Source organism: Coregonus lavaretus (genome assembly GCF_964263955.1).
Source record: "Coregonus lavaretus genome assembly, contig: HAP1_SCAFFOLD_358, whole genome shotgun sequence".
In the NCBI taxonomy this organism is placed as follows: Eukaryota; Metazoa; Chordata; class Actinopteri; order Salmoniformes; family Salmonidae; genus Coregonus; species Coregonus lavaretus.
In genome coordinates, this window is record NW_028166433.1 from 302,730 (window position 1) to 369,194 (window position 66,465).

General features: G+C 45.3%; 2 protein-coding genes and 1 pseudogene across 3 annotated transcripts in view; 1 reads left to right on the forward strand and 2 right to left on the reverse strand.

Moving 5' to 3' along the window:
* LOC311114718 (transcription cofactor HES-6-like) overlaps positions 1–263 on the forward strand; it is a 1,748-nt gene extending 1,485 nt beyond the window's left edge. Inside the window, exon 4 of the mRNA XM_084189953.1 lies at positions 1–263. This exon is cut by the window's left edge and continues 644 nt beyond it. The gene's annotated coding sequence lies outside the window, so the exon portion shown is untranslated.
* An 11,123-nt stretch (positions 264–11,386) lies between these two features.
* On the reverse strand, positions 11,387–21,817 carry LOC311114724 (period circadian protein homolog 2-like; annotated as a pseudogene). The gene is made up of 14 exons: positions 21,493–21,817; positions 19,444–19,536; positions 18,905–19,059; positions 18,481–18,590; positions 17,213–17,338; positions 16,985–17,036; positions 14,028–14,170; positions 13,723–13,856; positions 13,520–13,625; positions 13,240–13,391; positions 12,914–13,159; positions 12,471–12,807; positions 11,921–12,024; positions 11,387–11,586 (listed from the first exon to the last, which is right to left on the reverse strand). The product of its transcript is annotated as a period circadian protein homolog 2-like (transcript).
* An 8,832-nt stretch (positions 21,818–30,649) lies between these two features.
* Positions 30,650–60,709, reverse strand: LOC311114726 (phosphatidylinositol 4,5-bisphosphate 3-kinase catalytic subunit beta isoform-like). Its single transcript, XM_084189964.1, has 22 exons — positions 60,529–60,709; positions 57,367–57,595; positions 52,877–53,106; positions 50,134–50,316; positions 48,173–48,340; positions 46,090–46,179; positions 44,062–44,313; positions 43,811–43,907; positions 43,530–43,660; positions 43,358–43,408; positions 41,911–42,099; positions 41,544–41,665; positions 41,232–41,375; positions 40,699–40,798; positions 40,058–40,254; positions 39,776–39,885; positions 39,335–39,413; positions 38,596–38,763; positions 35,098–35,221; positions 34,847–34,992; positions 34,583–34,715; positions 30,650–32,805 (listed from the first exon to the last, which is right to left on the reverse strand). The coding sequence occupies exons 1-22, from the start codon at positions 60,679–60,681 to the stop codon at positions 32,668–32,670; spliced, it is 3,234 nt and encodes a 1,077-aa protein (XP_084046090.1). The 5' UTR covers positions 60,682–60,709; the 3' UTR covers positions 30,650–32,667.
* Positions 60,710–66,465: the final 5,756 nt, after the last annotated feature.

The following is a 66,465-nucleotide window of genomic DNA, read 5'->3' on the forward strand; positions in this document are numbered from 1 at the left end:
GAGGATTTGCATAAGAAAAAGCTCATTTAGAGACCGAAATAGTTCGGCAATGTCTTGAATAGGCTATAAAATATTTTTTCCAGTGAAGATTCGTACAGAAAAAAAAGGCCCTTGGGGGTGTAGCCTATAGTTTTTTGGCACTGTAACCTTCAAAATAAACGCTTATATTTCCCCCAACCACTTGACGCTGTAACAATGTGTAGAATGTTTTGTCCTTAAAATGTCAATGTGATTAATAAAATAATTTAATGAAAATGACAGTCTTCATGTGTAAAATTTGATTGTTTTTGTTTACACCATCTTACAGAATGACTCAAAGTAAACCAATTAAAAGGCATCTCGGACTAGAATGACTTGACCACCGTTTGCATAACATTTTAAACGATTGGCAGAGTACCTAATATCACAAGGCAATTTAATCGCCCAATTGACAAACAAAGCAATTAAGAGTAACTGCAGCTTGAAGCATAAACTAACAACACTTCAGGCCTCTTACTGGCCAGGTAATTAACCAATTGCCAACAACGCATTGAAACAAAACGATAGGCCTATGAAAGGCCAGTGCCACACTCTCATCATCAAAATCCTTTGCTTGAGGCATTTATTCATTCAGTATTTTTAAAGCACCTGGAAACATCAGTGTCCACAAATCATGTAGAAGTCAATCTTGAAAGATACATTTGTGATTGGCAGAATCGCTCTATCATCTAATTTCAGTCGAATAAATTATTAGTCTCTGTAGAGTCCAGTTCAGCCACCTTCACTTTCTAATCTCTCCCCCACCGGCGTCCTCTCCTACAGTACAAAGGCACCGCTATGCCGTGGAAAGCGACGCCAATAGATGACTAATGTCGCACCTCTGACGGCCCTGCAGCACCAAGTGTTACTGGTAACACGTCAGGTACAATGGCCATATCCAACAGAGCAACGTTAGATCCTGTCCAAGGTCGGTCGTATAAACAGGCACCACCACAACATTACTTGACATCATTTTAAAAAGCACATTGCTGTACGTTTTCTAATCACCATAAGCCCAAATCTTGATTTGAAATAACGTGTGCGGAAAGTAGCCTGCAAAGTATTGCGCGCTTTTTTTCCATTCCCAATGCCTCCAATGGAATATTAGCGCTATACCATAATAATTTCGCACAGCTATCCAAAGCCATTAGCCTACTTGGCCCTTTGGCCATGAAAATGCACTTGGGTTAGCTGCATATAGACTACGGATAAGAACATGACAGGCCCTATAGGCTAGACTAGGCTATCATGCATAGCTCACCGTGGACTATGAGCACAAGTTCAACATCTTTTGCTCATCGATTTGCTTAGACAGACATGTTTCAATCACAATTACAGTAGACCGACTGTGCCCTAATGAGTGCCACTGGATAAAACACTGAAATAGCTGGGGGATTTTGCAACTACAGGCACTTTTGGCATTTCTTATACAAAATAAAGTTTATTGAAAAATACTTTCATCACTGATGTTAATTGGTTGTCAAATACACATTAATAGATTCACAGACTGTTTTCATCTTTTGATGAAGGAATTAATGGCTAACGAGTCGGATTAGCGTTGAGCAGCCGCAGGGGGCTTGTAGCGGTTTACAACTGGGCCACAAATTTGACAAGGTGTGAACAGTGGGAAATGGAAGCAGAGGACGCAATGATCAATGCTTTGGATCGGCAGGCTACCATTTGACAGAATGGCGACAAAGCCGGCGAGTTGAGAGATACTGACACAGACACAGTAGCCTATAGCTTTGATTCGTCTTTGCACCTGTCAAAGGAATTTTCGGAGGGAGAGACATTTAGACATAAAGGTTCAAGAATAGGAAAACAAATATCTACAATTTAGGCCATAACAAAACGATGATATAGATAGTTTATTAAAAGACAATTTCATAGATTTTAGTCATGATGACATCTGTATCATGAGCCATTTTCCTCATTAGTTTCACAAACTCTGTTGCTGCTTGGTAAACCCATGGTCCAAAATGTGCATAAAGCAGTCTGTTGCATCAATACAGGGACTCCGGGCCTGTTTCCCATCTTTATCATAATGGCGCATAATCCCCATTAATCTAAGGTGTTTTATGACGTGTCGATGATATTACAGAAGTCGTTTTAGTGTTTTATGAATGATAAAGGCAAATTAACAATTGCACAGCATCCACATTTGAATTCCGGGGTTAAAGGTTAGTGACTGGTGCCAGTTGGCATGAGGCTTTCAAACGTGGATGAGAGCATATGGTTCTGAAATGGATCCCCTGGGACTCCCATTCCATCCTTGGATGAGTCTCTCCTCTCAAGTGTCTTTGAATCTGAAGAAGAATCACTGATCTAACAACAGAAAGCTTCAGCCTTTCATCTGCTCTGACAGTTTCTTGTGCACTTTCCCTTCTGTGTTTGATGCTTTCACACACAACACTCATGAACAGATATCCCTCCCATAGATTACACTGATTTGAGTCAGGGAAGCCAATATCCCAATAGGCCTATATTTGAAATTGCCTGCTGCTTTTGAACAATAGTCACACAATCTTATCATCTCTGTTTTGGCCTTCTTCATCAGGTTCTAGCCTTCAAATGGTATAGCCTACATTCAAGTAAAATATAGGGAGAAAACCCCATGGACCACCATCACAACAAAACAAACCCTTACCTGTCCAGATTAACACTGGGGGGAAAGGGAAACGTTAACATTTTAATGCACCTACAAAAACGCAATGAACTGTGCTAAAATATCAGGTTATCAAAGTGGCAATGAGACAAATATACACTGAGTGTACTAAACATTAAGAATACATAGACTGACCAGGTGAATCCAGGTGAAAGCTATGATCCCTTATTGATGTCACTTGTTAAATCCACTTAAATCAGTGTAGATAAAGGGGAGGAGACATGTTCAAGAAAGATTTTTAAGACTCGAGACAATTGAGACATGAATTGTGTATGTGTGCCATTCAGAGGGTGAATGGGCAAAACTGAAGATTTAAGTGCCTTTGAACGGGGTATGGTAGTAGGTGCCATGTGCACCGGTTTGAGTGTATCAAGAACTTCAATACTGCTGGGTTTTTCACGCTCAACAGTTTCCCGTGTGTATCAAGAATGGTCCACCACCCAAAGGACATCCAGCCAACTTGACACAACTGTGGGAAGCATTGGAGTCAACATGGGCCAGCATCCCCGTGGAATGCTTGAAACCTTGTAGAGTCCATGCCCCAACGAATTGAGGCTGTTCTGAGGGCAAATCAAATCAAATTTAAATTTGTCACATACGCGTGTCTAGCAGGTGTTATTGCTGGTGTAGCGAAATGCTTGTGCTTCTAGCTCCGACAGTGCAGTAACATCTAACAAGTAATTTCTAACAATTTCACAACATATACCCAATACACACAAATCTAGTAAGGAATGGAATTTAAGAATATATACATATATGGACAAGCAATGACAGAGCGGCATGGACTAAGATACAGTAGAATATTATAGAATAGAATACAGTATATACAGTGGGGAGAACAAGTATTTGATACACTGCCGATTTTGCAGGTTTTCCTACTTACAAAGCATGTAGAGGTCTGTAATTTTTATCATAGGTACACTTCAACTGTGAGAGACGGAATCTAAAACAAAAATCCAGAAAATCACATTGTATGATTTTTAAGTAATTAATTTGCATTTTATTGCATGACATAAGTATTTGATTACCTACCAACCAGTAAGAATTCCGGCTCTCACAGACCTGTTAGTTTTTCTTTAAGAAGCCCTCCTGTTCTCCACTCATTACCTGTATTAACTGCACCTGTTTGAACTCGTTACCTGTATAAAAGACACCTGTCCACACACTCAATCAAACATACTCCAACCTCTCCACAAAGGTCAAGACCAGAGAGCTGTGTAAGGACATCAGGGATAAAATTGTAGACCTGCACAAGGCTGGGATGGGCTACAGGACAATAGGCAAGCAGCTTGGTGAGAAGGCAACAACTGAAAATGGAAGAAGTTCAAGTATTAGAAAATGGAAGAAGTTCAAGATGACGGTCAATCACCCTCGGTCTGGGGCTCCATGCAAGATCTCACCTCGTGGGGCATCAATGATCATGAGGAAGGTGAGGGATCAGCCCAGAACTACACGGCAGGACCTGGTCAATGACCTGAAGAGAGCTGGGACCACAGTCTCAAAGAAAACCATTAGTAACAGACTACGCCGTCATGGATTAAAATCCTGCAGCGCACACAAGGTCCCCCTAATCAAGCCAGCGCATGTCCAGGCCCGTCTGAAGTTTGCCAATGACCATCTGGATGATCCAGAGGAGGAATGGGAGAAGGTTATGTGGTCTGATGAGACAAAAATAGAGCTTTTTGGTCTAAACTCCACTTGCCGTGTTTGGAGGAAGAAGAAGGTTGAGTACAACCCCAAGAACACCATCCCAACCGTGAAGCATGGAGGTGGAAACATCATTCTTTGGGGATGCTTTTCTGCAAAGGGGACAGGACGACTGCACCATATTGAGGGGAGGATGGATGGGGCCATGTATCGCGAGATCTTGGCCAACAACCTCCTTCCCTCAGTAAGAGCATTGAAGATGGGTCGTGGCTGGGTCTTCCAGCATGACAACGACCTGAAACACACAGCCAGGGCAACTAAGGAGTGGCTCCGTAAGAAACATCTCAAGGTCCTGGAGTGGCCTAGCCAGTCTCCAGACCTGAGCCCAATAGAACATCTTAGGAGGGAGCTGAAAGTCCATATTGCCCAGCGACAGCCCCGAAACCTGAAGGATCTGGAGAAGGTCTGTATGGAGGAGTGGGCCAAAATCCCTGCTGCAGTGTGTGCAAACCTGGTCAAGACCTGGTCCTCTGTAGCTCAATGTGGTCCTCTGTAGCTCAATTGGTAGAGCATGGCGCTTGTAACGCCAGGGTAGTGGGTTCGATCCCCGGGACCACCCATACGTAAAAATGTATGCACGCATGACTGTAAGTCGCTTTGGATAAAAGCGTCTGCTAAATGGCATATTATTATTATTATTTTACCTACAGGAAACGTATGATCTCTGTAATTGCAAACAAAGGTTTCTGTACCAAATATTAAGTTCTGCTTTTCTGATACTTTTCAAATACTTATGTCATGCAATACAATTTAAATTAATTACTTAAAAATCATACAATGTGATTTTCTGGATTTTTGTTTTAGATTCCGTCTCTCACAGTTGAAGTGTACCTATGATAACAATTACAGACCTCTACATGCTTTGTAAGTAGGAAAACCTGCAAAATCGGCAGTGTATCAAATACTTGTTCTCCCCACTGTACATATGAGATGAGTAATGCAAGATATGTAAACATTATTAAAGTGACTAGTGTTCCATTTCTTAAAGTGGCCAGTGATTTCAATAGGCAGCAGCAGCCTCTAATGTGCTAGTGATGGCCATTTAACAGTCTGATGGCCTTGAGATAGAAGCTGTTTTTCATTCCCTCTGTCCCAGCTTTGATGCACCTGTACTGACTTCGCCTTCTGGATGATAGCGGGGTGAACAGGCAGTGGCTTGGGTGGTTGATGTCCTTGATGATCATTTTGGCCTTCCTGTGACATCAGGTGCTGTAGGTGTCTTGGAGGGCGGGTAGTTTGCCCCTGGTAATGCGTTCGGCAGAACGCACCACCCTCTGGAGAGCCCTGCAGTTGCGGGCAGTGCAGTTGCCGTACCAGGCGGTGTTACAGCCCGACAGGATGCTCTCAATTGTGCATCTGTAAAAGTTTGTGAGGGTTTTAGGTGCCAAGACAAATTTCTTCAGCCTCCTGACGTTGAAGAGGCTCTGTTGCGCCTTCTTCACCACACTGTCTGCGTGGGTGGACCATTTCAGTTTGTCAGTGATGTGTACGCCAAGGAACTTGAAGCTTTCCACCTTCTCCATTGCGGTCCCGTCGATGTGGATAGGGGGGGTGCACCCTCTGCGGTTTCCTGAAGTCCACGATCATCTCCTTTGTTTTGTTGACGTTGAGTGAGAGGTTATTTTCCTGGCACCACACTCTGAGCCCTCACCTCCTCCCTATAGGCAGTCTCGTCATTGTTGGTAATCAAGCCTACTACTGTTGTGTCGTCTGCAAACTTGATGATTGAGTTGGAGGCGTGCTTGGCCACTCAGTCATTGGTGAACAGGGAGTACAGGAGCGGGCTGAGCACGCACCCTTGTGGGGCCCCAGTGTAGAGGATCAGCAAAGTGGAGATGTTGTTTCCTACCTTCACCACATGGGGGCAGCCCGTCAGGAAGTCCAGGACCCAATTGCACAGGGCGGGGTTCAGACCCAGGGCCCCAAGCTTAATAATGAGCTTGGAGGGTACTATGGTGTTGAATGCTGAGCTATAGTCAATTAACAGCATTCTTACATATAGGTATTCCTCTTGTCCAGATGGGATAGGGCAGTGTGCAGTGTGATGGCGATTGCATCATCTGTGGATCTATTGGGGCAGTAAGCAAATTGAAGTGGGTCTAGGGTGAAAGGTAAGGCAGAGGTGATATGATCCTTGACTAGTCTCTCAAAGCACTTCATGATGACAGAGGTGAGTGCTACGGGGCGATAGTCATTTAGTTCAGTTACCTTTGCTTTCTTGGGTATAGGAACAATGGTGGCCATCTTGAAGCATGTGGGAACAGCAGACTGGGAAAGGGAGAGATTGAATATGTCCGTAAACACACCAGCCAGCTGGTCTGCGCATGCTCTGAGGACGCGGCTAGGGATGCCGTCTGGGCCGGCAGCCTTGCGGGGGTTAACATGCTTAAATGTCTTACTCACGTCGGCCACAGAGAAGGAGAGGCCACAGTCCTTGGTAGTGGGCCTCGTCGGTGGCACTGTGTTATCCTCAAAGCGGGCGAAGAAGGTGTTTAGCTTGTCTGGAAGCGAGACGTCGGTGTCTGTAGACCCTGCCACGTACGTCTCGTGTCTGAGCCGTTGAATTGTGCCTCCACTTTGTCTCTATATTGATATTTTGCCAGTTTAATTGCCTTGCGGAGTGAGTAGCTACACTGTTTGTATTCTGCCATATTCCCAGTCACCTTGCCATGGTTAAATGCGGTGGTTTGTGCTTTCAGTTATGCGCGAATGCTGCCATCTATCCACGGTTTCTGGTTAGGGTAGGTTTTAATAGTCACAGTGGGCACAACATCTCCTATAAACTTCTTGATAAACTCAGTCTCCATTTCAGTGTATTTGTCTAAATTATTTTTTGCATGCTACCCGGAACATATCCCAGTTCGCGTGATCAAAACTATCTTGAAGTGTGGATTCCGATTGGTCAGACCAGCGTTGAATAGTCCTTAGCACGGGTACTTCCTGTTTGAGTTTCTGCCTATAGGAAGGGAGGAGCAAAATGGAGTCGTGGTCAGATTTGCCGAAAGGAGGGTGGGGGAGGGCCTTATAACCATCCCGGAAGTTCGAATAGCAATGGTCGAGGATTTTAGCAGCGCGAGTACAACAGTCGATATGTTGATCGAACTTCGGCAGCCTAGTCCTCAAATTTGCTTTGTTAAAATCCCCGGCTACAATAAATGCAGCCTCAGGATATGTGGTTTCCAGTTTGCATAAAGTCCAGTGAAGTTCTTTGAGGGCCGTCGTGGTATCGGCTTGATGGGGGATATACACGGCCGTGACTATAACCAAAGAAAATTATCTTGGGAGATAATATGGTCGGCATTTGAGTGTGAGGTATTCTAGGTCGGGTGAACAGAAGGACTTGAGTTCCTGTCTGTTACTACAATTACACCATGAGTCGTTAATCATGAAACACACACCTCCGCCCTTCTGCTTCCCGGAGAGATATTTATTCCTGTCTGCGGGATGAACTGAGAACCTATCTGGCTGGACCGATTGAGACAGAAAATCCCCAGAGAGCCATGTTTCCGTGAAACCAAGTATGTTACATGTCTCTCTGGAAAGAAATCCTTGCCCGGAGCTCGTCGAGCTTGTTAACCAGAGACTGAACATTAGTGAGTAGTATACTTGGAAGCGGTGGGTGGTGTGCGCGCCTCCTAAGTCGAACCAGCAGGCCGCTCCGAGTGCCTCTCCTCCGCCGGCGATGTTTTGGGTCAGCCGCTGGAATCAGTTCAATTGCCCTGGGGAGAGCAAACAAAGGATCTGCTTCGGGAAAGTCGTATTCCTGGTGAGTTACCACCGCTCTGATATCCAAAAGTTTTTCCTGGCTGTATGTAATGATACAAAACACTTTCTGAGCTAATAATGTAAGAAATAATACATAAAAAACAAAATGTCGCAAAGTTTCCTAAGAGCTAGTCGCGAGGCCGCCATCCTCTTCGGCGCCAGTATACATTTCTGTGAACCACCTGTGAATATGGTATGAATGCATTTACGGTGCCTTCTTTCAACATAAGACTTACGATAAAAGCAAGTTATAGGCTTGATAAATGCACAAACGCTTTAAATGCATTTATAATATTTATAATGCATTTACACAAAAGGTGGTATAGTGCATTGTAAGACTTGCTATGAACATTCGTAACAGCTCATAGCGCCCAGTAACTGCCTATACAGATCTCTAAATGCCAATGAATGCATTCATAATGCATTACATACAGGTGGTCCATAGGAAGTGTCCCCATATACACTACATGACCAAATATATGTGGACACCTGCTCGTCGAACATCTCATTCCAAAATCATGGGCATTAATATAGAGTAGGTCCCACCTTTGCTGCTATAACAGCCTCCACTCTTCTGGGAAGGCTTTCCACTAGATGTTGGAACATTGCTGCGGGGACTTGCTTCCATTCAGCGACAAGAGCATTAGTGAGGTCGGGCACTGATGTTGGGCACTGATGTTGGGTGTTCAATGGGGTTGAGGTCAGGGCTCTGTGTGGTCCAGTCAAGTTCTTCCACACCGATCTCGAGAAACCATTTCTGTATGGACCTTACTTTGTGCACGGGGGCATTGTCATGCTGAAACAGGAAAGGGCCTTCCCCAAACTGTTGCCACAAAGTTGGAAGCACAGAATCATCTAGAATGTCATTGTATGCTGTAGCGTTAAGATTTCCATTCACTGGAACTAAGGGGCCTAGCCCGAACCATGAAAAACAGTCCCAGACGAGTATTCCTCCTCCACCAAACTTTACAGTTGGCACTACACATTCGGGCAGGTAGCGTTCTCCTGGCATCTGCCAAACTCAGATTCGTTTGTCGGACTGCAAGAGGGTGAAGCGTGATTCATCACTCCAGAGAACGCGTTTCCACTACTCCAAAGTCCAATGGCGGCGAGCTTTACACAACTCCAGCCGACGCATGGCATTGCGCATGGCGATCTTAGGCTTGTGTGCGGCTGCTCAGCCATGGAAACACATTTCATGAAGCTCCCGACGAACAGTTCTTGTGCTGACGTTGCTTCCAGAGGCAGTTTGAAACTCGGTAGTGAGTGTTGCAACTGAAGACAGACGATTTTTATGCGGCATGCGCTTCAGCACTCGCCGGTCCCGTTCAGCGAGCTTGTGTGGCCTACCACTTCGTGGCTGAGCCGTTGCTCCTAGAAGTTTCCACTTCACAATAACAGCACTTACAGTTGACCGGGGCAGCTCTAGCAGGGCCGACTTTTGACAAACGGACTTGTTGGAAAGGTGGAATCCTATGACTGTGCCACGTTGAAATTCACTGAGCTTCTCAGTAAGGCCAGTCTACTGACAATGTTTTCCTATGGAGAATGCATGGCGTGTGCTCAAATTTATACACCTGTCAGCAACGGGTGAGGCTGAAATAGTCAAATCCACTAATTTGAAGGAGTGTCCACATACTTTTGTATATATAGCATATTTTTGCACAAAAAGAAGAGAATAGATTGAGGTCTCTAAAATGGTGCAGAGAGTTGGTCTCTGTCTATTTATTCTTATAGTCACATATCAGAGACAGGGATGCCATTTTCCCTACAGAGTAGGCTATGGGAAATAATGGCACCTATCCCTCACACTACTAAGACAGAAACACCATTAGAAACTGTACTCATTGGAATCACTGAAGTATCTCAACTCTGTTGCTTTATCCCCAAATACAGTACCAGTCAAAAGTTTGGACACACCTACTCATTCCAGGGTTTTTCTTTATTTGTACAATTTTCTACATTGTAGAATAATAGTGAAGACATCAAAACTATGAAATAACACATATGGAATCATGTAGTAACAAAAAAAGTGTTAAACATTTGAGATTCTTCAAAGTAGCCACCCTTTGCCTTGATGACAGCTTTGCACACTCTTGGCATTCTCTCAACCAGCTATTTGCACGGTGCATGTGTCCATAGGATAGCACTGAAATACGCTAACTAACAATGGCAGAGGTATAGGAACTCAGTTTTATAAAGATCCACTGAGCTGCCTTATTCTTGGAAAACGATAAATTACTAGTTTAAAATGGCATCCATTCCTTCAAACCAACAGAACTGTCCATTGTCTAAGCCAAGTCCACATAATCTCATATAGGTAAAACCTTAAAACACTAGACTACTACATTCACAGCCTTTTACAAAGGACATTCACAAACTGAAAAAGATAATGGTGTAACTTTGATTAATTATGAGGATCAGCCTGTAGTACTTTACATATGCAAGACAGCGTGAGACTGCAGGCTGGATGAATTCATTGATTTGGCTTTGGTTGAAAGAAAAATAAAAGATCTGTAGTAATTATATATTTATACTGTATATAAATGAGGGATAGGGGTAGCCTTGAAGGCTAGAGGATGTATGTGTCTGATTGTCACTGTTGTTAAAGTATGACTGCCAGGGGCGGACTGGGACCAGAAATCGGCCCTGGCCTTTTATAACATGCGGCCCAATTTTTCCTGTGAGGCCCTCACATTGGCCCATTTTATTTTATTGAGGCCCCCATTTTTAGCCAGATAATGAAAATGTTGAGCAAAAACACCCAAGTTAGACAGGCCCACTGGGCAAAAAATGGCCCAGCTCAGTGCTGCGATGCCGGACAGATGCAAGGAGCAACAAAGATTCATAACGTTACCACAGAAACGGACACAACCGCACAAATGCCCGGCCGTCCCGTCATCAGTCAGCTGTTCGTTGCACGGTTATGACAGTTATTTTATTTTTATAACGGTCTTCATCCATAGCTGTCGGTTACATTGTAATTGTCCCAGCCCTAGGCACACGACTGGTTTGAGTCAGCCCCAGAGTGAGTGAGTGTGTGTGTGTCTGGCTCCACACTTTAAAGGTCCATTGTCAGTGGCTAAATATCGCCCTCTGCTGCTCAGCGTGTCATCTGTTACAAGTCATAGTCTGGGTCAGGGTGGAAGGTGGGGGACTCCTCTGTCTTGGTGGGGGGGCTGGGTCAGGGTGGAAGGTGGGGGACTCCTCTGTCTTGGTGGGGGGGCTGGGTCAGGGTGGAAGGTGGAGGACTCCTCTGTCTTGGTGGGGGGGCTGGGTCAGGGTTGGAGGAGTCCTCTGTCTTGGTGGGGGGGCTGGGTCAGGGTGGAAGGTGGAGGACTCCTCTGGGTGGTGGGGGGGCTGGGTCAGGGTTGGAGGAGTCCTCTGTCTTGGTGGGGGGGCTGGGTCAGGGTGGAAGGTGGAGGACTCCTCTGGGTGGTGGGGGGGGGGGCTGGGTCAGGGTGGAAGGTGGAGGACTCCTCTGTCTTGGTGGGGGGGCTGGGTCAGGGTGGAGGGTAAAGGACTCCTCTGGGTGGTGGGGGGGGGGGGGGGGGGGCTGTCCCCCTTCATGTTAGAAAGGTCCTCCTCAATAGGGGCTGAGGCCGAGTCCTTACAGTACAATCACTCCTGATGAAATACAAGGATACGTGTATTTTAGTACACTATTGACCCACATGAAGACAGACTTGTGTGTACATATGTGTGTTTGAGTGGGAGATAAATGTGTGAGAGGTGTGTTTGTGAAGCCGGACGCGTTTGATGTACCTTGACATTGATGGCCTTGGGCAGACCCCCCCCCCCCCCCCACCCAGGGCTGTTCCTTCACTAGCTCCCTCCACTGGTCCTCCCTCAAAACCTTCTGGATGTCCCTGTACACACAGAGAGATAGCTCTGTTAGAAATGATTAACAACTGTGCTTCTCATCTACTTAGCTACTCTTCATAGTGTTACCATCATGGCTTTCCTTATTAGCTAATAGCCAATTACTTAGTACGATCATAATTATTATGTCATTACTTCTTATTATTATCAGCAAACTAAAGATAACATGTACTAGTGTAGGTCAGTAGAAATCATTGTCTCTATGGTTTGGGGTCATTCTGTTAGTATGGCTTGATAAGAACTGCTGTCTGATGACCAACATGGTGAAACATTGTTTTGTCACAAGCTACGAATGAAAAAGGAGGTAATTATAAACAAAGAGCAAGTAAACATTCACTTCCTTTCAGCCTTTGATAACATCTTCAAGGAATATTCAATAGGAACAGTTATAAAAGACCAATCAAAAACCAGGTCATTACAAAAATATCCCCACAATGACCCCCTTCTGACAGAGGGGTCAGGGCGAGTGATCTGGGCAGGGGCGGTATGGGCAGCAGGGTAGCCTGACAGGGGGTAGACTGGCACCATGGCAGGGTAGGGCACAGAGAAGGCCTGGGACTGGGAGGTTTCAGAGGGGGACCAGGACGTCTGGTTCAGGCACTGCAGGGGAGGGCGGGATTTACGGTGAGAGACAGCGCTGTCCGACGAATCAGGACGCTTCATACGGGGCTTCTTGAATTTCTTATTTCGACTGCCCTTCTTGGCTGCAGCGGGAGAGGCCTCGGGCCTGGCCGCACTCTGTTTAGCAACGCCCCCGGTCCCTGTGGCTTCTGAGGAGAGAAGACACAACACAGATGGATGTTATCATCTAGCTCAGATGTTCCCAAAGCCAAATCGCCACATTTCTGTGTGTATGTAACTATGCATTTTCCTTACTCTGCGTGTTGGTCAGACCTCTCTGTCTGTGCAGGTAGGTGGCGCATTCTTTCTGGAAGGTTCTGGCGTTGCGGAGTTCCAAACAGCGGGTAAGGAAGGCTTGCTCCTCCTTGTGTGTGTGCACTGCCAACACCTGCTTGGTCAGCCCCAGCCTCTTATAGGCCTCCTTCTCCTGAGTGGGCGGGGATACCACACTGACTGGTAGTGCTGGGGGGGCGGGATTCTCAGCCTCATCCTCAATGATCTCTGGAAATAACAGGAAACAGCCAATCAGAATGAAACCTAACACAGTGTGTGTGTGCGTGTGTGTGTGTGTGTGCGCTCACCAGATTCTGGCTGGGGTTTCTTGTCTCCTACATGGACGATGGTGCTGCTGTAGCTACACTGGCTGGTGATTGACACCACGCTCTCAGCCTTGCTGGGCAGGGACAGGGGCCCTCCCACCACCGGGCGGCGCCAGAGGGAGGCTTCTTAGGGGCTGCTAAGTCATTCACACACTGAGTGGAAATTGACTTATCTAGACTTACTTTAGTTATATAGTGTATCTGTTTTGAAAGTAATACCAAATCAACCAATCAGATCGGTCTGAATCAAAGAGAGTCTCACTCTTGCGGTGGACGGCCAGCATAAGTGGCCGGTCACTGGGGTGCAGGTGAAGCAACTCAGGGGTTCCGATCAGGTCCTGGGGGAGGTACCCAATAATGGAACAGCCCTGAGGGAGACACCAGATGTTGCGGTTGATCACAAACAACATCAGTACACATTATTACAGAGATCAAGAACAGGGACACTAGAAGTTAAAGATGCACATCAGCCTCACACTCAAACAGATGAGGTGGTCTGAATGATTGTTTATGACTGTTCGTCTCGTCTATGTCCTGGAACACACAGCTGGGTGTGTGTGTCGTGGTGAACATGCGCTTGTCAGAAGGTATCCTGGGGGGTGGGGAGGAAAACAGAAACAGTTAGAATTGATCTGAAAAATACATGTTGTGTAGAGTGAGTGTGTGTTAGGGTGTGAATGGGCATTAGGATTGAAAGTATGTGTATTCTAGTGTGTGTATATGAGACTCTCTGTTCGACAGTGCTGAGAGAGAGTCTGTGTGTGTCTTACCATCATAGCCCGACTGTAACCTCTCAGCCAGTAGCAGGCAGCAGGACTGTTCCTCAGCCAGCTCAGCGTCCTGGACCTTCATCAGGTAGGGGGTCATACGGAAAGGGAAGTACTGCAAGTCCCTTCCTCTCCCTTTACCACCACTATATAAGTCACAACATGCATACATACATACAGTACCAGTCAAAAGTTTGGACACACCTACACATTCCAGGTTTTTCTTTTTTTTTTTTTACTATTTTCTACATTGTAGAATAATAGTGAAGACATCAAAACTATGAAATAACACATATGGAATCATGTAGAAACCAAAAAAGTGTTAAACAAATCCAAATATATTTTATATTTCAGATTCTTCAAAGTAGCCACCCTTTGCCTTGATGACAGCTTTGCACACTCTTGGCATTCTCTCAACGCTACCTCCCCCTGTTCAACACTAAATGTATTCTTTACATCATACAGAGCTCCTTAGTAGAGTCACTGACCACTAGTTGGTGATAAAAGTCCAAAGCTGACTCCCTCATCCCACCCCCCCTCTCTCCCCACCACTCTAATCCCCCCCCCCTCTCTCCCCACCACTCCAATCACCCCCCCTCTCTCCCCACCACTCTAATCACCCCCCCCTCTCCCTACCACTCTAATCACCCCTCCTCTCTAATCACCCCCCCTCTCTCCCCACCACTCCAATCACCCCCCCTCTCTCCCCACCACTCTGTGTGAGTGGCTGGCCAGTGCTCCCTCAGTGTGTGTCTGCTTCTTTGTGTGTGTGTGTGTGTGTGTGTGTGTGTGTGTGCGCTTTTCAGTGTGTGGGTGTGTGGCTAGCCAGCGCCTGAGGTCTGTTTTGAGTACCGCTTACTGACAAAAGCCTTTTACAGATCACATCTGACAAAATTGGAGCCAAGAGGGAAAATATCAATATGGGATAAGTCTCCTTCAATTACTATCACTGACCGACTCCCTCTCTGAACAGGCCTGGTTGGCCAGCAGCCTGGAGGACCTCCATAGACCCCCCTACCATCTCTGTCCCCACACAGCCTCAGGCCAACATGACGCTGTGTGTGTCTGTGTGTGTGTGTGTATACACACGTATACTTATGTGCATATATGGGTGAGTGAGAGAGAGAGTTTGTAAGTGAGACTTAGTGTGTGTTGTGTGTGTGTGTGTGTGTGTGTGTTTAACAGTGGTGCGCGGGTCAGCTGTTTGTTCACCCACACCCGCATTTGCTAATAACCCATCCGCAACTGTTGGACTATATGTGAACTAAATAAACACCTGTATGAAGACTAAATAAACCCTTGCTCAACAGAATAATGTCATAGATCAATAGATTGAATGCTTCAAACCAATTGATGTCGGTAAAGTTCAGTCATTTTTGCGAAGCAAAGACGTTTAGGGGCTGGGGAGAAAATACAATCATGCAAAACAATGCTAAATGTCCAAATAACATTCAATTTGACCGTTGTAAGGAAAAAGAAAGCTGTGAAAACGACCCAATGTGTTTCTGTTAAGATTTCAGTTTGGATGCATATTTTATGTGGTTGAAATACTGTACTATCAGCTTTTATGATGAAGATAGCACCTCTACAGATGGTATCTGAGCATTGCATTCTCTCAAGATGCAGAAATAAATAAATCACATTTCTTCACTCCTGTTCCCAAGTTAAAATGTTGCCTACATTTGGTGTATCATTTTACTGCAAGAAATGCTTCATTCTGCAGGAGGTAATATTAATGCTGTGTGAGCAGTTCTAGAGCTACAGTCAGTGTCCAGATTTCAGTTTCCATTTAACCCATCTAAACAGTAGGCTACAGTTCCCTTGACATGCCATAGGCCTATTTGAAGTCCCTGTCTTGTGACTGTTGAATTTGTACAGAACATAGCCGGCACTGCTATCATCCTCTTATAATACTTCACCAAATCATTTCCAAACATTACATTTCTGGCCCTCCCTTCTCTTTATTTTTAACTCTCCTTTCGCAGCTTTCGTCTTACTGAATTAAACTTCGACAATGTCCTTTTTGCCGTCTGTGTATTGATGTTAACTTTTTCTGCCCATTCCCAAAAGCATTATTTGGCGATTGGCTGTGTAGACTATTTGGCGCGTGTACAGTTAAGTCCTAAAGCTTAGGCTCATGCACTAATACCTATATAGCCTAAAATAATTAAACAAACATCTCAATGTAGCATATAGATAGATATAAATTGCATTTACATTTATGGATTTTTAAGATTGTTTCTCTTTATTCAACCTGCCCTTCAGCCACACAATATTTATTGACCTTTAATGACCCTAAAACCTTCTGCCCCGCGTATATAACTGCAGGGACTGCGGGTTATAAGTCAACCGACGCATCAATAGTGTGTTAGCGTGCATGCATATACAGTACCAGTCAAAAGTTTGGACACACCTACTCATTCAAGGGTTTTTCTTTATTTTTACTATTTTTTACATTGTAGAATAATAGTGAAGACATCAAAACTATGAAATAACACATATGGAATCATGTAGTAACCCAAAAAGTGTTAAACAAAACTAAATATATTTTATATTTCAGATTCTTCAAATAGCCACCCTTTGCCTTGATGACAGCTTTGCACACTCTTGGCATTCTCTCAACGCTACCTCCCCCTGTTCAACACTAAATGTATTCTTTACATCATACAGAGCTCCTTAGTAGAGTCACTGACCACTAGTTGGTGTTAAAAGTCCAAAGCTGACTCCCTCATCCCACCCCCCCCTCTCTCCCCACCACTCTAATCACCCCCCCCCTCTCTCCCCACCACTCTAATCACCCCCCCTCTCTCCCTACCACTCTAATCACCCCCCCTCTCTCCCCACTACTCTAATCACCCCCCCTCTCTCCCCACCACTCTAATCACCCCTCCTCTCTCCCCACCACTCTAATCACCCCCCCTATGGTCGATGGTTTCCTGCTCTATCTCCCTCCCACTCACCTGATGTGGCAGAAGAAGGATTTCTCCTGCATGCACTCCGTGGGAGACGATTCTGAGAGAGAGTTCTATATCTCCAAGCAGATGAATCCAGTTGAGTCTATTTCCAACAGCCTACCTGCTGCTCATCAATATCCACAGGATATGAGTGTAGATGTGCTTCCTCATGCGTATGCGTGTGTACTGTAGTAACAGCTTGTATCATTGAGTGCATAGAAGGGTCATAGGTACCTGTTCCAGTGCACATGCTCCAGGAGGTGTGAACCGCTCCCGTTGGCAGTGCAAGATTGTCGCCGCCTGGTCCGAGATGTACACTATCTTCCCTGTGATGAGAGAGACAGCCACGGCAAAAATATCCTATTGGACAAAACAAAAACATATTAAATATAAATAAATAAAAATATCCTGAACCTGGTTATAACATTGCATTAATTGTACTGTAATTGTAAAAATGTGCTATTGACAAAAAAACATACAAACAAATAAACAAAAAAAAAGATAAATCAGTTTGTTTCAGAATGGTCTGACCCTTGGTCATTATCAGAATGGTCTGACCCTTGGTCATTATCAGAATGGTCTGACCCTTGGTCATTATCAGAATGGTCTGACCCTTGGTCATTATCAGAATGGTCTGACCCTTGGTCATTATCAGAATGGTCTGACCCTTGGTCATTATCAGAATGGTCTGAACCTTGGTCATTATCAGAATGGTCTGACCCTTGGTCATTATCAGAATGGTCTGACCCTTGGTCATTATCAGAATGGTCTGAACCTTGGTCATTATCAGAATGGTCTGACCCTTGGTCATTATCAGAATGGTCTGAACCTTGGTCATTATCAGAATGGTCTGAACCTTGGTCCTTATCAGAATGGTCTGACCCTTGGTCATTATCAGAATGGTCTGAACCTTGGTCATTATCAGAATGGTCTGAACCTTGGTCATTATCAGAATGGTCTGAACCTTGGTCATTATCAGAATGGTCTGAACCTTGGTCACTATCAGAAAGGTCAAGGGTACTCCTCTGTCTGTATTTGAAATAGACGCACTGTCTGTCTGTGTAAGAACACATGATGTTCCCTCACTACAGTGCTCTTCAACCTGGACAGACTAGAGGAGATGTATTATTTTGTGGGGTTTCAAGTGGCTGAGGTTCAAGTGTTCTATGGAACCAGAGAAGGAAGGTAAAGACATTTTGGCTGGCAACAACACACTTTGCCCTAAGAGAAGTGACCTCACTGGGACAAATGTGTCATAGTCAGTGATTTAAAAAAATCATTTTCCAGTGGGAACAATTGTACAAACAGCACGATCTGTTGTTTGTTCAAATGTGTTGCAGGCAGCATATGCCATGTGTTGGTAAAGGAATGTAGTACACTTTTTCATTTGGCTGTGTGTTTTGTTTTAAATCCCTTTTGGGAGTTTGATACTGCGGAAAATAAATATGACTATTTTCCGTGCTGGTTCATGCATTTCCACAAACATTAGTGAGGTTGTACTCAGTGTTCTTGTTGGTGTACTCCGAGGTGATGCTGTTGATGAAAGAAGGCACGTCCAGGCCTGGAGGCTGACTGTCATTGATCATCAACATCTGGTAGTACTCATCGTTGGCTGCCAAGACACAACACATTAATACATACAGCACAGTACAATTTAATATACACATTAAACACAGAGTGAAATCTTGCGGTTTGCAGAACCGACCTCGCAGCTAAATTGCGGAGATCTTACCAAGTGTACTAGATGATCCTTCACAGTAGGTCATATTGATGGCAATCTACAGTATCATCCACACTATCGAATTTAAACAGAATTCTGACGCACATCAGTATCAGTGTATAAGCGTAAATGTGTGTAGGTGTGCGTGAAGGTGTGTGAGTGTACGTGAGTATGTGTGTATAGGCATGTGTGGGTGCGTGTCTCACCTTTGACCTGTTTGACGCAGCGCAGGGCGTACTTCAGCGTGTTCACCGTGCTGGCGTTCCCCTTGCTCCTCTTCTCTGACGGCGGGTGCATCTTCAGCTCCTTCAACGTCTTGAAGAGCTCTTTCTGCGTCTTGGCTTTGGCCGACTGTTCACTACTGCAGAGCACGACATAAACACACACTGTACATCAGACATCCGGCTCCCCCGCTAAAGCCATCCCAGGAGGGCTGCAATTTAACCTAAAGAGGCGGATCGGGTGGGATATGCAGTAAGGAGAAGGGTAGTGGAGGGGCTGTTAACAATAGTTATAATAGGGTTTGGGTTTAAATGGATGGATGGATATGAATTGCATTTGTAGTGTTATTCGCTAGGTCGCTGAGTTGTTTACATTGTATGGAGGTAGACCCCAAACATGCAGAATAATACAAATGTATGGGGCAGGGTATAAATGCATTTACAGTTTGTGAGGGCTGTTACAGGGGTGTTTGGGGTTATGGTTGAGGTTTTGGACTGTAGTGGATTTGGGGGACAGTACTAACCTGCAGCCGCTGGAAGACGGGTTGTCTTGCTCAGAGCTCACCCGGCTGAAGGCACTAGAGCTGCTCGGAGGGGAGGGGCTGTGAGAGTTTGAGCTGCAATGACAAATCAACGAGCCACAGATGAGAAACTAGCCAAGAGGTAGGAGAGAGACAGTAGTGAGGAATTGAGAAGAGAAGGGACAGTGAGGCATACAAGACATAAAGAAACAAGGCAATAGCATGATGACAAAACAGACCACAAATGAATTCATTCTCTCTTCAATTCAGTTGACAAACAACATGTGGTTGAGCTGAGGACAGACAGTTTTTCAGTGATTACACCTGGTTTCATAACCTTCACAGCACAGTGTTTGACTAAGGGGGGTCTCACAAACCTCTTTCCTTTTATGAGAGGTAATCACATGGTTTGTCACATGCGCCGAATACAACAGGTGTAGACTTTACTGTGAAATGCTTACTTACGAGCCCTTTCGCAACATTGCAGAGTTAAAACGTTTTTTTTTGCAAATAAAAAAACAACTAAGGAAATAGTAACACAATAAAATAGCAAACGATTAAGCATTTATGTAATCAAAATAAACACATAAAGCATATAAAAGGCTTAATAATTCATAAAGGTCATGTATGCTGACTGATAAGATCTCCTAAACCTGTGTTAGGACGGCAGGTAGCCTAGCAGTTAAGAGCATTGGGCCAGTAACAGATGTCGCTGGTTTGAATCCCCGAGCCTACTAGGTGAAAAATCTGTCTATGTGCCCTTGAGCAAGGCACTTAACCCTATTTGCTCTGTATAACAGCGTCTGCTAAATGACTAAAATGTAAATGACGTAAATGTAAAATGTTAACGTCAGACCATATTTTTTCCACATACATTTTTTCCCATTGGAATGGCTGAACAAACCAGAGGTAACTAACTAATTTCCGCTTCCTGTTCACCCAGAGAGGGGCGTCAACTTCCCGTTGTAGAGGAACTTCCTCTACTATGTGGTCACTTCCTGAACCCCTTCTGTTCTGTCAGACCATCTCCACAGACCATCTTTGCATTTAATGAATCAATGACCCAACCAGCTCAGTGAGATGTATCTGGTAAACCACCTCTGTTTACTCCACTGCCAAGCTTGCAGACGTTTGTGATAAAGTTACAGCGTCATCATTATCGCCATGGATACGGGCGCCAGAGAGAGGCGATTACACAACAGCCGATATTCCATTTTTTCAGTCCAATAAGCCAAGACGGAGAAACCACAGTTACATCTGTTAATCTAGTTGCTCCAGCGGTTCTGAACAGATCATTACGACATGCTTGACCAAAAAGACAAAATGTATCTGCAAAATTGGCTGTTGTATAACAAATTGTAGCATGAACCAATCACATAAGAGCCCTGTGAGATGTGCCTATGATAAGAGGTACCTCCATGACCAGCCAGGGGACACAGCTACAGCCTGGGTGTGATGGACATCTCTGTTCCTGGAGAGAAGTAGTGGTGGTGCCCCTGCTCTTCTGTGTCTGGTGCTCTCTAATGGACTACAACAATGACTTAGTCACAGCAAAATGACCCTCCATTACCAGCAGAACACCTCACTGTACTACCTCTAATTACCTAACAAAGCGTAGTTCCATTATATATCAGGGTATTTCCACCAGTGGAGGTGGTGGGGCGACACAAGTGATGAAAAAAAATAAGATAGTTACATATCGTAATATTATTTATGGTCGATATTATATCCAATTTTGATAGCGCTCCTGTAGGTAGCGTAAGCTAGCGCTAGTCGGCTGTATCGGCACCAAAACTCCAGTATTGTACATCCTATAGCTTATTCTCCATCTTTCAAAACAATAGTGGACCAACATGTTTTCAGCACTTTTATTTCCCCTGACTGATCAAAACTAATTTTCTCATGCTCTCTCGTCTCTCTGCAGCAGATATATAGTGAGCAATATGTTTGGAACATCACATTGTGATAATATTGTATCGTGAGGTCCCTGGCTATTTCCAGCCCTAGGTGACACTCTATTAACCATAATGCACTGGAACAGCGAGGACTCACCTCTTGTTGCTCTCAGATGACTCCATCAGGGCAGAGTCTTTTGCAGAACTGCCATTGTCGTTGGAGCTGCCCACCGACTCGTTGCCATGGGACTCGTTGCCATTAGACTCATTACCGTGGGATTCGGTCCCGCTCCCGGAACCCCCCCCATCTCCACGTCCTCATGCAGCGCTGTGTGCGGTCGCTTCCTGTCGTTGTGGGGCGAGCCGGGAGAGGTTGATTGGTCGTGGCTGCTGTCACTCCCCTCGGAAGCCAATCCCAGCTCAGGTTCTAGTTCGGCCCTGCCCTCTCCCTTGAAGTCGGCCATGCAGTGCAGTTGGGACATTGATCCACAGGGGGAGCCACCCTCCTCTTCCTCCTCCTCTACCTGGAACCCATGCTTCTTTTGATCCCTCTCCCGCCCCTCCCCCCAGGGCCGAGTACAGGTACCGCTTGGGATCGGAGTCTTCAGACATCGGTGCGGGCAGGTGAGGTCAAACTTTAAAAGTGAGAAGTTAGGCTATGTTCCACATGTTGTTGCCGTTGTGGTTTGGAAGTGAATAGGAAAACATAGTTGGAATGAAATTAGTGAAGTATTTCCACTAGAGAGAGAAGAGACCTGACTCCTGGGTCAGCAGGTTCAGGAACATGATCCTCTGACCCAGTGCAGCGAAATGGTTACACTAGAGCTTCTCTATGGAGCCAAACAGAGACACTCTCTCAGGGGTGATTCATCCATAAACTAACAGCTACTGTAGCAACAGCTTTAGCTGCAAACCAGAGCTGTGATCAGGAGAATCAGTCAGAAAGGTATTCAAATTGCCCTGATCAGGAAAACTCAATACACACACAAATACTTTTTCAGTCGAAGCCTCAGTCTACCCTTGAAGGCCATTGAACAATCTAAGGGCCCTGCTCTTTCCAGTTAAGGAAAAGATGACATACTGTTTGCTTATTCATGATTTTTTTATACACTGCTCAAAAAAATAAAGGGGACACTCAAACAACACAATGTAACTCCAAGCCAATCACACTTCTGTGAAATCAAACTGTCCACTTAGGAAGCAACACTGATTGACAATAAATGTCACATGCTGTTGTGCAAATAAAAATAGACAACAGGTGGAAATTATAGGCAATTAGCAAGACACCCCCAATAAAGGACTGGTTTTGCAGGTGGTGACCACAGACCACTTCTCAGTTCCTATGCTTCCTGGCTGATGTTTTGGTCACTTTTGAATGCTGGCGGTGCTTTCACTCTAGTGGTAGCATGAGACGGAGTCTACAACCCACACAAGTGGCTCAGGTAGTGCAGCTCATCCAGGATGGCACATCAATGCGAGCTGTGGCAAGGTTTGCTGTGTCTGTCAGCGTAGTGTCCAGAGCATGGAGGCGCTACCAGGAGACAGGCCAGTACATCAGGAGACGTGGAGGAGGCCGTAGGAGGGCAACAACCCAGCAGCAGGACCGCTACCGCCGCCTTTGTGCAAGGAGGAGCAGGAGGAGCACTGCCAGAGCCCTGCAAAATGACCTCCAGCAGGCCACAAATGTGCATGTGTCTGCTCAAACAGTCAGAAACAGACTCCATGAGGGTGGTATGAGGGCCCGACGTCCACAGGTGGGGGTTGTGCTTACAGCCCAACACCGTGCAGGACGTTTGGCATTTGCCAGAGAACACCAAGATTGGCAAATTCGCCACTGGCGCCATGTGCTCTTCACAGATGAAAGCAGGTTCACACTGAGCACATGTGACAGACGTGACAGAGTCTGGAGACGCCGTGGAGAACGTTCTGCTGCCTACAACATCCTCCAGCATGACCGGTTTGGCGGTGGGTCAGTCATGGTGTGGGGTGGCATTTCTTTGGGGGGCCGCACAGCCCTCCATGTGCTCGTCAGAGGTAGCCTGACTGTCATTAGGTACCGAGATGAGATCCTCAGACCCATTGTGAGACCATATGCTGGTGCGGTTGGCCCTGGGTTCCTCCTAATGCAAGACAATGCTCGACCTCATGTGGCTGGAGTGTATCAGCAGTTCCTACAAGAGGAAGGCATTGATGCTATGGACTGGCCCGCCCGTTCCCCAGACCTGAATCCAATTGAGCACATCTGGGACATCATGTCTCGCTCCATCCACCAACGCCACGTTGCACCACAGACTGTCCAGGAGTTGGCGGATGCTTTGGTCCAGGTCTGGGAGGAGATCCCTCAGGAGACCATCCGCCACCTCATCAGGAGCATGCCCAGGCATTGTAGGGAGGTCATACAGGCACGTGGAGGCCACACACACTACTGAGCCTCATTTTGACTTGTTTTAAGGACATTACATCAAAGTTGGATCAGCCTGTAGTGTGGTTTTCCACTTTAATTTTGAGGGTGACTCCAAATCCAGACCTCCATGGGTTGATAAATTTGATTTCCATTGATAATTTTTGTGTGATTTTGTTGTCAGCACATTCAACTATGTAAATAAAAATGTATTTAATAAGATTATTTCATTCATTCAGATCTAGGATGTGTTGTTTAAGTGTTCCCTTTATTTTTTTGAGCAGTGTATATTTTTTTTACCATTCCCTGCCCTTTCCAACGAGACTAAGTCTCAGACTGGTTCGATCCAGTTCAACCATTTCTAAAGAGAGGTCCTAAAGGTGAGACAACAGCTATCCTGTTACATACACACACACACACCCATTTCCGAGATTTTATTTGAATGTGAAATATGACATAGCTGCATGAAGAGAATTTTGGTCTGACATTTGGTTCAATTACCTCAACCTTACATTACATACATTAACCAGCTAGACATAGCACACGTAGATTCCGGTTTAACAATAAACCTTTGAAACATTACAAAACAGAGAAACATAAAACACTTTACAAAAACACAATACATAAGCCTATCAGATTATAGGAGCTTTCCCTTGGCCCAGCAGAGTTTCATGGAGAGCAGAGCTGAGTCTCTCAACACACTAGCACGGAGCTGAGTCTCTCAACACACTAGCACGGAGCTGAGTCTCTCAACACACTAGCACAGAGCTGAGTCACTCAACACACTAGCACGGAGCTGAGTCACTCAACACACTAGCACAGAGCTGAGTCTCTCAACACACTAGCACGGAGCTGAGTCACTCAACACACTAGCACGGAGCTGAGTCACTCAACACACTAGCACGGAGCTGAGTCACTCAACACACTAACACGGAGCTGAGTCTCTCAACACACTAGCACAGAGCTGAGTCTCTCAACACACTAGCACGGAGCTGAGTCACTCAACACACTAGCACGGAGCTGAGTCTCTCAACACACTAGCACGGAGCTGAGTCACTCAACACACTAGCACGGAGCTGAGTCACTCAACACACTAGCACAGAGCTGAGTCTCTCAACACACTAGCACGGAGCTGAGTCACTCAACACACTAGCACGGAGCTGAGTCACTCAACACACTAGCACGGAGCTGAGTCACTCAACACACTAACACGGAGCTGAGTCTCTCAACACACTAGCACAGAGCTGAGTCTCTCAACACACTAGCACGGAGCTGAGTCACTCAACACACTAGCACGGAGCTGAGTCTCTCAACACACTAGCACGGAGCTGAGTCACTCAACACACTAGCACGGAGCTGAGTCACTCAACACACTAGCACGGAGCTGAGTCACTCAACACACAAGCACAGAGCTGAGCTCGGGGCACCAGTTTGAGTGTGTCAAGAACTGCAACGCTGCTGGGTTTTTCACGCTCAATAGTTTCCCCTGTGTATCAAGAATGGTCCACCACCCAAAGGACATTCAGCCAACCTGACACAACTACAGAAAACTACTGAAAAATAACTATGATATGAACTTGAGTAAACATCCAAATTCCCCCCGCGTCACTTTGATGACCCGCAATAGCCTGCACAATACACTGACAATTATGTAAAAGTGTCGATTTCGGTCGATACTTGCAATGTAACCACGGACGGTTATTAACACTGCAAAAATAACATGACAAAATATGCAATTTCCTTCAACTTGAGACCATAATATTGACTCTGTTTTAAAATGTAGAACATGAAAATTAGCTAGAGAATGCGAAGATCAGTATTGTTAGTTATGCAACTTATTTTTGCATTAAACATTTATTTGTAAAAAGTAATATAAAACCAACCTGTGCCCTCCAAAGAAATGCGATGTCCTTTTCAGAATATATATTTACTCCTATTTGTGGACAACTCCGACGTATTGAATTATTTTAGCATCTAGTTTTGCAAATATTGCTCAGTGAAAGCCAGACAGAAGATGTGACACGCTGCAGTACGATTATTCCTCGGTTTACTTCGTGTTGGCGTAGTACTGGTCTCGAATCCTCCAGCTCAAAGCGTGACCGGAATTCAGTCTCCTGCATCTCCCATGCCTTTCCATCATTGGCTGCAAGCTCGGGGTTTCCATGGAAAACGTTACGGTAAGACACCCGTTTGATCTCATTGGTCCAAAACACCAAGACTGATATCAAATTGTTAGCCTCTGCACGTGGAATCCCATGTAGCTTCATATAAATTAATTGGTCATTTAGCAGACGCTCTTATCCTGAGCGATTTACAGGAGCAATTAGGATTAAGTGCCTTGCTAAAGGGCACATCGACAGATTTTTCACTTAGTCGGCTCGGGGATTAGAACCAGCGACCTTTCGGTTACTGGCACAACGCTCTTAACCACTAAGCTAACTGCATGCCAGTTTGGTGATTGGTAGCAACTGGAGTAGCCAGCATATTATAATAGGCTAATGTGATGCTCCATCAGCTGTTATAGGATAGGTACTATTCGGCGAACAACCTTAACTTGGCCAGCCAAACATGTAAGCTATCTTCTAAAATGTACATGTCCAGTTGCAGGTGGTTCGTTCTAATTTATTAAAATAAATGTTTTGCTCCATGAAGTAATCAAACAATGTGTACGCTGCCATCTTGTCTATTTGAAATCTTCTCTCATTGATTGAGACAGGTGAGTGTCATCATGAGATGCGGCACTTTGGGGTGGACCCCCCTGTCTCAATCAATGAGAAGATTTGAAATAGACAAGATGGCGGCGTACACATTGTTTGATTACTTCATGGAGTAAAACATTTATTTATTTTAATAATGAAGCAAAACATGTAGAATCATGGAGAACACCTGCAACTGGACACAGACATTTTAGAAGATACATGTTTGGCCGAATCAAGAACGAACATATTGGCAAGTTAAGCTTGGTCTACAATTCTCTGCAATGCCAAACAGTAACTATCCTGTTATGGCTAATGGAGCATCATATTAGCCCATTACAATCTGCTAAAATGGAGATGGTCCAAAACAACAGTCAGTGGTGAAATTACAAATGGAAAAGTGTAAATTGTCACTAAAGTATTGATCAGACTACAATAGGTGATATAGGTCAGATTACACTGCATTTTAGCTCAGTGGCCTATCGTTATCTAGTTACTTTTATTTAACAGAAGTGCTACAATGTTGCTACAATGAGGTGTCCAAGGTAGCCTACAATGAGAATACAATAAAAAGGGCTTACTTTGAGGTTTCTAAAGAACCTGAAATTGTAAGTGAATTAGGTCTACACAGTTGTGGGAAAAAGGACCCAATTGTCATACATGAGTAAAAGTAAAGATACCTTATTAGAAAATGACTCAAGTAAATGTGAAAGTCACCCATTAAAATATTACTTGGGTAAAAGTATTTGGTTTTAAATATACTTAAGTATCAAATGTAAATGTAATTGCTAAAATCTACTTAAGTATCAAAAGTAAAAGTATAAATCATTTCAAATTCCTTATATTAAGCAAACCAGACGGCACCATTTTCTTGTTTTTTATTTATTTACGGAGAGCCAGGGGCAAGCTCCAACACTCAGACATATTTACAAACGAAGCATTTGTGTTTAGTGAGTCCGTCAGATCAGAGGCAGTAGGGATGACCAGGGATGTTCTCTTGATAAGTGCGTGAATTTGACCATTTTCCTGTCCTGCTAAGCATTCAAAATGTAACGAGTACTTTTGGGTGTCAGGGAAAATGTATGGAGTAAAAAGTACATTATTTTCTTTAGGAATGTAGTAAAGTAAAAATTGACACTTGCCCATCGTGGCCGGTCGATAATTCAACCATGATTAGATACGTTTAGATAGTCTAGCCAGCTAATTTACCAATCTTTTTTTTTTTTTTTGCTGACATGGGCTAATTCAGTGACTGGACATAAGAGAAGAACTGCTGACGCACAACCAAATATCGAAATTGCACCTTGTGTGTTCTACTATTCTAACTGTCAACAGTAAGTTGAGACCCAGACTGAGTTCTTAAAATAAATTGCGATCGCTTACTGTCTGTCGCTTATTCCCTGCCTGCATCATCACAGCCTGCACTTTTAACAGAAGACCTCTGAACATCACAAACACAACACACACCCACACTTCTCCTTATCTCGGAGTGTCCTGTACCCAGAGACAGTGGACCTAGACCCCAGGGGGGTAGGTGGGATTCCATAAGCAGGGTGAGTGGTGATTCACTGCAGCAGAACAACTAGATGGTGGGTATCTCTTACCAGCGGAAGTACTTAGTGACAGAACAGATTTATTTAACCAGAAATCCTCTCCATTTAAAGCACACCCCAATATTACCATACCAAGTATTGTATTGGTCTTAGATCTGTGCGCATCTAACCATTGGAACATTTATGGAAATATGATTAAGCAATACATATCCATGCAATGTCCATATGTTACATAAAATCAGTGGTTAAATTATATATACTGAACAAAAATATAAACGCCACATGCAACAATTTCAAAGATTTTACTGAGTTACAGTTCATATAAGGAAATCAGTCAATTGAAATAAATTAATTAGGCCCTAATCTATGTATTTCACATGACTGGGAATACAGATATGCATCTGTTGGTAACAGATAGCTTTTAAAAAAAAGTAGGGGCGTGGATCAAAAAAACAGTCAGTATCTGGTGTGAGCACATTTGCCTCATGCAGCACGACACATCTCCTTCGCATAGAGTTGATCAGGCTGTTGATTGTGGTCTGTGGAATGTTTCACTCCTCTTCAATGGCCGTGCGAAGTTGCTGGATATTGACAGGAGGCCATGGAAGATCTTACATTTTCAGCTTCCAGGGATTGTGTACAAATCCTTGCGACATGGGGCAGTGCATTATCATGATGAATGGCACGACAATGGGCCTCAGGATCTTGTCATGGTATCTCTGTGCATTCAAATTGCCATCGATAAGGTGCAATTGTGTTCGTGGTCTGTAGCTTATGCCTGCCCATACCATAACCCCACTGACACCATGGGGCACTCTGTTCACAACGTTGACATCAGCAAACCGCTCGCCCACATGTGACCTACTTGTTGTGTGTATGTACTGACATGTACATGTATGTGTAACTGATAGATGCACACACACTACATGTTAATGTTTTTAAATTGTAAGGTATTTTGTCTGTAATGTATTTTTGTTATATGTTGGACCCCAGTAAGACTAGCTGTCGGCTAATGGGGATTCTAATAAATCAAATCACATGATGCCATACATGTGGTCAGTGGTTGTGAGGGTGGTTGGACATACTGACAAATTCTCCAAAACGACGTTGGAGGCGGCTTATGGTAGAGAAATGAACATTACATTTTCTGGCAACAGCTCTGGTGGACATTCCTGCAGTCAGCATGCCAGTTACACGCTCCCTCAAAACTTGAGACATCTGTGGCATTGTGTTGTGTGACAAAACTGCACATTTTAGTGTGGCCTTTAATTGTCCCCAGGTGCATCTGTGTCATGATCATGCTGTTTAATCATCTTCTTGATATGCCACACCTGTCAGGTTGAAGGATTATCTTGGCAAAGGAGAAATGCTCAATAACAGGGATGTAAACACATTTGTGTATGGAACATTTCTGGGATATTTTATTTCAGCTCATGAAACATGGGACCAACACTTTGTTGTTTCACAATCTCTCCTATTCTGCATAACTGCAGGCTTCAGAGGTTTCATTGATTAATGGACAGTCATTCACCTGATTTGTCAACTTTGAACAAGGGTTGGATACATAGGAGAAAGGTAGACAGGCCCTCTGACAACAACCGGTTTGGCCTTCACTGATGTCAAGTGACCTACAGCTGTTTTATGATGGTGAATGGAGGAAGATTCAAACAGAGCGAGTGGGTTCAGCTGGGTTTTGAGTGGGCCTCCATTATTTTTGCCACTGGAAACGCAAAGAGCAAAAGAAAAGACCAGTTATTTCAACTGCAGACAGAGAATAGGGGACAAAAACTAAATACTTGTTTGGGAAGAATTGAATAGGGGAGGGGCTATCCACCCACCCTTTCAATTCAGAGTTCTTGAAGTAAACAACTATTACCCAACTGTTAACCAAGTGAAAGTGCTGGGAAAATGATACAATGGTAATTATTGCATAAACGCTCCTTAATTAGCCATTGCAGTCAAAGACGACAGCACATGTAGTAGTTGAGTCAATGAGTGTTGCTGACTTGGAACAAGCAGGTACTGTATGTAATTATATCACTTAATTTTCACACATGCACATGCAGTTTCTTTTTCAGTTATCACTTTTGACCCGATCGAACAAGCTTGTGTTCAACTGGACAGCTCGTAGGAGGTTGCCAAGATACCCACTGACACCTTTCGCAGGCAAACAACCTATCAATTGTGACATTTGCAGGTATTAACAGCTACATAGCACTTCTGACAATAAGGGTTGTTGGCTACTCCACCATGTATGGCATCACCCCCACCACATGGCATGACATCAGCAGTATGGCATCACCCCCACCACATGGCATGACATCAGCAGTATGGCATGACATCAGCAGAGAGGCATGTTGGTCCTCTCCATGTTCACACACACAAAACAGGTATTACAAAAGGAAAATGCAGTTAAATGGAAAATTACTTTAATAAAACTCATATGAAAACAAAAAAACAGCAAAACAATAAAAGCCTGTACATTTGGACAATATTCAGTGTCTGAGAGACTTAAGAAGGCTAGCGGTGAGAAATACAGCAGCATTACACATTAACCTACAGTGACAGCCATTATAGGCTCAGGCATTAGGGCCCAAGGGTTCATTTACATAATATACATGTAGACTCCTAAACGGATATTGCACAAAATCAAAACACAGATACTGGAAGAGCACCTCATGACAAAACCAGGAAGTAGCTTTGAATCGCAGCGTTACGCCCTCTGCTGGCAAACCCCTCCCACAGGTCCTAAACTCTGCCCATTTCTGCTGATCCAAAAAACAAATACACCCCCAAAAAAAAGAAGCGACAGATTTTTCGCACAAACACTCGATTTTTGAACAGATTAAAAACACAGTAAAAACAAACCTAAAACAACTAAAGGTTCTCTCTTTGTTTTGGTCCTAAAAGGCATTTTAGTTACATGCTTCGGTTATTTCTTAGTGAGTTTTTTCATTGTGGTTATTGTCATATGAGTGGTTTGGTGCTTTGAAAGACTAGGTCTGGCATCCTTAGGCAAGTCTATGTCTAAGACAATCTCTATGGGGTAGTGATAATACCTCTATTGGGTAGTGATAATAACTTCTGGGGAAGTGCGGCCCCCAGTATGAATGGGTATGCACTCACTAACTGTAAGTCGCTCTGGATAAGAGCGTCTGCTAAATGACAAATGTGAAATGTGACGACTCACCCTTTGTGCCTGTTCTGTTTGTCCAACAACAACCATGATTTGATCAAATGGAACACAGGAATGTTACATCCACATTCCAAAGCAGGAACACAAAAAGTTTTAGAAACATTTTAAGCTCGCTCTCCCTCTCTTTGTATTTAAAATGGTGCCAGTGTTTGATGGTCCAATTCACCCCTTTTCTCAAAAGAAGAAGCTGCGCGACCGAATCGAACCGCCCCGCCCCCCCCCGGACGCCTCTTCCCTAGAGCTACTAAACCACCAAATCAAACGGCGAATGTTAACACAGCCAAATCTTTCCCTACATTTTTTAAAATTCCAAGTAGGATAGCAGCCTTCATGAGAAATATTATAATATTGGTAACCATCTGGATGTCACCGGGATGGTCTATTCAGTGTGGAGCGTATGCACGGCAAATCTGTGTTTCACAACACCGGGACACGGTGTTCTTTGCCCCAGCTTGCTGAGAACTGCTTTCCTGCAGTTCTGTTAAGGTTACAACAAGGGAAATAACTAGCTAGCTACTAGGAGGGGACAACTGAGTGCGTAAAGTTGAAAAACCTGCACATAAAGTTATGTTGTTTAGCTATCGAGAAGAGGCGTCCAGAGAATCTGGCCATGAGCGACTTCGTTTCTCAAGACCACAGGATCAGAGGGTCTCTCTCTCTCTCTCTCTAGTAGTCTGGCACATATACATCTTAGCTAGAATAAAATCTTAAATGGCAATAAAATAAAAACATTTAAAAACGAATAGAAATACAATATTTTCCAGTTGTTAGGCCTCGCGAGGATAAGTCCAATAAGACCCACTTCCTCTGGTCATGTGCACGTTTTGGTGTCGTTTTAAGACTCGCGGGTGAGACGCTTTGGTCCTCAGTCTTTACACACTCACTCTTTTACATGTGCAGTCAATCAAACTGCCTGGTGCAGGGCCTGGAGTGGGTGTGGTCAACCCTGACCTCTCTTTAAGTCCAACATAAGGCAGATCAGAAGTCCTGCTGATAGGTGGGTGAAACTACCCCCGTCCCCTTCCTCAATGGTTCAGTCGAGTCCAGGCTCCAAGGGGGCGGTCCATTCACAGCGGGGGGCTCGGAGAGGCCACACTATTCCTCAGGTGTTGGGCTCTGACTCTCACTGAGCGAGTGCAAAACTCACAACCACATTACCCACAAATATGTCACATGATCAGGGAGAGGCAATGGGACTGCTGGACTGGCTGGAGGCACACAGCAGCTTCAAAAGCCAGAGGAAAGGCATAGGGAGGGGGGATTTTAAGCCTGTAAGAGCATGTGTGTTTACTGTGTGTGTGTTTAAGATAGTCTTCTAGGTTCCATTCTTTGCGGCCCCAGGCCCAGTCCTGTCTGGTCTTCACCCCTTAGCAACACCATAGCCCCCTCCATCACGGTTGTCCCAGCCCTGGATAGACCTCAGACCCTCCTAACCCCTGACCTTTAACCCTTAACCCTCCAGCTCCAGGATGAGCGTCTGTCTGCTCTAGGAGCGGTTGTCTTTGACCACGTTGTGGGCCATCCAGTTGACTTTGGTGGTCCAGCTCTCTCTCAGCGCCTCGTCAAACTTCTGGCGGAACTGTTTCAGCGCCTCGTCGTCTGTCTTCCCCAGGGCCAGAGAGTCCTACGGGGGAGAAGAGGAGGGAGGAGGAGACTTAACAACTACTCATCACAACATAACATCACATACTTTGGACACCGTATCTTTCTGTAGCAAATGTAAACTTTAGCCCATGTGAAGTGGCCAACTACAGTGGGGAAAAAAAGTATTTAGTCAGCCACCAATTGTGCAAGTTCTCCCACTTAAAAAGATGAGAGAGGCCTGTAATTTTCATCATAGGTACACGTCAACTATGACAGACAAATTGAGATTCTTTTCCCAGAAAATCACATTGTAGGATTTTTTATGAATTTATTTGCAAATTATGGTGGAAAATAAGTATTTGGTCACCTACAAACAAGCAAGATTTCTGGCTCTCACAGACCTGTAACTTCTTCTTTAAGAGGCTCCTCTGTCCTCCACTCGTTACCTGTATTAATGGCACCTGTTTGAACTTGTTATCAGTATAAAAGACACCTGTCCACAACCTCACAGTCACACTCCAAACTCCACTATGGCCAAGACCAAAGAGCTGTCAAAGGACACCAGAAACAAAATTGTAGACCTGCACCAGGCTGGGAAGACTGAATCTGCAATAGGTAAGCAGCTTGGTTTGAATAAATCAACTGTGGGAGCAATTATTAGGAAATGGAAGACATACAAGACCACTGATAATCTCCCTCGATCTGGGGCTCCACGCAAGATCTCACCCCGTGGGGTCAAATTGATCACAAGAACGGTGAGCAAAAATCCCAGAACCACACGGGGGGACCTAGTGAATGACCTGCAGAGAGCTGGGACCAAAGTAACAAAGCCTACCATCAGTAACACACTACGCTGCCAGGGACTCAAATCCTGCAGTGCCAGACGTGTCCCCCTGCTTAAGCCAGTACAAGTCCAGGCCCCCCTGAAGTTTGCTAGAGTGCATTTGGATGATCCAGAAGAGGATTGGGAGAATGTCAGATGAAACCAAAATAGAACTTTTTGGTAAAAACTCAACTCGTCGTGTTTGGAGGACAAAGAATGCTGAGATGCATCCAAAGAACACCATACCTACTGTGAAGCATGGGGGTGGAAACATCATGCTTTGGGGCTGTTTTTCTGCAAAGGGACCAGGAAGACTGATCCGTGTAAAGGAAAGAATGAATGGGGCCATGTATCGTGAGATTTTGAGTGAAAACCTCCTTCCATCAGCAAGGGCATTGAAGATGAAACGTGGCTGGGTTTTCAGCATGACAATGATCCCAAACACACCGCCCGGGCAACGAAGGAGTGGCTTCGTAAGAAGCATTTCAAGGTCCTGGAGTGGCCTAGCCAGTCTCCAGATTTCAACCCCATAGAAAATCTTTGGAGGGAGTTGAAAGTCTGTGTTGCCCAGCGACAGCCCCAAAACATCACTGCTCTAGAGGAGATCTGCATAGAGGAATGGGCCAAAATACCAGCAACAGTGTGTGAAAACCTTGTGAAGACTTACAGAAAACGTTTGACCTGTGTCATTGCCAACAAAGGGTATATAACAAAGTATTGAGAAACTTTTGTTATTGACCAAATACTTATTTTCCACCATAATTTGCAAATAAATTCATTAAAATTCCTACAATGTGATTTTCTGGATTTTTTCCCCTCATTTTGTCTGTCATAGTTGACGTGTACCTATGATGAAAATTACAGGCCTCTCTCATCTTTTTAAGTGGGAGAACTGTCACAATTGGTGGCTGACTAAATACTTTTTTCCCCCACTGTATATACTGTGTGTGTGTGTGTGTGTGTGTGTGTGTGTGTGTGTGTGTGTGAGAATGACCTTTAGGTACTGTATATCCTTGACGGAGGTGAGCTCTGGCAGTCCAGCAGTCAGCATGAGGGCAAACAGGGTGATGAAGAGGTTCCCATTCCGCCTCAGAATCAGGTAGGCCTGTTCACAGTAATTACGGAAACTAGGGACAACACACACATTCAATTTACTATACATTTACTCAACTATCGCCTACATAAATGATAAATGGTAGGCAACAGATAGTGTTCCCAGCCTGGATCACCTGAGTAGTGGAAGGGGACAGAAGCTCACCTGCCAAACTTCTCAGTGTTGCCAGTCTTTCCCTGTTGGATGACGTGGATGAAGTCATGGGTCAGGATGAAGGGGACACGTTCCCTCTTGATGCCAAACTTGGACTTGAAGTTCCCCAGGATATGCCCAAAGTCTATGTGGAAGAGCTGAGACACACACAATGTAAGAACTTGATTCTGAACTCCATTAAAAGACTCCATAAATTAACCTTAGTGATTTTGCCTGTCGTAGAGGGGAGCACCCCTACCCACCTGCCCAGTGCTGCGGACCATGATGTTGTCACTGTGGCGGTCACCTATCCCCAGGACGTAGGTGGCCACGCAGTAGCCTGCACATGACAGGGTGAACTCCTCGATCGCCTTCTCCAGAGCATCTCTGCAAAGTACACAGACACAAAACAAAGTGTCGGCCAAGTGGGAGCTTTCACTGGGTTTGCACCAAAGCATAGCAGCTCACTAACATATTGCCTGTTATATACAGTACCAGTCAGAAGTTTAGACACACCTGCTCATTCCAGGGTTTTTATTTATTTTTTACTATTTTCTACATTGTAGAATAATAGTGAAGACATCAAAACTATGAAATAACACATATGGAATCATGTAGTAACCAAAAAAGTGTTAAACAAATCAAAATATATTTTATATTTGAGATTCTTCAAAGTAGCCACCCTTTGCCTTGACAGCTTTGCACACTCTTGGCATTCTCTCAACCAGCTTCATGAGGTAGTCACCTAGAATGTGTTTCAATTAACAGGTGTGCCTTGTTAAAAGTCAATTTGTGGAATTTCTTTCCTTCTTAATGCATTTGAGCCAAGCAGTTGTATTGTGACAAGGTAAGGGTCGTATACAGAAGATACAGTGAGGGAAAAAAGTATTTGATCCCCTGCTGATTTTGTACGTTTGCCCACTGACAAAGAAATGATCAGTCTATAATTTTAATGGTAGGTTTATTTGAACAGTGAGAGACAGAATAACAACAACAAAATCCAGAAAAACGCATGTAAAAAATGTTATAAATTGATTTGCATTTTAATGAGGGAAATAAGTATTTGACCCCCTCTCAATCAGAAAGATTTCTGGCTCCCAGGTGTCTTTTATACAGGTAACGAGCTGAGATTAGGAGCACACTCTTAAAGGGAGTGCTCCTAATCTCAGTTTGTTACCTGTATAAAAGACACCTGTCCACAGAAGCAATCAATCAATCAGATTCCAAACACTCCACCATGGCCAAGACCAAAGAGCTCTCCAAGGATGTCAGGGACAAGATTGTAGACCTACACAAGGCTGGAATGGCAGCTTGGTGAGAAGGTGACAACAGTTGGTGTGATTATTCGCAAATGGAAGAAACACAAAATAATTGTCAATCTCCCTCGGCCTGGGGCTCCATGCAAGATCTCACCTGGTGGAGTTGCAATGATCATGAGAACGGTGAGGAATCAGTCCAGAACTACACGGGAGGATCTTGTCAATGATCTCAAAGCAGCTGGGACCATAGTCACCAAGAAAACAATTGGTAACACACTACGCTGTGAAGGACTGAAATACTGCAGCGCCCGCAAGGTCCCCCTGCTCAAGAAAGCACATATACAGGCCCGTCTGAAGTTTGCCAATGAACATCTGAATGATTCAGAGGAGAACTGGGTGAAAGTGTTGTGGTCAGATGAGACCAAAATCGAGCTCTTTGGCATCAACTCAACTCGCTGTGTTTGGAGGAGGAATGCTGCCTATGACCCCAAGAACACCATCCCCACCGTCAAACATGGAGGTGGAAACATTCTGCTTTGGGGGTGTTTTTCTGCTAAGGGGACAGGACAACTTCACTGCATCAAAGGGACGATGGACGGTGCCATTTACCGCCAAATCTTGGGTGAGAACCTCCTTCCCTCAGCCAGGGCATGACAATGACCCAAAACACACAGCCAAGGCAACAAAGGAGTAGCTCAAGAAGAAGCACATTAAGGTCCTGGAGTGGCCTAGCCAGTCTCCAGACCTTAATCCCATAGAAAATCTGTGTAGGGAGCTTAAGGTTCGAGTTGCCAAACGTCAGCAGCCTCGAAAGCTTAATGACTTGGAGAAGATCTGCAAAGAGGAGTGGGACAAAATCCCTCCTGAGATGTGTGCAAAGCTGGTGGCCAACTACAAGAAACGTCTGACCTCTGTGATTGCTAACAAGGGTTTTGCCACCAAGTACTAAGTCATGTTTTGCAGAGGGATCAAATAATTATTTCCCTCATTAAAATGCAAATCAATTTTTTTTTACATGCGTTTTTCTGGATTTTTTTGTTGTTATTCTATCTCTCACTGTTCAAATAAACCTACCATTAAAATTATAGACAGATCATGTCTTTGTCAGTGGGCAAACGTACAAAATCAGCAGGGGATCAAATACTTTTTTCCCCTCACGGTAGCTCTATTTGGTAAAAGACCAAGTCCATATTATGGCAAGAACAACTCAAATAAGCAAAGAGAAAAGACAGTCCATCATTACTTTAAGACATGAAGGTCAGTCAATACGGAAAATGTCAAGAACTTTGAAAATGTCTTTAAGTGCAGTCGCAAAAACCATCAAGGCCTATGATAAAACTGGCTCTCATGAGGACCGCCACAGGAAAGGAAGATCCAGAGTTACCTCTGTGCAGAGGATAAGTTCATTAGAGTTACCAGCCTCAGAAATTGCAGCCCAAATAAATGCTTCACAGAGTTCAAGTCACAGACACATCTCAACATCAACTATTCAGAAGAGACTGCGAGAATCAGGCCTTCATGGTCGAATTGCTGCAAAGAAACCACTACTAAAGGACACCAATAATAAGAAGAGACTTGCTTGGGCCAAGAAACACTAGTAATGGACATTAGACCGGTGGAAATCTGTCCCTCTGAGTCCAAATTGGAGATTTTTGGTTCCAACCGCTGTGTCTTTGTGAGACGCAGAGTAGGTGAACGGATGATCTCCGCATGTGTAGTTCCCACCGTGAAGCATGGAGGAGGAGGTGTGATGGTGTGGGGGTGCTTTGCTGGTGACACTGTCTGTGATTTATTTAGAATTCAAGGCACACTTAACCAGCATGACTACCACAGCATTCTGCAGCGATACACCATCCCATCTGGTTTGCGCTTAGTGGGACTATCATTTGTTTTTCAACAGGACACTGACCCAACACACCTCCAGGCTGTGTAAGGGCTATTTGACCAAGAAGGAGAGTGATGGAGTGCTGCATCAGATGACCTGGCCTCCACAATCAACCGACCTCAACCCAATTGAGATTGTTTGGGATGAGTTGGATCGCAGAGTGAAGGAAAAGCAGCCAACAAGTGCTCAGCATATGTGGGAACTCCTTCAAGACTGTTGGAAAAGCATTCTTGGTGAAGCTGGTTGAGAGAATGCCAAGAGTGTGCAAAGCTGTCATCAAGGCAAAGGGTGGCAACTTTGAAGAATCTAAAATATATGTTGATTTGTTTAACACTTTTTTGGTTACTATATGATTCCATATGTGTTATTTCATAGTTTTGATGTCTTCACTATTATTCTACAATGTAGAAAATAGTAAAGATAAAGGAAAACCTTTGAATGAGTAGGTGTGTCCAAACTTGTGACTGGTACTGTACATCCAGTATGCTTACATATCTATGAAATAGGTCAGTAATACACATTTTTTATATTCACCATCTATAACTTTTTGAAAGTCACATTGAGAAAGAGCCCTGGTGTAAGAAACAAACAAACCCGTTGGCCAAGTGTGGTCTTACCCAGAGTTCTTCTCTTTGAGCCAGTTGAGTAGCGCATCCTTGTTGAAGGCTGCGGCGGCCGCCACATTGCTGCTGGTCAGCTGGATGTTGGCGATGGTATCCGCCGACGACACCACCTCGATCAGCCCTGACCGGTCCCCAGTCGCTAGGCAACCGTAAGGCACGATTCTGCACAGACACATTTTGTTCCAATTAATCATCATCAACACCATTGAGATGCATCCTATAATTTTCTCCATTATTTTTCCTTTCCCCCGCTCTCTCAGCACGTGACCAAAATGTACGCATGATTACACTCCAAACACCACCACATAGTGAGTTTATTATCCTCACCATCATCATCATCATCCTCTCTGCAGAGCTCCCTCTCCTCTCTGAACCCTTGTCCCTGTAACCTAACGGCCTGCCCCCCAGCTCAACTGTCAAAACAATCCCACAAACTGCTCAGCTCCAGATGTGTCAGACTGTGTGTGTCTGTGTATGTTAGAGTATTAGAGCGAGCGCTAGTGTGTGTGGATTTGATTAGGATGAGAAGCGGGGTAGTGTGTGTGTGATGCTGGGGGTATGGATGTGGGGGGGTTAGAGGTCAGGCTAGCAGGGGGTGATTAAGCCCCCCCCCCCCCCCCCCCCCCCAACACAGCTTCCCCTTCCCTACAGAGAGCAGGAACAAACAAGCCTTACTGACACAGAGTCCGCCTGAGGGGACACACACACACCCCTTTTATATTAATATACACACCTAAGGTCCAGATTGGCCTCCTTCCATAGCAGGTCCATCAACCTCAAGATCTGCAGTGTCAACATGTCTTGTCTCAGGTCTGGAGAGAGAAATGAGTGTAACACCATTAGTCTTTCATTCATACTTCCATCTTCAATCACCTTCCATAATACACATCCCTCCATCTTGACCTCACTATTCTTCCCTCACTCTCCTCTACCCCTGAACTTTAGTGATCTTACATTTCCTCTTAGAGGCAGGTAGCCTAGCAGTTAAGGGCGTTGGGCCAGTAACCGAAAGGTCGCTGGTTCGAATCCCTGAGCTGACTAGGTGAAAAATCTGTTGATGTGTCCTTGAGCAAGGCACTTAAACCTAATTGCTCATGTAAGTCGCTCTGGATAAGAGCGTCTGCTAAATGACTAAAATGTAAATCTAAATGTTAGATCCACCTCCCCCTCGTACCGTCTCCATTCTTGAAGATGATTCCCAGGGTGTCTCCCCCCAGCAGCTTGTTGTTGTAGACGATCCACAGAGGCTTCATCTTAGAGTCCATGTACCGACACTTCTCCACACTGGGAGGAGGGGAGAGCATGGAGGAGGGGAGAGAGAAATAGGGGGAGAAATGTGAAAAAGTGAAAAATAGAGCAAGAAGAAGAACGAGGGAAAAAAGGAGTCAAATCAAAGTCGTCCACCCACATCACCCTCTAACCCCTTAGACCTAACTCTCTCCCCCCTGGCCCTTACTTGATTCCAGAGAGCAGGACGCTGGGGTTGAGAGGGGAGTGCAGGTCAGAGAGGGTCTCTGTGTAGCCACTCTGTCTCAGACAGGTCATCATGGCCTCCTTGGTGAGCATGGCCTCCTTGGTCTTACTGCGGGCGTTCTTGATGGTGCCCAGCTTGATCAGCTCATTTACAGACTTCAGCTTGCTCAGAGCCTCCACCTATAGGGAGAGAAGGGGCGTAATGTTATTACAACATAGAAGCAACGTGATGTAATAATGAAATAATGATGAGATTACACCACAGATATATGCTGTATTTATGCACTATAATGCAATTGCCTTTCAAATACGACACGGATGCTACGCATGACAGCATGGGCTTCCTGAAACATCCCACAGTGTGGTAGCTAACTCCAAAACAGGAAGGAGAGGAGGGATGGACAGCAGTGGACAGGAAGCGGGTAGAGGTCAGAGGTTAGAGGTCAGGCTGCTGTCATCTGACTTCTTTATAAATAACCCCATTCTGAACTGACAGAGGAAACTATAGAATTAGAGGTGTTGACAGAATTAGACGTATGTAGTGATTCATTCACAGCTTAAGGTTGGAGTCAGGGCGTGTGTGTGTGTGCGTGCATGCGCGAGTGTGTGTGTTGGGGTCCTTACCTGTTTCTTCAGGACCTCAATGTGAGGGATGCTGCCGCGACAGTAGGCCTCCAGAATGAGAGAGAACTGGACAGAGACGACTGGCATGTGCATCTCTGACCTGCAGGGGGCAGCACAGTCACCATAAAGTTACAGTCATGCCTGGGGTGGGTTAACGCACATCACATCACACACCACCAACAAATACAGCCTGTATAGAGGAAAATGTATTTTGGTTCTTTGCACACATGCTCTTTCTCTTTCATATGCACACACACACACCCTTACACACACAAACACACACAAACACACACCCTTACAAACACACACCCTTACAAACACACACCCTTACACACACACACACACACACACAAACACCCTTACAGACACAAACACACACCCTTACAAACACACACCCTTACACACCCTTACAAACACACACCCTTACACACACAAACACACACCCTTACAGACACACAAACACACACCCTTACAGACACACAAACACACACCCTTACACACTTTCATGTACACACCACGTCTCCCTCTCTCACCTGAGATGCCAGAAGAGGAAGTGTCCTATGTTGCGGTTGCACTGGGCTCTGTTCAGCAGGAAGCGGGTGAGCGCACAGTCATAGTAGGGTTCATAACGTAACACCTGGACCAGCTGGAGCAGGTACTGAGACAACTCCTCATCACTGGGGGGGGGGGGGGGGGGGGGGGGGGGGGGAGAGGGAAGAGGGGGTGAGAGGAAGAGGGGGTGAGAGGAAGAGAGAGGGGGAGATGGGCGGTGATAAAGTCATTACAACAGTAAGTGAACTAGGAATAGGTATGTGTGAGTGTGTCTGCGAGCATGTGTAGACTACCTCATGTCCCTCAGGCAGCCCACGGCGTACTCTCTGACGTACTGGTCTGGGTAGTTAAAGTCCAGCAGCTCCAGAGCATCCCTGGGACTCAGCTTGGGCCAGATCTGCAGCAAGGCCTGGAGCTGAGAGACAGAGATCATTCACTATGATTACTAACCAATACAGGAGCACAGCAGATCTTTGAAGGGGAATGATGAGGGGCATAGTGGTATGGGCTAGGGGTCCATTTAGAGTCTGACCATTGAGGCACACTCACAGACAATGTCATCGGACTGGTTAGAATAGTTTATTTCCCTGGAGAAGGAATTTATTGTTGTTACAGAACACTGTCAATACACAGGCCATGTTCATGTGTCACAGTGTGTACCTGGGCCATGTCCTCATGTTTGCTCCACTTGACGGAGAGCAGCAGTTTGGGCAGTGACTGGGGGAAGTTCTCCATGCAGTCGTAGCGTAGTGTCCAGATGAGGTCCTTCTCGTTCTCACACAGCTGGGACAGAGGGTCCCTCTCCATGATCTCCTTCAGCTCAATGTGGAACTTCTTACCGCCTCGGCCCTGTGGGGAAACAGCAGGGGTGGTTAGTCACCACTAGGTGGCAGCAGAGGTTAAGAAATCACATTATGTACAGAGAAGTAGCATGGGGTGTTAAAGGTAGATGTTACCATTAACCACAGATCTGGAATCAGAGTACACTGCATGTAAACAATTCGATCTTGTCTCATCGCTGCAACTCCCCAATGGGCTTGGGAGGCGAAGGTCGCGTCATGCGTCCTCCGAAACATGACCCGCCAAACCGCGTTTCTTAACACCCGCCCGCTTAACCCGGAAGCCAGCTGGACCAATGTGTCAGAGGAAACACCGTTCAACTGACGACCGAAGTCAGCCTGCAGGCGCCCGGCCCGCCACAAGGAGTCGCTAGAGCGCGATGAGCCAAGTAAAGCCCCCCAGCCAAACCCTCCCCTAACCCAGACAACGATGGGCCAATTGTGCGCCGCCCTATTGGACTCCCGATCATGGCCGGTTGTGATACAGCCCGAGATCGAACCCGGGTCTGTAGTGACGCCTCTAGCACTGCGATGCAGTGCCTTAGACTGCTGCGCCACTCGGGAGTCCCCTGCATGTAATCCTATCCCCCATTAGAGAGATAAAAATAGATCTGTACTTGCATGCATGTTTGATTGCTTTATGGATCAACAATGAAACATTGTTAGTCGACACACAGAATAAGAGCGTGAAGCTTGAGACCGTACGAAAACCTCCATCATACACACACATCTCCCTGCAAGGGGCATGTTTTGGCAAGCCCTCTGCGTCACATGGTGTTACGTAACTATCTGTGTCCTGTCCCACAGGGTCTTTAGGATGGTTGACGTGTGTGTGTGTATGTGTGTGTGCGCGTGTGGCACGTGGAACAGGAGGGCTGATCTTAGCCTCAGATTCCTCAGAGAGACACTATTGTGACAGTGCAACATCTTGGATCAGGATCAGAACTGACTGGGTTGCCCTGGAAACCAGTCACAGCAATATCCTTCCTCCCCTCTGACACATTTGGTGTCTGTCTTTCTGTCCTAGAAATGCTTGCACCATGCCTGGCGCCTGCTGCTCTGGAGTAAAGGGAGCGCTTGTGTGTGATGGAAGGGGTACGTATGTATGTATGTGTGTAAGTGTTTGTGTGTGATGGAAGGGGTACGTATGTATGTATGTGTGTAAGTATTTGTGTGTGATGGAAGGGGTACGTATGTATGTATGTGTGTAAGTGTTTGCGTGTGTCTAGGTATGTGTGTGTTTGAGTGGTTGGAACTCACGACAGTACCATAGGCGAGCAGTCACTTGACCCAGCGATCTCTGCAGCTTTCTCCAGAATCTGCAGGGGTAGATCACACACATCCATATCAGTGGTAGAAATATTTCATAATGACAACCATGTTTGAATACGTCAGTGTGTGTGTGTGTGTGTGTGTGTGTGTGTGTGTGTGTGTCCTCACCTTGTCGAAGGGGGGGAATACGATGGGTTGAGGGTTGTAGTTAGGGAGGTGGATGTGGAGTGCTGTAGCGTTCTCAGTGTACGGGTTGGTCTGGATGGTTCCTATGGGGTTCAGCATCTCTTCAAGTTCATCTGGGGAACACACAGAAAAATCACTCATACATGCCACTAACATTTTGTGTACAAGTATGAAGGTGAGTTTCAGAAATGTGTGTGTAGGTGTGAGTGTGTGTAGGTTCATTCAATTGTTTGTAAAGTGAATGAGGGTGTGTATGTGCTCACCAGGAAAGGAAGACCAGCTGTGAAGGATGATATCTCCAGTCTTCAGCTGTCCTTTATAGTCAAACACCATGGTGTTCACCCAGGCTACAGGGTAGTGCTGCAGAGAGACGGAGAGAGAGAGAGGGAGAGTGAGAAGAAGAGAGAGCGAGAGCAAAAGAGGGGACAGAGATAAATATAAAGTGTCTGTGTGTGTGTGTGTGTGTGTGTGTGTGTGTGTGCGCGCATGTCTGTGCTTTGTGTGTGTGTTATACCACTTTGCCGGCCTTGCGGATGGTCTGGTACTTGTTGATGTGGGAGTTCTTGGTGGACTTCTGCTTCTTGACCTTGTCCATGACGGCGTAGACGGCAAAGCATAGGCGGGTCATGCGCGGCAGGTCGCTCACGGCGATGTCGAACTCTAGCGTGCGGTTCCACACGTGTTCCGTGTGTCCGCTGCTCTCGCTGCTCACCGCTGGCTTACACAGCAGCTCTGTGCCGTGGAACAAGCCTGCACGCACCTGGACCTGAAGAGAGAGAGGAGAGGGGAAGGGGGTTTAGTTAATCATAATAGGGTCAAAGTGTAGAGCTAACAGTGCTCTACTGCCCATGGGTAATAACTACACTACCAGGCAAAAGTTTGGACACACCAACTCATTCAAGGGTTTTTCTTTATTTTTACTATGTTTTACATTGTAGAATAATAGTGAAGACATCAAAACTATGAAATAACACATATGGAATCATGTAGTAACCATAAAAGTGTTGAACAAATCAAAATATATTTTATATTTGAGATTCTTCAAAGTAGCCACCCTTTGCCTTGATGACAGCTTTGCACACTCTTGGCATTCTCTCAACCAGCTTCATGAGGTAGTCACCTGGAATACATTTCAATTAACAGGTGTGCCTTCTTAAAAGTTAATTTGTGGAATTTCTTTCCTTCTTAATGCGTTTGAGCCAATCAGTTGTGTTGAGACAAGGTAGGGGGGCATACAGAAGATAGCCTTATTTAGTAAAACACATTTACATTTTAGTCATTTACCAAGTCCATATTATGGCAAGAACAGCTCAACTAAGCAAAGAGAAACGACAGTCCATCATTACTTTAAGACATGAAGGTCAGTCAATACCGAAAATGTCAAGAACTTTGAAAGTTTCTTCAAGTGCAGTCACAAAAACCATCAAGCGTTATGATGAAACTGGCTCTCATGAGGACTGCCACAGGAATGGAAGACCCAGCGTTATCTCTGCTGCAGAGGATAAGTTCATTAGAGTTACCAGCCTCAGAAATTGCAGCCCAAATAAATGCTTCACAGAGTTCAAGTCACAGACACATCTCAACATCAACTGTTCATAGGAGACTGCGTGAATCAGGCCTTCATGGTCGAATTGCTGCAAAGAAACCACTACTAAAGGACACCAATAATAAGAAGAGACCTGCTTGGGCCAAGAAACACGAGCAATGGACATGAGACCGGTGGAAATTTGTCCTTTGGTCTGGAGTCCAAATATGAGATTTTTGGTTCCAACCGCTGTGTCTTTGTAAGATGCGGTGTGGGTGAACGGATGATCACCGCATGTGTAGTTCCCACCGTAAAGCATGGAGGAGGAGGTGTTATGGTGTGGGGGTGCTCTGCTGGTGACACGGTCTGTGATTTATTTAGAATTCAAGGCACACTTAACCAGCATGGCTACCACAGCATTCGGCAGCGATACGCCATCCCACCTGGTTTGGGCTTAGTGGGACATTTGTTTTTCAACAAGACAATGATCCAACACACCTCCAGGCTGTGTAAGGGCTATTTGACCAAGAAGGAGAGTGATGGAGTGCTGCATCAGATGACCTGGCCTCCACAATCACCCAACCTCAACCCAATGAAATGGTTTGGGATGAGTCGGACGGCAGAGTGAAGGAAAAGCAGACAACAAGTGCTCAGCATATGTGGGAACTCCTTCAAGACTGTTGGAAAAGCATTCCAGGTGAAGCTGGTTGAGAGAATGCCAAGAGTGTTCAAAGCTGTCATGAAGGCAAAGGGTGGCTATTTGAATAATCTCAAATATAAAATATATTTTGATTTGTTTAACACTTTTTTGGTTACTACATGATTCAATGTGTTATTTCCTAGTTTTGATGTCTTCACTATTATTCTACAATGTAGAAAATAGTAAAAATATAGAAAAACCCTTGAATGAGTAGGTGTGTCCAAACTTTTGACTGGTACTGTACATCTCAGTGCAAACACAAAAAAATGCAACAAAAATTCCAGGTTTGCTATCAAGTAATCATCATCAGTGGTTACCTTTGCCGTCTCCTCAGCGTTCACCTTGCTGCCTTTGATTAGGACGATCTTATACTGGGTGGACACCTCCCATACACACGTCTGCACTTGCTAGAGAGAGAGAGAGAGAGAGAAGAAGAGCAACAGAGGAAAGAGAGAAGGAGAGGAACAGAGGGAGAGGAACAGAGGGAAGAGGAGAGAGAGGGAGAGGAACAGAGGGAAGAGGAGAGAGAGAAGGACAGGAACAGAGGGAAGAGGAGAGAGAGGGAGAGGAACGGAGGGAAGAGGAGAGAGAGGGAGAGGAACGGAGGGAAGAGGAGAGAGAGGGAGAGGAACAGAGGGAAGAGGAGAGAGAAGGAGAGGAACAGAGGGAAGAGGAGAGAGAGGGAGAGGAACAGAGGGAAGAGGAAGAGGAAGCAGAGGTAAGAGGAGAGAGAGAAGGAGAGGAACAGAGGGAAGAGGAGAGAGAAGGACAGGAACAGAGGGAAGAGGAGAGAGAGGGAGAGGAACAGAGGGAAGAGGAGAGAGAGGGAGAGGAACAGAGGGAAGAGGAAGAGGAAGCAGAGGTAAGAGGAGAGAGAGAAGGAGAGGAACAGAGGGAAGAGGAGAGAGAGAGGGAGAGGAACAGAGGGAGAGGAACAGAGGGAAGAGGAGAGAGAGGGAGAGGAACAGAGGGAAGAGGAGAGAGAGGGAGAGGAACAGAGGGAAGAGGAGAGAGAGGGAGAGGAACAGAGGGAAGAGGAGAGAGAGGGAGAGGAACAGAGGGAAGAGGAGAGAGAGGGAGAGGAACAGAGGGAAGAGGAGAGAGAGAAGGACAGGAACAGAGGGAAGAGGAGAGAGAGGGAGAGGAACAGAGGGAAGAGGAGAGAGAGGGAGAGGAACAGAGGGAAGAGGAGAGAGGGAAGGAGAGGAACAGAGGGAAGAGGAGAGCGAGGAAGAGGAACAGAGGGAAGAGGAGAGAGGAGAGAGCGGAAGAGGAACAGAGGGAAGAGGAGAGAGAGGAAGAGGAACAGAGGGAAGAGGAGAGAGAGGGAGAGGAACAGAGGGAAGAGGAGAGAGAGGGAGAGGAACAGAGGGAAGAGGAGAGAGGGAAGGACAGGAACAGAGGGAAGAGGAGAGAGAGGGAGAGGAACAGAGGGAAGAGGAGAGAGAGGGAGAGGAACAGAGGGAAGAGGAGAGAGAGAAGGACAGGAACAGAGGGAAGAGGAGAGGAGGAAGTGAGGTGAGGAAAGAGAGCGAGAGGAGAGAAATATTTTCATGAGTAAGCAAGAAGAACGGTATAATTTACTGTAGGAATAACACACACACACACTGAAGGGTGAGTCAAACTGTTGTCAAGCAGAGTAGATTTGCGAAGGTCAGCACAGCAGGAAAAACACTCCACATGACTGGCCGTCAGCTACAGCCCACAAACATGAATAAGCAGCACGCTTCCTGTGTGTGTGTGTGTCTAAACGAAAGTGTGCTTTTGTAAGTGTGTTGTTGTGTGTGTAAACAAGAGTGTTTTTGAATGTAAGAGTGGGTACTGTGTATCAGTGTGTGTATTTAGGTGAGTGTCTATGCAACATGTATATTTTTGTAATGTCTGACTCGAGTACACCACCACAAGAACAGTCTGTCCTTCGCTCAACCTCTCCTCACTACCTAGAACAATCCTCTACCCTCCCGGAGAGCTGCTGGGTATACAGGCTTGTTGTGCTTGAAGCCCTACTCACTTCTCCTTCTGTCAATGGTCCAACTACCACAAGACATCACTGTCTGACCAACATCTTTCTTCTTTTCAGATCAGATGCAGTCTTGTTGATGTTGACATTTAGTTGTAATGATTGACATTTGAAGCATTGATTGACAGGTGTCATTTACTGTCCAATGTCACCTGTCACTGTGGGATGTAGTCGTCGTGGTACCAGGCAATTAAGCCCTAATGAGCAATTAAAACTGCATGAGCCAATTAAACTGCACACCGACCTTTAGAACCAGACGAAACGTCAGAATGACGTCAGAGTGCACCTGCTAAGAGCAGCTAGCAATGTCTGGAGATAATAAAAGGCTCACAAACGCATACATGCACCTCACACACACACACACACAGAGTGTGACTGACCGAGGGTCCCCTCCTCTTGGGGGGCAGAGGTAAGGGGGGGTTGGAGCTCTTGCGGTTGACCACAGCTCCGATGGCAGAGATCTCCTTCTCGAACATGGTCTGGACCGTGCTGACCTGGACCAGGGTCAGGTGGGGACACTCCTTAGCCTGGAGACAGGCTTTGATGTACTGGGTCAGAGAGGAGAGGAGGTGTTAACACACAGAGAGTACTATTCTGTATGCCGTCTTTGGTACACACACACATCCAAATGGACATTTTGTAATTAGGGTTGAGTGCCTTCCGCTCAAGTCACAGACAGGTTTTTCACATAGTGAAATCGAAATTCGAACCAGAGACCTTTCAGTTACTGGCCCAATGCTCTTAACCGCTAGGCTACCTGCCGCCCCTTACAAATGTGAATGGTGCGTACACACACACACACACACACACACACACACACACACACACACACACACAGAGAGAGAGAGAGATATCACACAAGCCTATATGTTCTGAAGAGAGGACAGAAAAGGTACACAAACTGAGGAGGGATGAGAGAAGAAATCAGACGCACACAGACAGATAGAATGTAACCCATACCTAATGTACAGACAGATAGAATGTAACCCATACCTAATGTACAGACAGATAGAATGTAACCCATACCTAATGTACAGACAGATAGAATGTAACCCATACCTAATGTACAGACAGATAAAATGTAACCCATACCTAATGTACAGACAGATAGAATGTAACCCATACCTTATGTACAGACAGATAGAATGTAACCCATACCTAATACGCAGACAGATAGAATGTAACCCATATCTAATGCGCAGACAGATAGAATATAACCCATACCTAATGCACAGACAGATAGAATGTAACCCATACCTAATGTACAGACAGATAGAATGTAACCCATACCTAATGTACAGACAGATATAATGTAACCCATACCTAATGTACAGACAGATAGAATGTAACCCATATCTAATGCGCAGACAGATAGAATGTAACCCATACCTAATGCGCAGACAGATAGAATGTAACCCATATCTAATGCGCAGACAGATAGAATGTAACCCATACCTAATGCGCAGACAGATAGAATGTAACCCATATCCAATGCGCAGACAGATAGAATGTAACCCATATCCAATGCGCAGACAGATAGAATGTAACCCATATCTAATGCACAGACAGATAGAATGTAACCCATATCTAATGCACAGACAGATAGAATGTAACCCATATCTAATGCACAGACAGATAGAATGTAACCCATATCTAATGTACAGACAGATAGAATGTAACCCATATCTAATGTACAGACAGATAGAATGTAACACATATCTAATGTACAGACATGACGTATGTGGATCAGATGGTTCCTGGATCGAAACACTTTTCCGGGAACGAGAGCAAATGGGACCGGACCCTTTTCTACAGGGCGTAATAGTCAGTCTGCTTCATCACACACACACACACACACACACACTCATACACAGATGGATTCAGTCATACACACATACCAGGTCTGTGAGTAACAGTAATGTGTTCCAGGAAGACAGTGTTATTAATGAGGCGTTATTAGGACATCAGTCAGATGACCGTTCCTGGATCACTGAGTCTCGTATATGGCTAAACACAAGGAGACATTCCTCAACCCTAACCTGACCGCTCCCTACACACGCTCTGACCTTGGAACATTAACCGTTACGGTCGAAGAGAGTTTACTAGTTATGACATTAATCATTAAGGAATGGTTGAGATAAACAAGGTCATTTTCAGAGGAGAGTTGAGGTCAGCACTGCACAGAAACTCTAGAGGGTAAGAGACTGAGAAAGGGAGCAGTTTGATGGTAAGAAAGCACTCTACAGAGGGTTTGGGGGTTAAATGTTAAGGGGTCACAGGGCATCATTAGGGTCCCTTTGCACTGTATGCACTGAGGTTTAGCCTAAGAGTAAGGGGTCACCTTGTACTGTATGAGGGGGTGGTCTCCACAGAGGAACTCCAGCTTATCGCTGACCCTCAGAACGTACTGCTCTGCCTGGCGTCCGTCCTCCTCTGGGCCGTGGGTCATCAGCCATTTCCTCACAGCCTGTTCCATCAGCTCAGTGGGACTGGTGCTGGGGCACACCTTCAGACTGGCTGTGTCCTGGATGGAGAGAACATTACCATCAACACAACACAGAGACAGACAGAGACCAGAGAAATGGTGTGGTGCACTTCATGTTCTATATTGCAAAGTGAAATCTCAAAGATAGCGAGGAGAGAGGGTGAAAAATAGTAAAATAACGTTAGAGGGGGGAATATAGATTAGGCTTAACACACAATCCCAGCCAGACACCGAAGGCTTACAGAGCATTCAGACAGAGAAACACACACCCCTACCCGACCTGCCTTGCAGCCTGGCGCCCAACCTGGTCATGAGGGCACAGCCTTCACCCACTCACAATGCCATGACAACCAGCTGCTGCACATCACCATGGTGACACAGACCAGAGTGGTCAAGTTCCAAATAGAGCGGTAATAATTATTGAAATTATTTCACACTTTCTTTCCAGCCAAGACATTACGACTATGGTAACTATGGGTACTTTCAGGTAATTGCCTCAAATAAAATGGTAACTATAGCACCTTGTAGCTTCAAGTGAACGACTGCTGTTTTACAATGTAATGTCCAAGTAAATATAATGTAAACAGGTAGTAAAATAAGGGTTTGATATAACAGAGTCAACTGAAAATCAGGCCAACCAACCAATGGAGTTAACAAGACTCTAGACAATAAAAAGGTCCACTTCCTGTGCCTAATGTGGACTCCTAAATAACACACTGACTTCCTGCCTCCATCCACCTGGACAGAACACAGATGGTAAGGGTTTGGGCCATGTACTGTGCAGTGGGCTAGTGACCCTAGCGTGTGTTGCATGTGTGTGTTGATCTGAGCTGATCTGTTGGCATGCCACCGAATCTACACACACTTATTTCAGATAAAGAGGGGTTGATAGTGAGAGGGGTGTGTGTGTGTGTGTGTGTGAGTGATTGGGGGAGAGAGAGAGGTATAAAGAGAGAGGGAGTGGGAGAGAGAGAGAGGGAGGGGGAAGGGAGAGCGGGAGGGGGGGGAAGGGAGAGCGGGAGGGAGGGGAGAGCGAGAGAGAGGGTGGAGGAGGGGAGAGAGGGAGGGAGGGGAGAGAGAGGGAGGGAGGGGAGAGAGAGGGGGGGAGGGGAGAGAGAGGGGGGGAGGGGAGAGAGAGGGAGGGAGGGAGGTAGGGAGGGGGGATGAGAAAGGGAGGGAGGGGGGATGAGAAAGGGAGGGAGGAGAAAGGAGAGAGTGGGGGAGAAAGAGGGATGTGTTCAATCAGTGGAGAGGCCCTTTGGGTAGGAGCGTGACAGACAGCCAACTGTCACATGACCAAGTCCTATTAACAAACAGCCAACTGTCACATGACCAGGTCCTATTAGGGGCCAGCCAACTGTCACATGACCAGGTCCTATTAACAAACAGCCAACTGTCACATGACCAGGTCCTATTAGGGGCCAGCCAACTGTCATATGACCAGGTCCTATTAACAGACAGCCAACTGTCACATGACCAGGTCCTATTAGGGGCCAGCCAACTGTCATATGACCAGGTCCTATTAACAGACAGCCAACTGTCACATGACCAGGTCCTATTAGGGGCCAGCCAACTGTCATATGACCAGGTCCTATTAACAGACAGCCAACTGTCACATGACCAGGTCCTATTAACAGACAGCCAACTGTCACATGACCAGGTACTATTAGGGGCCAGCCAACAGAGGAGATAAGAGAGGGGAGAATATATGTGTGAGAGAGTTTGTTTACTAGTCTGTAGCCTACAGAGTATACCAAACATTAGGAACACCTTCCTAATATTGAGTTGCACCCCCCTGCTTCCCACAGTTGTGTCAAGTTGGCTGGATATCCTTTGGGTGTTGGACCATTCTTGATACACATGGGACACTGTTGAACGTTAAAAACCCAGCAGCATTGCAATTCTTGACACAAACCGGTGCCACTGGCACCTACTACCACACCCCGTTCAAAGGCATTTAAATATTTTGGCTTGCCCATTCACCCTCTGAATGGCACACATACCCAATCCATATCTCAATTGTCTCCAGGCTTAAAAATCCTTCTTTAACGCATCTCCTCCCCTTCATATACACTGATTGAAGTGCATTTAACAAGTGACATCAATAAGGGATCATAGCTTTCACCTGGATTCACCTGGTCAGTCTACGTCATGGAAAGAGCAGGAGTTCTTAATGTTTTGTATACTCAGTGTCTGTCCGCATACTGTTGTATGTATATGATAACTACTGATGACAGCCGAGGGTGTGTAGTATTGTAAATGGAGACTGCTGATTGATGACAGCCAAGGGTGTGTAGTATTGTAAATGATGACTGCTGATTGATGACAGCCGAGGGTGTGTAGTATTGTAAATGATGACTGCTGATTGATGACAGCCGAGGGTGTGTAGTATTGTAAATGATGACTGCTGATTGATGACAGCCGAGGGTGTGTAGTATTGTAAATGATGACTACTGACTGATGACAGCCAGGGGTGTGTAGTATTGTAAATGATGACTAGTAGAAGAGAGCGATAATGGTCCTATTGTTGGTTATATTTTGCTTTGTGTAAGTATTTCTGGTAGGACATATTGTGCTCTCAGTGTGTACAGACAGGTACCTGGGACTGGTCAAAATGCATGGTGACTTTGAGGCTGGCCTCGGCCTGTTTGTCGTTGACACCGTCTGTGGCTCCTCCCCCTGGCTCCAGCTGTGGAGAGAAGCAGGCCTGCAGCCACTCGCTCCATGTCATCAGCTGTACCCGCTGCATCTTCTCCTCGCTGATACGGAACATCTTACTGCGGAAGTCCTTCACCTCCTGGTCCTGGAGAGCATCCAGCTCGTGGAGACCTGTGAATGGTTCGTGAAGCTTCATAAGCTCTTCATAAACACTTTATAAGCACTGCATAACGACTTTTGCAGGTGATAAGGAGTGCATAAAAAGGCCACAAGAGGTTTTACAACATTTGACACCAAAGATGTATTTTATCGATAGTGTTCCGTTTGTGAACACCTGTGAGCAGTCATTAAGCTTTATAAGCACGGTGTAACAGGTTCATAAGAGGTTAAACGCAACACCACAATGACATAAGCACTAAAGCATGTGAAAAACCAGAGTATAACCTCTGCATGAGTGGGTCTAACGGCACTGCATTAAAAGGCATTACCATTCATGTTTAATGCACTCCCTCTGTGACTGACACATACCTGGCGTGGTAACATTTATGTTTATGAGGGATTACAAATGACAATTCAATCTCAAGAGTGTTGAACTCTAACCTACTGTTTTCACTGAAATACAACGTTCACTGGGTATAAAATCTAGATCCTGAATTCATTATATCTACTAATTGAACAGAGCTTGGTATTTTGGGGCCGTAGAATGCTTTGGATGATAAAAAACACATGTTGACATTTAAAACCATTAAACATTCATATGACCCTCAGCTCTCAGAGGATGCCTCTGGACTGCATTATTAGCTTGTGTGTGTGTGTGTGTGTGTGTGTGTGTGCGGGCTTTTCAGTGTGTGGGTGTGTGGCTAGCCAGCGCCTGAGGTCTGTTTTGAGTACCGCTTACTGACAAAAGCCTTTTACAGATCACATCTGACAAAATTGGAGCCAAGAGGGAAAATATCAATATGGGATAAGTCTCCTTCAATTACTATCACTGACCGACTCCCTCTCTGAACAGGCCTGGTTGGCCAGCAGCCTGGAGGACCTCCATAGACCCCCCTACCATCTCTGTCCCCACACAGCCTCAGGCCAACATGACGCTGTGTGTGTGTGTGTGTGTGTGTGTGTGTGTGTGTGTGTGTGTGTGTGTGTGTGTGTATACACACGTATACCTATGTGCATATATGGCTGAGTGAGAGAGAGAGTTTGTAAGTGAGACTTAGTGTGTGTGTGTGTGTGTGTGTGTGTGTGTGTGTGTGTGTGTGTGTGTGTGTTTAACAGTGGTGCGCGGGTCAGCTGTTTGTTCACCCACACCCGCATTTGCTAATAACCCATCCGCAACTGTTGGACTATATGTGAACTAAATAAACACCTGTATGAAGACTAAATAAACCCTTGCTCAACAGAATAATGTCATAGATCAATAGATTGAATGCTTCAAACCAGTTGATGTCGGTAAAGTTCTGTCATTTTTGCGAAGCAAAGACGTTTAGGGGCTGGGGAGAAAATACAATCATGCAAAACAATGCTAAATGTCCAAATAACATTCAATTTGACCGTTGTAAGGAAAAAGAAAGCTGTGAAAATGACCCAATGTGTTTCTGATAAGATTTCAGTTTGGATGCATATTTTATGTGGTTGAAATACTGTACTATCAGCTTTTATGATGAAGATAGCACCTCTACAGATGGTATCTGAGTATTGCATTCTCTCAAGATGCAGAAATAAATAAATCACATTTCTTCACTCCTGTTCCCAAGTTAAAATGTTGCCTACATTTGGTGTATCATTTTACTGCAAGAAATGCTTCATTCTGCAGGAGTTAATATTAATGCTGTGTGAGCAGTTATAGAGCTACAGTCAGTGTCCAGATTTCAGTTTCCATTTAACCCATCTAAACAGTAGGCTACAGTTCCCTTGACATGCCATAGGCCTATTTGAAGTCCCTGTCTTGTGACTGTTGAATTTGTACAGAACATAGCCGGCACTGCTATCATCCTCTTATAATACTTCACCAAATCATTTCCAAACATTACATTTCTGGCCCTCCCTTCTCTTTATTTTTAACTCTCCTTTCGCAGCTTTCGTCTTATTGAATTAAACTTCGACAATGTCCTTTTTGCCGTCTGTGTATTGATGTTAACTTTTTCTGCCCATTCCCAAAAGCATTATTTGGCGATTGGCTGTGTAGACTATTTGGCGCGTGTACAGTTAAGTCCTAAAGCTTAGGCTCATGCACTAATACCCAAATAGCCTAAAATAATTAAATAAACATCTCAATGTAGCATATAGATAGATATAAATTGCATTTACATTTATGGATTTTTAAGATTGTTTCTCTTTATTCAACCTGCCCTTCAGCCACACAATATTTATTGACCTTTAATGACCCTAAAACCTTCTGCCCCGCGTATATAACTGCAGGGACTGCGGGTTATGAGTCAACCGACGCATCAATAGTGTGTTAGCGTGCATGCATATACAGTACCAGTCAAAAGTTTGGACACACCTACTCATTCAAGGGTTTTTCTTTATTTTTACTATTTTCTACATTGTAGAATAATAGTGAAGACATCAGAACTATGAAATAACACATATGGAATCATGTAGTAACCAAAAAAGTGTTAAACAAAACAAAATATATTTTATATTTGAGATTCTTCAAATAGCCACCCTTTGCCTTGATGACATCTTTGCACACGCTTGGCATTCTCTCAACCAGCTTCATGAGGTAGTCACCTGGAATGCATTTCAATTAACAGTTGTGCCTTGCTAAAAGTTAATTTGTGGAATTTCTTTCCTTCTTAATGCGTTTGAGCCAATCAGTTGTGTTGTGACAAGAACTTTGTAAGTTTCTTCAAGTGCAGTCGCAAAAACCATCAAGCGCTATGATGAAACTGGCTCTCATGAGGACCGCCACAGGAAAGGAAGACCAAGAGTTACCTCTGCTGCAGAGGATAAGTTCATTAGAGTTACCAGCCTCAGAAATTGCAGCCCAAATAAATGCTTCACAGAGTTCAAGTCACAGACACATCTCAACATCAACTGTTCAGAGGAGACTGCGGGAATCAGGCCTTCATGGTCGAATTGCTGAAAAGAAACCTCTACTAAAGGACACCAATAAGAAGAAGAGACTTGCTTGGGCCAAGAAACACGAGCAATGGACATTAGACCGGTGGAAATCTGTCCTTTGGTCTGATGAGTCCAAATTTGAGATTTTTGGTTCCAACCGCCGTGTCTTTGTGAGACTCAGAGTAGGTGAACAGATGATCTCCGCATATGTGGTTCCCACCTTGAAGCATGGAGGAGGTGGTGTGATGGTGCTTTGCTGATTACACTGTCTGTGATTTATTTAGAATTCAAGGCACACTTAACCAGCATGGCTACCACAGCATTCTGCAGCGATACACCATCCCATCTGGTTTGCGCTTAGAGGGACTATCATTTGTTTTTCAACAGGATAATGACTCAACACACCTCCAGGCTGTGTAAGGGCTATTTGACCAAGAAGGAGAGGGATGGAGTGTTGCATCAGATGACCTGGCCTCCACAATCACCCGATCTCAACCCAATTGAGATGGTTTGGGATGAGTTGGACCGCAGAGTGAAGGAAAAGGAGCCAACAAGTGCTCAGCATATGTGGGAACTCCTTCAAGACTGTTGGAAAAGCATTCCAGGTGAAGCTGGTTGAGAGAATGCCAAGAGTGTGCAACGCTGTCATCAAGGCAAAGGGTACCTACTTTGAAGAATCTAAAATATATTTTGATTTGTTTAACACTTTTTTGGTTACTACATGATTCCATATGTGTTATTTCATAGTTCTGATGTCTTCATTATTATTCTACAATGTAGAAAATAGTAAAAATAAAGAAAAACCCTTGAATGAGTAGGTGTCTCCATACTTTTGACTGGTACTGTATGTGTGCAAGCATATTTCTGTTTGTGTGTATTAACTCAATAGATTGACCGTTCCACCCTGGGGCTTTATCTTCCCTACCATTACAGTGGTGGTCTGGCTTGCCTCCTCCACTCAGCACAGCATCTTATCACCATCACAGATAATAGTGAGTGACGGATGATGCAACAGACATCAGGAGCCTGTCTATTCTAACCAGATTGTTTTCTATCCGACGGGCCTGACTTCAGCTGATACTGGGATGATGACATGAGACATCTGAAGACAAGACTCAGATCTGACCGCCAAGGCAAAGCGGATATGAATATACTGGAGACAGAGATTAAACTGTGGTGCTGTGTCTGAGGAGTATGTGTGTGTGTGTGTGTGTGTGTGTGTGTGTGTGTGTGTGTGTGTGTGTGTGTGTGTGTGTGTGTGTGAGTGATCACTGTCTAGGAGCATCTCTACTCTGTTTAAACCACAGGTCACATAGGTCAAACATCAGTGTGGAGGTCTACTGTTACTGTGTGTGAGTGTGTCACCTTTTCCGATGAGCACGCCGATCTTGGAGTCGAGCAGGCGTTCGGCGCGGCCACAGTTGCGTGTGACCAGTTTGAGCATGGGCCAGAAGGGCCTGACATCACAGAGGCGCCTGGTCTCATCCTCCAGCTCCTCGTGCACCGCTGCCTGGTTCACACACTCAAACATGTGGCCCTCCATCTCCCCCAGAGACGGGAACAGGGGGTACGACTGGGCCTGCTTCCATAGGAGCTATGAGGAAGGAGGAGGTGGGGGATAACACAGTTATTACAAAAACTATGGCAAGACAAGTTGACACAATCTACCTGTATGATCACGGGCTACACAGAGACAGGCTCAGCCTCTACAATACACGATCTACAATAACAAGTGGAACCTCAATTATTAGCCAATAGCATCATGACTAACATCACAATAATCCAGATTCTAAAGCCAACAGTAGTTCTAAGAATCATCACGACTGAAATGCTAAGAACCAAATGGTTGAACAACAACCATATGATGTCATATGATGACAGGGAAACAAACATTACACAGGTCCTGAATAGACCAATCAGGACATGAATCTTACTTCTACAAACCAATCAGGACATGAATCATGTCCCGTTGTGTGTGTGTGTGTGTGTGTGTGTGTGTTTGAGGCTAAAGGGCACTAAGAAGAGAAACATGGGGACAGACTTGTAGACAAGGAGTCATGTCAACTCTCCTCCCTTCAGACAAACAACTTGAGCCTCTTGCCACAACATTCTTTCGTCATTACCAACTTACTGACCACAACATCAGACCAAGTCCCCTCAAAGTATAGACCTTCTTTAGAGGCTAAAACAAAATCCTCCCGGTATTCAACTTTTTCTGCATCATAGATTGGATTACTGTTTACTACTTGGCTATACTACGTTCACATGACAAATAATTGCTTTTACTTAACAAATCGGTTGTTATTATCCGTGGTGTGACATCTAATTATCTGTCACATTTCACCACCATGCTATTTGTAGCCATCCTGAGACCACATGACTACTACTGTTATTCTCTAAAATGACACTCCCTCTTGGAAGCCAGCACCTTTAAGCAACAGGATAACAGCCTCACTTAAGAGACATTTTATTGAACTTTGCCATTTCCTTCAACGTTATCTTTTGAATATATATATATTTTTACATTCAGTTTGTTTTTTATTTCATGCACATTGGATGGCTATGCAAGGTCACAACAATGTATTTTTCCCTAAACCAACACTTATTGAGTACAAGTCACAACGGTTCCTGTGCTGTTGGCTAGTCGAGGATGAATATCAGAGCATATTTCCTTATATTATAATAGAAAGTGAAAGACAAGGTATTCTAATGGAGGCTGTGTGTCATTGTGCCCCTAATAAATGTCCTGCCCACGTTCTGTCTGAGCAGGGGCGACATCTTTATTCTCCACCCAGCCACTGTGTTGTCTATAAATCAGTGTCTGGGTGAGGTTTAACGTTGTTAGCTGGCTGGCAGGCCTTCCGTCTGGAGACTACTCTCCTCCTAAACATCTTTAGTTGGGGAAATAAATACATCTGCTGCTGGTCTACCTGAGTGAGTCTCTCTGTCTGTCTCTCTGTCTGTCTCTCTGTCTCTGTCTCTGTCTCTGTCTCTCTCTCTCACTCTCTCTCTCTCTCTCACTCTCTCTCTCACTCTCACTCTCACTCTCACTCTCTCTCTCTCTCACTCTCTCTCTCACTCTCTCTCTCACTCTCACACACAACCGCATAACTGCAAGACAGATCACAAGTCATTGAGTCTGTTAGTTCTGTTTTATAGACATATGAAAAGCAGAGAGACAAACAAACACTTTGTGAATTGGAGTGATAGGTTACTCCTCATTAGGAACACTGGAGCCAGGGGTGCAGAGAAACAGACATTGTTCACACTCACAGAACAAACGTCTTAACAACTCCAGGTGCTATTCAACGAAGACTGTCTGAGGAAAACATGGTATGTCTCTGTGTGTCTCTATGTGTGTGTGTCTCTACGTGTGTGTGTCTCTACGTGTGTGTGAGTGTGTGTCTCTACGTGTGTGTGTGTGTCTCTACGTGTGTGTGTATCTCTACGTGTGTGTGTGTGTGTCTCTACGTGTGTCTCTACGTGTGTGTGTCTCTACGTGTGTGTGTGTGTCTCTCTACGTGTGTGTGTGTCTCTCTACGTGTTTGTGTGTGTGTGTGTGTGTGTGTGTGTGTGTGTGTGTCAGAAAGTGTCTCAGACTGGAGGAAAACACCAGCAGGGAGAGGGTCACAGGAAGAGGTTCAGCAGGAGGGATCTCACCACAGGAAAAAAATAACTACCATCCTCCAAAGTATTTACATCTTAAACTAAAACTAAAAACATTAAAAAACATTAATTGTGACTGAAATATGACACCTTCCATGACGGTAAAGACTACAGTGCATTGTTACATTGCTGACCTTTGGCCTCCATCCCACCCCACCTCTACCCACTAGCCGGGTCATGCATGATGTCATAGCATATTTGCATGCCGTGAGTGCAGCTCAGAGACAAACAAATCACACCAGCCGCCAGCTGTGTCATAACACCCATTAGAGAGCGTCTGTCTGGACTGGAGAGGAGACGACAGTCTATAGCAGCCTACAGCGTGTTCTAGTTATTATGATGGCCTTTTACAATGTCTCAGAAGCAGAACTTCAGCCAGGCAGTACCCAGAGTCATTCATTAAAACAATCCTAACCAATCTGCGTAATGTTAAACTAATAAATGTTGTAAACTAATGTTTATGGGTTTGATTCTAATTGAAGAGATAAAACAGCCTGACATGTTGAAGAGGATGTAGGACTGGCCATGCAATGTGGATATAAATTCATATCATCATAATTGTACTGAATTGTCATGATAACAATAAGAACGATAAATAAAAACACTGAGATGCACAGTAGGCCCATCATAGGCCTCTCCGCTATACTTTCCAATGCTGATCTAAATTGATTTACCTGCTGTCTGAAATGATTCACCTTAAGCTATAGGCACTCATCATTTGCAAAAAAATATTTCATGTAATTCAACTTCACACACACACACCACCTACCCCCACAAACTCCACTGACACACACGACACAAACCTACTCCCCCCCCCCCCCATACCTACTCAAACCTACCCCCTGTTCCCCTCTCTCCTACCAGTTTGATGTGTTGTATGGTGGCCTCTCTGGGGACGTCCATCTGGATGTAGATGCCGGTGGGTAACAGGAAGTCCACAGTGACCAGGTCCTCTCCAGACAGCTGGGAGTGGGCCGCCCACATGTCCAGGAGGTCTGTCATGGCGGGAGGCATAGCAGGGACCAACACCCAGCTCAACCATAAGGACCTGGGAAGAGGAAAGATGATCGTTAGGGAGAGTAACCATGAACTGCTGAAGTACTACACAACTGCATGGCACACAACTCAGACTTCTTCCAATTCCTATCGTCCTATTGAGATGTAGCCATAGTATGATGCCCTTTACTGATGACTAAAGGTTGGGCGGTGTCTGGCTAAGGAGACTAATACTCCATCTTCACCCCCAGGGGGAGCCCTGTATAACAGACAGACAGACTGGCCATGGTTGGGTGAGCGCCAGCCCTCAGAGGAATGCCCACTAAGCAAACACAGGAACAAAAGGTCACCAACCCCTCCCCTCACCCCTGACAACATGCCCTGGTTCCCCCCCCTCGCCTGGACCTGAGGCCGTTGCCAAGGCAATTATCAAGTAAACGGGGAGTCAAGGTAAATTTAGCTGCCATTTCTCAAATCCTCCTGTGAATGTGCAATGACGGAAGTTAGTATGGGACTGGAGTTGGCAGGTTTTCAAAATTCCCTTCGAAAATATAACGTGATGTTTCGGGTTTTAGGAGGTGGTTCAAGTGCCACCACCCCAACCAACACACACACACACACACACACACACACACACACACACACACACAACAGTAAGTGCTTCAGCAGCTTCGGTAAAGAAACACATGTCTCCCAGTTTCCATTCTGGCTCAGTTTCACCAAAATAGACCATCCACACTCGCAGTTGCTTTTCTGTAATGATCTATTCCTGAAGAGCATGTGTTTAAGTGCTCCAGCAGGCCACAGTTCAATCTCCATTTTGGCTCAATAACAGCAGGCCATTAAATCCAGCAGCAGCCCCATTGTCTCTAATGGTGTTAAGTGCTTGTGTCCATTTTGGCTCTGCAGCGAGTACAGTATCATGGCCCATTTGGAGCCACCATCTTGGCCACTTAACATGATCAGCTATGCAGATACAACTGCTCTTTGACTGCCGTTCAACACTCTGAACTAGAACTAGGCCGTTCTCTCTTAAAGGGACTGTACAATTACTAAGCCACCAAGACAGGGCTAAGTAAACACACTAAACACACACACACACACACCCATTGGTAAGTGGTGGAACTAAGCACTAGAGCTGGGACGATAAACCCAAAATTGTTGTCACCGACCATAACAATCACTTATCGCAGGCATTCTGCTGATATTGTTCATTATGATAAGTAGCCTATACTAGAGAAATGTGAAGTTTGAAATGAAATAAGTTTGTTGATATGGGTGATTGTTAATTGGACAATTGATGGTACACCATCAAACTTGTAGTAGTAGTTTAAAGGATCATTTAAAAAAAACTGTGGTGCACATTCATGTTATAAACTGTGGTGCACATTCATGTTATAAACTGTGGTGCACATTCATGTTATAAACTGTGGTGCACATTCATGTTATAAACTGTGGTGCACATTCATGTTATAAACTGTGGTGCACATTCATGTTATAAACTGTGGTGCACATTCATGTTATAAACTGTGGTGCACATTCATGTTATAAACTGTGGTGCACATTCATGTTATAAACTGTGGTGCACATTCATGTTATAAACGTATCATTCCATTTATCGTTATCACATAAATTCAGGCAATTTATGGTAACATGGATTTTTGTCCATATGACCCAGCTCTACTAAGCACCTCGTCAAACGTGCAGTTGAACGCCTGTCTCAGACAAACAATGCAGGAAGCCAGAGAGTGACATCACGGAGCAGCCCAGTTACATACATGAAAGGAAACATGACACCACAGTGCGTCTGTCTGACGCAGTCACAACTAACACACACTGGATATCAGTAGAATGGCGGCAATTACAATGGGTGTGCTTTCATGTGATGGTACAGCGACATACTATGGCATGGATGGAGCTGCCTGGCATGTCTACCACACACATACACCTCCCCAGGTGATCAGGGTTACCAGGTGCATGATGGAAGCCAGCCAGAGGTCTGATTCTGGGTCAGGTTTCACAGGGAGAGGGAGGGAGGGGGTTCTGGTGTGAGAACAGAGGACAGGCCTGGGGGGAGGGGGTTCTGGTGTGAGAACAGAGGACAGGCCTGGGAGGAGGGGGTTCTGGTGTGAGAACAGAGGACAGGCCTGGGGGGAGGGGGTTCTGGTGTGAGAACAGAGGACAGGCCTGGGGGGAGGGGGTTCTGGTGTGAGAACAGAGGACAGGCCTGGGGGGAGGGGGTTCTGGTGTGAGAACAGAGGACAGGCCTGGGGGGAGGGGGTTCTGGTGTGAGAACAGAGGACAGGCCTGGGGGGAGGGGGTTCTGGTGTGAGAACAGAGGACAGGCCTGGGGGGAGGGGGTTCTGGTGTGAGAACAGAGGACAGGCCTGGGGGGAGGGGGTTCTGGTGTGAGAACAGAGGACAGGCCTGGGGGGAGGGGGTTCTGGTGTGAGAACAGAGGACAGGCCTGGGGGGAGGGGGTTCTGGTGTGAGAACAGAGGACAGGCCTGGGGGGAACGATGGGTAAATTAAAGTGTGTCAGAGCATTGGTGTATGTGTGCATGGCATGCCCTAGCCTTTTGGTTGGCAGGCCTGTCATGCCAAAAAGTATCGCCCCCGCGTCACAATGGGATTCCATAAACTATTAGCGTCCGTTGCTATATCAACGGTGTGGATGACCTAATTCGCAGAATTTTAGAGATCATTGCAGCAAAAATTACATTTTCATCCCCACTATGTAAACAAAGCTGATTTGTGACAATTTTGCTGTTTAAACTAGTTCTGTTTAGCGAATAAGATTACACTATTTTGCATGACAAGCCCACCCACCTCATGGGGAAAACCTTTTAGTGGCCCCCCTCTTGTCTGCGGACAGAAAAATAATCTGTTTTAAAGTACATTTCCTGCAGTTCTACACATTTTGCCATGGGGTGGAGAGACATTCTTTTGCAGTTTTAAAGCTATATTTCCTGATATTCCGCTTATACCTGGAACCAGCAGAGAGAGAGAGAGAGTGTGAGTGAGTGAGTGAGTGAGTGAGTGAATGAGTGAGTGAGTGAGTGAATGAGTGTGTGTGGTGTGTGTGTTTCTGTAAGAAATTAAACACTGGGGACTGAATCCAATACGTGTGATACGTGTCCCGAAAATACCTAAATGCAAATCTCACATTGACATCAATGCAGGATTTGCGCATAAGGTCGAGTTAACCATATATAGCTGATGAGAAGATTTCTCCTGGGATAGTGAGTTAATGAGTGTGTACGGGTGTGATTTCATCATGACAGTGTAAAGGGTATCTGTGATAGAAGAACTAGGACATTCTACTCCATATTAATGACATGTATTCCACTGTCACACTTAATGAAATAATTCCATCATGGTCAGTGTGGAAATGAAGAAAGGACCGTTCACGGTAACACCGTTCTTCTATTGAAAAGGTCTCTCCAACGACGTCATGACAAATACTTTATGATTAGGATTATTAACAAGTATGTCCTTACGTTCTTTGTAAACTGTGGCGGAGTGTCACACGTACTCTAGTCTACAATGGGGTAGTGTGTGTGTGTGTGTGTGTGTGTGTGTGTGTGTGTGTGTGTGTGTGTGTGTGTGTGTGAGAGAGAGGAGGGGGGAGGTATGAGGTCATGGTCAGTGATTAAGGACCCTGTGACTCTTCTAAACATCCTACAGTGAGTTAACTACAGTCCACCCCCCGCTCCACTATAAATACAGTACCGGTGTAAATGAGGAAACATTCTCCCTCACACACACACACACAATCTATACTAGGGCAGCCTGAGTCAGCGTTTCTGCTAGCTCGCTAGCTGAGTGGGTGTTGTTCAGGGGGGGAAGGGGGGCTTCGGAACTGTACTGACCACATCCAGTCACACTGATCCACATCAGCCCACATTGTGCCAGATCATGCCCCTTCCCTCTCTGAACATGTTAACTCCCCTTGATAGTGTGTGTGTGTGAGAGAGTGGGGGGAAATAGAGTGTGTTTGTGGTCAGTAGGGCGCTGTGTGGGGGGGAATAGTGTGTGTGTGTGTGTGTGTGTGTGTGTGTGTGTGTGTGTGTGTGTGTGTGTGTGTGTGAGAGAGGTCAGTAGGGCGATGAGTTGTGGAAGTGTCGTGGTACACAGTGGTAGCACTTCTAGGTGACCAGAACACATTCTGATATAGCACTAGTGTGTGTGTAAACCTGTGGTTCTGACTCAGTGTGAGGCCCGACCTAACAGGTGTGTTAGGAGTGTGTGTGAGGGTTGTGAAGGGTGTGTGTGTGAATGTCAAACCCTCACTGCTGCGCAAACATGACAGAAATGTAGAAATCACTAGAAGATCCTACTTCTGGATTTAGAATGTGGCTGTGTGCTTGAGACAGGATATGTTAACAACAGGATATGATAGAAAAAAACTGAAGAGGATAAATACCCTTTACTGCAGTTCACATGTAGGCCTACTGTAGCAAAATCATAGCTGTGGTCTGGTCTGTACAGTCCAAAACCAATCAACTGGATCAACTGGACACAGTAGGCCTACTATAGTGGACAGGGTATTGAGGATGTATACTGTATCAAATAAAATAAAATAAAATTTTATTGGTCACATGCGCCGAATACAACAGGTGCAGACATTACAGTGAAATGCTTACTTACAGCCCTTAACCAACAGTGCATTTATTTTAAACAAAAAAAGTAAGAATAAAACAACAACAAAAAAAGTGTTGAGAAAAAAACAGCAGAAGTAAAATAAAGTAACAATAGGGAGGCTATATATACAGGGGGGTACCGGTGCAGAGTCAATGTGCGGGGGCACCGGCTAGTTGAGGTAGTTGAGGTAATATGTACATGTGGGTAGAGTTAAAGTGACTATGCATAAATACTTACTTAACAGAGTAGCAGCAGCGTAAAAAGGATGGGGTGGGGGGGCAGTGCAAATAGTCCGGGTAGCCATGATTAGCTGTTCAGGAGTCTTATGGCTTGGGGGTAGAAGCTGTTGAGAAGTCTTTTGGACCTAGACTTGGCACTCCGGTACCGCTTGCCGTGCGGTAGCAGAGAGAACAGTCTATGACTAGGGTGGCTGGAGTCTTTGACAATTTTGAGGGCCTTCCTCTGACACCGCCTGGTATAGAGGTCCTGGATGGCAGGGAGCTTTGCCCCAGTGATGTACTGGGCCGTACGCACTACCCTCTGTAGTGCCTTGCGGTCAGAGGCCAAGCAGTTGCCATACCAGGCGGTGATGCAACCAGTCAGGATGCTCTCGATGGTGCAGCTGTAGAATTTTTTGAGGATCTGAGGACCCATGCCAAATCTTTTTAGTCTCCTGAGGGGGAATAGGCTTTGTCGTGCCCTCTTCACGACTGTCTTGGTGTGTTTGGACCATGATAGTTCGTTGGTGATGTGGACACCAAGGAACTTGAAGCTCTCAACCTGTTCCACTACAGCCCCGTCGATGAGAATGGGGGCGTGCTCAGTCCTCTTTTTTTTCCTGTAGTCCACAATCATCTCCTTTGTCTTGGTCACGTTGAGGGAGAGGTTGTTGTCCTGGCACCACACGGCCAGATCTCTGACCTCCTCCCTATAGGCTGACTCATCGTTGTCGGTGATCAGGCCTACCACTGTTGTGTCGTCGGCAAACTTAATGATGGTGTTGGAGTCGTGCCTGGCCATGCAGTCATGGGTGAACAGAGAGTACAGGAGGGGACTGAGCACGCACCCCTGAGGGGCCCCCGTGTTGAGGATCAGTGTGGCAGATGTGTTGTTACCTACCCTTACCACCTGGGGGCGGCCCATCAGGAAGTCCAGGAT

Bases quoted from the DNA above. Each gene is read 5' to 3' on its own strand.
- LOC311114726 (XM_084189964.1), bottom strand. From the start codon at position 60,681: ATGCCTCCCGCCATGACAGACCTCCTGGACATGTGGGCGGCCCACTCC. The intron at 57,596-60,528 runs GTAGGAGAGAGG...CCTTCCTCATAG, and splicing joins CCATACAACACATCAAACTG to CTCCTATGGAAGCAGGCCCA. The intron at 39,414-39,775 runs GTACGAGGGGGA...TTCTCTCTCCAG, and splicing joins CATCTTCAAGAATGGAGACG to ACCTGAGACAAGACATGTTG.